The following is a 72,089-nucleotide window of genomic DNA, read 5'->3' on the forward strand; positions in this document are numbered from 1 at the left end:
CTTTGATATTGTTTTCAACTTCTCTCCCTCCTTCATCCCACATTGTTTAGTTATGTGGGATTTCCACTTTAGCATATCTTAATCCACAGCTACGATTTTAATTAGTCAGGTCCTGTTCAATAACTCAATTCTTTTCCATAACTCATATCTTTTCCCACTCTACAGCCAAGGAAAGGTACAATTTTGACAAAATTACCCCTCGCCCATTTCTTTGTCTTTGAATTTGCTGTTCAAGAATTTACTTCCTTGTACTCAGAATCTCTCAGGAACTGTTACATCACTCGATGGCTGGTGCCCACCATTCTAAAATACTTTGATTTTGCTTTCAATTGATTTATATTTTTTCATCTTTATTTTTATTCTTTATTTATTATAGATGTACATTTTATCTTCCTCACAAGTGCAGTGCTTTTTGAGTAATTATTTTATTCTATATGCTTTCATCCCCAGCCTATCTAGAATATTTTAGATAGTTAATAAATGCTTGTTGCTTACTTATTTGATCGAAGCACTAAGTGTTTCAATTGAAAAGGTTCAATACACTAATAAACAGCTTTGATAAGTGGAGCTTTCAAAGTCAATTGTCTGTTGTAATGAGCTACAAGGTCCATTAATGCCTCACCTTTCTCAGTTGGACCATAAGTTTTAAAGAAGTATTGTTCTTTGCAAGGACAAATGACTTATTTATATGGAAGTGTTGGGGGGGGGGGGAAGAGTAGCAGTGAACCTATGATGAATTGATTGCAATACCTTTTCCAAATTACTTGATTACAAGATGTTAAGAACAGGTAAATGATTGAAGTGTTAGGCTCTTAAAAGAAGTATATAAAAGTGATTATCCTTTATTAGTTTGTTAATTGAGGTGAAGAAATTTTTGAAATAGACTTGAAGGAATTATAATATGTGAACCCTATTGTTAGACATTGCCCTAATGGTCTTAGAAAGCAAAAAAAAAAAAATACATGCTAAAGAATCAGGCAAGAGAAAACAGAGACTCTACAAATCTAGAGGCCTGGAAGTAGGGGATTAAATTACAAAAAGGAATAAGTCCAGGGAACCCAGAAGGGCAACCTGTCCAGGAAATATTTGCACCTAGAAAGCAGTATGAGCATATCAAAAGAAAAGGAAGGACATATACAGTATGACATAGTATATAGGTCACCTGCTTTGGAGTAAGATAGATATAGGTTTAAATTTCTGCTCAGACACTCATAAACTGTGTGATCCTGAAAAATGATATAACCTTTGTGTGCTTCCCTAAAATCCCTTCCAACACTAAATCTATGATCCTATGAAAATGGCCTGCAGCATAGAAGGCTTGAATTTCCTTGACCACATGAGTTACTTAATTGTTGGCTTCTATCCACTCATGCAATGTGTAGCTGTGAAAGATTAAGCCTCAGTTTTATTTTATTTTTTAATTGAAATTTTATTTAATTTTTTTCCAGTTTTATGCAAAAGTAGTTTTGATTTGCAAGTTTATGAGTTCCATATTTTTTTACCATCTTCCCTTCCCTCCCCACCTCCTCATTAACAATCTGGTAAAAATTGTACATATACAATCATGTTTAACTTAATTCCATATTAGTCATGTTGTGAAAGAGGAACTAGAACTAAAGTGGGGGTGGGGGGTATCATGGAAAAAAAAAAGAAAAACCTAAAAGAAGTATTTAAAAAGTGAACATAGTATGCCTTCCTCTGGATTCAGAATCCATGGGGTTTTTTTCCTCCCTCTGGATGTGGATGACATTTTCTTTAACACATCTCTCAAGATTTTCCTTGATCACTGATTTGCTAAGAAGAGCTATATCCACAACTGTTGATCATCTCACAATGTTGTTGTTATTACTGTGTACAATGTTATCTTGGTTCTGTTCCCTTCACTCAGCATCAGTTCATGCAAGTCTTTCCATACTTCTCTAAATTCTGGCCACTCATGATTTCTTATAGAACAATAGTGCTCCATAATATGCATATACCATAATTGGTTCAGCCATTCCCCAATTGATGGGCATCCCCTCAATTTCCAATTCTTTGCCACTATAAAAAGAGATGTTATAAATATTTTGGAACATATGAGATTTCCTATTTTTATGATCTCTTTGGGATATAGACCTAGTATGACTGGATCAAAGGTTATACAAGTAAATATGTGTCCCATAAAATTGATATATGTCCATCAAATGACATATATCAAAGAGTATAGATGCCCTTTGGACATATTTACAAATTGCTTTCCAGAATAGGTAGATCAGTTTACTATTCCACCAACAATGCATTAGTGTCCCAATTTTCCCACATCCTTTTCAATATTGATCATTTTCCTTTTTTGTCATCTTAGCCAATCTGATAGATATGAGGTAGTTTCTCAAAGTTGGTTTAATTTTAAAATCCAATTTTATTGGGTCTGGGGAAGATGTTTTGTTTTTCATGGTGATGTTTTGATATTTCAATAAATGCCTCTGTTTTAAGCTAATTGTATCAACTGGCTGATTATTATGGGAAAATGTTCTGGTGGGGGTTTGTGACTTATCATTTTAGGGGTTTGGTCCTTCAGACTACCTTGTACCTTGGGATAGTCAGTCCCTGGAACACTCACCTCTGAGGGAAATTATATAGATACAATCAATATATACATATGTATCTATATATAAATATACGTGCATATATATAATATATAGTACATGCATACAAGGGTATTGAAAAAGATCAGTATTTTTTTATATGAGAGCTGCCAAACTCTTTTCAGGGCTGCTTTCAACCTTTGATATCCATTTGATTCACCCAACACTCAGATGTGATTCTAAGAAACTGTATTACGCACAGCAGCCAAATCATGGTAAACTGTTTCAGTGGATGGGTAAAATCATGTTGAGAGTAACAGAGGGGTCTCAGATTTGTCATTGAATTAGAGTTAATGATGACACATACCATCCACCTCCAGAAAAAGAATTTATATTGTCTGAATATAGACTGGAACATTCTATTTTTCAGTTTCTTTTCTTTCTTTCTCTCTCTTTCTCTCCTTTCTTTCTTTTTATATGTCTTCTTGTACAAAATGACTATTATAGACTTGTTTTATATGTTTGCACATATACAGCCTATATTGGATTACTTACCATCTCAGGGAGAGAGGAGTAGGGGGAGGAAGGACAGGAAGGATAATATTTGGAACTCAAAACTCTTTTAAAAAGTTAAAAAAATTTAACATGTAATCAGGGGAAAAAATAAAAATATCAATTGGAAGGAGAAGAATCGCAACAGTTCAAGGAAAAAGTGAGATGCTCCAATTTAGAGACATCTCCACTCCAAATGTTCATATGAATGATCTGTGCTCAACTTGTGGTAATTTGACGTTCAGCTACATTGTTCTGATCATTCACAGTCAGATGCAAGGTTTCTTTACTCTAACATAGGGATGTTACTTTGGTCCTCTTCAAATACAAAGGTCAACAACCAAGCACATAGACATATATACAAACATACATATACTGAGAACCCATAGTCAATATCTATATCTAAATGCATCATAATATATATACATTTAAATGTTTCTTTTAGTTATATACATATTGACATTATATAATGTGTTTTGTAATACACATACATATATGTATATTTTATACACAACCTATGAATTCACATTAGTTATGTATATAGCATATCAGATAGGTATTATTTCATTTGTGTACTGAACTTTTGATATGAAATTTCCCTCATCAATAAAGGTCAAAAACTCCTCTGCAAGTGCTGGGCATAAGAATGAATCTCTCTGAGCATCAGTACAATAGGACTAATAATATCTGCATTGCCCATCTCACATCATTCTTGAAAGGGAAGCATTTGCAAACCTGAATACATTATAGAATATGCACTGTTATTATTACCTATGTCCTTTGAAGGACACAAATCATGAATCTTGAAGGAGTTTCGCAAAGGGAGAGTTCATTTCCAGCTGAAAAGCCTTCAATTCTCATATTGGCATTTTAATACTGGGCAAGAATTTGACTAGAAGAAACTGTGGGTTGGTTTTTATAAATTATTATTTAATTATTATTATAATTTAATTATAATGCAGAGATGCAGAAGGAAAGGAATGGAAAGCATTTAGGGGGAAATAATGAGTAATCAACTTGTCTCAGGGAGGGGAAAGTAAGGATATGATTAGGAAAATAGTTTGAAATGTTGTTTTAGTAGATTAAAGAAAGCTTTGAATTAAGAAAGGTTATTTGATTCTTCAGGATATTGTGAGCCTTTTAAGGTTCTAAAGGTTCTAAAGATTTGATCCAAGTGATGTTTGAGAAACATGGATCTGATCACAATGTTCTGCTACATAGTTTTTGAGGAGAACTCATCTAAACTTGCTCTATCTCCCAGTGTGTAGTTCTAGGCTTTGCACACACTTATGAGGAGCAAATTAGAGTATTGCAAGACCAGGTAATTGGGGAACAGATGTCAGATCCTGATCCAAAAATAAGGGACAGGTTTTCATCCTTTTTTTTCCCCTCCCCTATAGAACATAAGAATCTTAAAAACAGGAATTGTAATCTTAGCTCTTATTTAAAGGAGGAATTTAATAAATGCTTATTAATTGAGTGAATGTTCCTACAACTCTGCATAAGTAGTCCCGACTCTATCATCGCGGACTTTCCCATCCAAGAGCCCCATTTTATTTTCCTGCCCTTTTCTTCTCCCTTGAAGCAGGAATTGTTTTGATTTTTGTTATTGTATCTCCTGGTATGAGCAAATAGTAGGGGCTTATTAAATGCCAACTGATTGGTTAATTGAATTCCATTTGGGAATGAGATTGGTAGGAGGGAAAATGTATGGGAGTATGCTGCAGATAACCAAAATCAGTCAATATAGCCTTTAAAGTTGGATGAGTTTGGTTTTTAAAAAATAACTTGTAAGTCTTGAATTTTCATTAGCAAACATTGCACACATTCTTTATGGAATGTGTTAACTACATTGTGGAAGGAATGAAATGAACAGAACATCTATATTCCAGTCACAGAATTGAGAGCAATAAGCCACTATATTGTCCACTGCCAAGGATCGGGTGCATTCTATGGTTACAACTTTAACTGAAAGGCACAAAGGAATTTGCATTTTATCCTCTGGTGTCCATAAAATGACATAGTGGTACTGTAATTATTAGCATTCTCATTAAAAACAGTTTAGCTAAAAACCAAGACACATGAAGACCTAGCATCTTCATCAAAGCAGCTCAAATAGAGAGATGCGGAGGTTTCTAATTTGACTTTCAGTGCTTTGAAATAAAATCCTCAGAGCATCAATTACAGAGGCTGTGGTAAAGCAATTACCAGTCAGCTCTGCAGCTTTTCTTCTTTCACGCATTCTAATTTAATTATGGGTCCAGATTTTAAATGTTGGACTGTATAAAAGGGCGGGGCAGTGGAAAAGGTATTTAAGTGAACTGTTTCCCAGAGAAAAAAGAGGAATTTCTTTCTTTTTGTTTTAACTCCTCCATCAACATCATCATCATCATCAGGTTGATTCAATGTGAGTATGTTCCTTTTCCAGAATAGGAAGTGGGATTTAAAAACTTGTTACTTCTGGGTGGTCATTACCTCATGGAATTTCAATCTTGCCGAGTTCATGAGCATTGTAATTGCCCAGTAAAACAGATCAGGGCAAAAGCAATTGGGCTTTATCATACTTAGTATCTGCTTTGCCTCCAATTGCTCAATGCCCCTGAGGCAGCCTATTTACAAGCAGCCTCCCCTGCTCCATACTAAATCAAGTGTACAGATTTCTTTTATCGATTGTGAATATTTAACAATCACATTTGGTCTGCTCCTGTTGATGAAATAGCCATTTACAGACCCTGAGAATTCTATCTGTGCATCTATAATGTTGGTGAACAATGGGCAACAAGACCTTCCCTGGCAGAAATCCAAGCTTTCTTAACTTTTTAAAGAAAAAAACCTTTTCCCATCATTCTCACAGTTCATCACAAAGCCAATAATGCTAAAATGATTCCTGTTCCTGAATTCAATCTCTGCCTATAGTGGCTAAGAATCATCAAATTTTAAAGTTTTAAGGAGACTTTTATATGATCTTCCCAATACTGGCTAGCATGCAGGGAACTCAATAAATTCAAATCATTCAAATGCTAATTTACTGGTATGATGGGCATGGTACTTTATTTTTTAATGGCATTATCCCTACCTTCAAGAAACTTGCATTCTCCTGCAATGGGAATCGTAATATTGTATATTATATAAACTCTACTGACTTTCCGATGAAGTCAGTGAATGCTTTCTGAGAAGCAGAAAGAACACAGGTCTTGGATCAGAAAAGACCCTGGGCAGGTCACCTCACCCTTCTGTGTCTCATCTGCAAAAATGAAGTAATAATAGAATCTATTTAACAGGGTTGCTGTATCAAATAAACTGGCATGTGTCAAGTGATTTGCAAACCTTAAAATGCTGTATCAATGTTGGTTATTGAAAAGTGTATAGAATAAAATACAGTTAGAAAGCAATCATTTTACATTGTTGTCAACTTTTTTTAAGTTAGTGAATCTCAGTTAAGATCCCCTACCCTAAGGAGATCCATCTTCTGTATGGTATATATATGTGTGTGTGTGTGTGTGTGTGTGTGTGTGTGTGTGTGTGTGTGTATATATATATATATATATATATATATATATATATAATATTTCTTTTCTGTTTCTGTATCCTCAAGTCTAACATAGTACCTGGTATCTATTAAGTATTTTAAAAATGCAAGTTGATTTTGTTTAAGTGGAGAAGATGCTGGATGATGGAAGCAAAGCAGAGCCCCAAAGAAAGAGTTCTGGGACAATTTCAGGAAGGAGATGAGAGAATCCTTCCTACTTACTGCCGAAGAAATCAGGAAAAGTTAAACAGGTGAAAGAAATAGCAGCAAAAGGGTGGTCCAGCAAGGATTAGGAGTAAGAAAGAATCTAAAAATCTTCAAGCCTTGATTTTTTTTATCTGTGAAATGAGAACATTGAACTAGATGACTTCTCGTGTCCCTTCTGAATTTATCTTTGAGCTTATGGCTGTTTTCTGTGATGGAGTAGGAATATTTGGTATTTAACTTCATGTTTGACAGGTACCTGAAGATATACATGGGACAAGATCAGAAGTAATCTGGATTCAGGAAATGACATCCTACTCTCATATAAATCTAGATTTTGAAAACTTTTCATTCCACAGGGTTTGGAAATTATGAAAATTCATTAGGGCAGCATCTGTTAAAAACAGGTTCTTAAAATGTTTATGGATTAATGTTATTTGAAGGCCCTTCAGCATAACAGTATTATTTGTGATTATTTTCCATTTCCAATATAGTTTATTTGTTGAATTTGCAAGAAAATTAAAGAATCCCTATTTGGAATGGGGATTTGGCTTCTGTTAAATCAAGAAAGAAGGCTAACTTCTACATAATTCTGATAACCTGATTGTGCATTCTGTGATATTCTATAAGTGTTGAATTTTTATAGCCTATGGTGTTATATTGCAGAATTTCCTACCATTTCTTTAAATAATATGCACTAAGTACAGGGATCTTAAAAATAAGGCCTCTATACATTCGAATGAAAAAGGTTCAATTATGGATAGCTATGTTAAAACCCTTGTACTGCAAATAGATCATTGACATATTATTGGTTGGGTTCATGTGCATGTCACTGAAGGACCTTTGGAAACTATTTTTGGATTATAGCTGTTTCACAGACTTTATTCAAAGGTGAACTGCATTCGATTAGATTCAAGTTAAGTGGCAGACCAATTTTTAGAGAGGGCAAAGATTTTTTTAAAGTGCTTATTATATATCAGATACTGGGCTATCACTATTTAAAATATTAAATTTAATTAATGATTAATTTAAAATTAATAATATTTTTTAAAATTTTATTTAATTTGACCCTTACAATAACTCTATGAAATAAGTCTATTTTTTCCCCATTTTACAATTAAGAAAACTGAGGAAATCAGAGACTAAATAACTTTCCAGAATCCCACAGCTAGTAAGTGCCTTACGTCAGAGTAGAACCAAGGTCTTTCTGATTCCAAACTCACTTTTCTATCCACTATGCAACTAGCAATTGATTTGTTATTTTTTCCAAAACAAACATGAATTCTGTTCAAAGAAATGTGACAGTTCATAATGGTCTAGTATCACTATCATATTTGAGTTGAATTCTCTAGGATGTCCAAAAGCCTTCTGCTGTATTATGAAGATCATGCTGCTGATAATGAAAATGATAGTATTACCAAAATTTCTCAAAATATGACAAACACGATAAAATATTTCAAACATGAGATAACCGAGAACCTTGATCTGTAGGTTGAGTTTACTGAAGCATTCCAAATTGCCCTCCCAAATATAAATTCCATATCTACCTGTATCAACTCCCAAAGAACTACTGGGAACTGTTCATTTTCTCTATTGAAAACTAATGTGACATTTATTGCTATCAGGAAAAATATTTCTCAAAACATTTCTTAGAACAATTTAAAAAAATCTTTCTCATCAATAATTTACAAGAGAACTATAGTTAAATTTGTTTTATGGGTAAAAAAAATAAATTTAAAAAAAAGTAACTCTAATGGCCATAGTTATTATATATTGTTGGGGGGGGCTGCTGAAATGCAGACTAAAATATAATCAAATTTTTCTGTAAAGGAGGAGGTTATAAAAAGCAGCACAAATAGTAGATTTCAGCAATGCCTTACTGAACAAGTGGATTAAAACCTAACAATTTCACTCACACTGTGTTGAACTGCTGTTTTTCTTTTTACTCTGCTCCTGTCATACAAACAGATATACTAAGACACATTAATATATCATCTACCAGTAAGAAATAAATGCAAACATTGTAGGCTGTTTGTTGGAACTGAAGATTCAAATATAAATATAAAAGAAATATTTTTATACAAGGGGGATTAGCTTTAGAGAATAACGGAGACTTCAATCGTGTACTGTTTGATTCATGAGAGAACATTTGAGATGTTCCAGACTCAAAGCATAATTCATAATGTTATTTAGTTTGCAAATTTGACACTAAAATCATTGATAGAATGTACAACTTTTACCAGATTATTTGCTACCAAGAGAAGTGAGGGAAGGGAGGGTGTTAGAAAAATATGTTATGCTAATTTGTAAATGTATGATTGTTGAAAACCCACTAAAGCATGTAATTGGAAAAATAAAATAAAATACCAATTAAAATAATTGAAATGGGGTGACTAGGTTGCACAGTGGACAGAGCACCAGTCCTGGAGTCAGGAGTACCTGAGTTCAAATCCAGCCTCAGACACTTAATAATTACCTAGCTGTGTGGCCTTCGGCAAGCCAATTAGCCCCATTGCCTTGCAAAAGTAAAAAAAATTAAAAAATTAAAATGAAATTATTGGTTGCCACTCTTTAGAGTTTTCTTATTGGGCCAACTGAAAGAAAATATTATTTTCAAATTGTTAAGATTTTTGAAGGTAATTTTAAAGTATCTCCTCCATCCAAATGCATCACATAAATGTTAAAATGACTCAAGGTTCCCTTTTAAATATAAGCTGAGTAATGAATTTATTTGATAATTCTTTGATTATTAACACAGAAAGATTATGAAAGAAGGAATCACTTGTCTACTGTGCTTAGGAATAGATCCGATGCAGTCCCTTTGCAGTGATTATTTTTTATTTTTTCACATAACATAAGTTTATAATTTTGCACCTAAGTCTATGACTCCATTTGAGATTTTCTTGGCAAAAATAATGGAGTGATTTGTCATTTCCTTTTCCAGTTCACTTTATGGATGAGGAAATTGAGGTAAATCAGGTTAAGTGCCTTGCCCAGGGTCACACAGCTAATTAGCACCAGAGGTCAGATTTGAACTCAGGAAGAGGAGTCTTCCTTATTCCAGACCCTACCTTCTATCAACTGAGCCCCTTAGCAGTCCTGTGAAGTATTCAAAATGGGAATCCCTTAGTGATTACCCTCTGTGGATGAGGGTGCCTTCATTTTCTCAAGTCAGATAATGCTCATTGGATTCCACAATCTCTACTAGCTATTATCCTTTATCTATTTATTTTAGCTAAATGTTCTCTAGACTTGTTATCTTTTTGTTCAGCTCCTCTCACTGTCTTCTAAAACTTCTACAATCAGGTTTTGGATCTCATTACTTGACTGAAACTGCTCTCTCAACAGCTACTCTCTCAACTAATGTTCTGTTAATTAGCCAATCAAGTGACCTTTTCTCAATGATCATTTTTCTTGATCTCTTAGTAGTATTCTGCACTATTGTCCACTTTTGGATTTGGGGAGAGAAAATTGCTCTTTTTTTTGGTTCTTTTCCTACCTGGATGACTGTTCCTTCTCCCTGGTTGGTTCTTCATCCATCATACCCCTTAACAATGGATGTACCTCAAGCTCTGTCTGGGGCCCTCTTTCCTTTTTCTTTTCCATTGTACAACTAAGTGATTTCATCAGTTTCCATAAGTTCAATAATCTCTCTACCAAAGACTCCCAGATCTCTATGTAAAACCCCATAACTTTCTCCTGAACTCTAATTCCATGGCACCAAATACCTACTAAACATTTTAAAAATCTCAAACTCACCATGGCCAAAGCAGACCTCAGTATCACCCCCTTCAAGATTCACCCCTTTCTCAAACTGCCACATCATTATTGAAAAGTACCATTATCCTTCTAGTTATTCAGATTCTCAAACTCAGTGTCATTCTCTATTCCTCAGTCTTATTCCACACATTTCATCAGTTGTCTAAGGCTATCATTTTTCTTTTGCAAGGCAAACGGGGTTAAGTGGCTTGCCCAAGGCCACACGGCTAGGTAATTATTTAGTGTCTGAGACCGGATTTGAACCCAGGTACTCCTGACTCCAAGGCCAGTGCTTTATCCACTACACCACCTAGCCGCCATAATCCTATCATTTTTACCTCCACAATATTTCCCAAGCATGTCTACTTTTCTGCATTTATATATTCACTTGCCAAGTTCCAGGTTTCATCCCATAGTCTACACTAACTCTTCAATAGTAGCCCCATTCTATGGAAGCATGTGTTGTCTCCCCCATAGAATGTGAGATCCTTTGGAGCAGGGACTGTCTTATTTTTTTTCACTATTTAGGTCAGTGCCTTGTACATATAAATAATGAATGTTTTCATTTATTCATTCATTCATTCTGAGATTCACTTGGATGGGCAGCCTATTGAACTAGTCCATCAAGTCCTATGATTTAGGCACAAGGAATGGATACCAAATTGGGCTCAGAATGAAAAGAAAAGATAAAGCTGGGTAACATTTAAGAAAAATACTCATGTCCTCAGAAATGCCTCTGGAGGTAGCAGTGGACCTGACTACCAGAAATCTTAACAGTGTCATAAGTGATTGTATCTGTTACACCTAATTCTGAATCTAGACTAAATCCAATGAGAAGATGATAAATTCACTCTCTTCCATGAACACCAAGTTAATGTTTTTCCAACAGGCTTTGAGAATGATGAAAGAAAATTTTGAGTATTACTCAAATACTGCAGTAGCTGTTACAACTCTATATTTGGATGGAACTTTATCTCTATATTTATATGGAACCTTAAATTTGTACCTATTAATTGAATGAAGTGAAAATATCTTAGTCTTATTACTATGCTTATGTCACATCGAAGTATAATATTTGATTGAGAATAAGCTTGGATCAAAGTAAATTCATTTATCAAACTTTTCATTTAGGCTAGAAATGTCATAAACAGTCTAAGATTTTTCCCAGTATACCCCAAACTAAATGCGATGACTGAGTTCTTTTATTTAGGCAATCCAGTGACACAGTAATAAAGAAAGAAGTAAACATTTAACTATAAAAGGTCAACATATCCGAAGTAGTCCTGATTTCAGTCTCTGAAGCTCCATAAAATAAATCTAGTTTCTCTTCCACATAACAGATATTTGAACACAGTTATTGTGCCTCTTCTTTCCACATAAAATATCTCTATTTCCTTTTATTAATTCCCATTTTCTCATAGCTTATCAAAATTACATAGACCCTATAGCTTGGAGTTTCTTTAGGAACTCTGTCATGAACTGGGAAAGGTACCAGGTGTCCAGTCTTCTGATCGGTGAGGAAGCACAAGGGTATCTCATGTGCTGTTTTCTCATAGTTCAACATGATCTGATCAGAGGAGACCATTGATGTGCATATTGCCCCCTTCTCTTCCTCTAACCATGTTCTATGTTCTCAGACAGAAGAAAAAGAGGGGAAATGCAAGACTTTGAAAACAATCTTTCATTCTTTTGTGAAATGGTACAGGGAAGTGCTTCTTCAGGTAATCAGTTAATAAGCTTTTATTAAATACTTATTATGGGCCAGGTACTGTGTTTCCAACGAGACTTCATCCTCCTGACTCCTAAAGACCTGCTTATCCTAGGAGCACTTCAGTCACTGAAAGCCAATCAGGACTTGTCTGCCTATTAAGTAGGCATTGGTGAGCATGGTATGCCCTGGTGGTGAGCATGGCATGTCCAGGAAAGCAACCAAAACCTTAGAATAAAATAATTACCTTAGATTAATGATATTTCGTTCACTTCTCAATCTGGAATAAAGATCCATGTGGGATGATAGAATCAGGATTCCTGAGATATCTATCAAAGTCTTCCTATAAGCCATATTTAGACCAATCTGTATAAACATGCAAATAATTGGCATGGATAACATATATCCTACATATAAAGCATATTATTGCATATAACAAATGGTAACAATACATAGAAATTATATATTATGTTATGTTGTATTGTGTTGTATCATTATTGCATTATATTGTATCACACTGTTACAATGCATATCACATTTCATTTTTATGTATTTTAAATATGCATTATTTAATATTATATGTTATATAATACATAATTTTATTATTAATACAGAATAATAGTATTGATGAGTATATTATTATATTCTCTATAATATATTGACATTATACAATGCATTATTGTATTTGTTTGATCATACAAATTTTATGTATGCCTATATTATGTATTAAATTGTGATTATATATTACATGATATATGATACTCTATGATGCTATACATTATGAAGATATATTTTGTAGTTCATTTTCAAAGAAGAGCATGACATCAGGGTGATGCCATGACAAGGAAGTAAATTGAATTTGAATGAGGAAGTGATGTGCTCTCCTCCAGAGACCTGGATCTCTGGGGCCAGTGGCCAGATATGAATCATAATGGCTGGAGATGTCCTTGGGTGCTGAGCAAGGAGGATTTTGTGACTTGCCCACGGTCACACAGCTAGTAAATGTCAAGTGGACTTGAACTCTGGGCCTCCTAACCTCAGAGCTGGTGCTCTGTCCATTGTACCATCTAGTTACCCAATTACAGAGTATCGTATGATACTTTATAATATTATATGTCATATATAAAATACATATCATGCATAGCATAGACATCATATAAAATACAATATATGTTACCTAATACAAAGTATTTTGGTGTGTTGGTAATAGGGAAATCAGGAAAGGCCTTTTGAGGGATATAACACCTAAGTTGAATCTTAAAGTGTGTTAGAGGTTCCAAAAGCCATTGGTTAGGAGGTAAAGTATTCTGGGCATGGTGAAGAACCTGTTCAGAGATGTGGAACCAGGAGAAAGGAAAGGAGAATATGGTGATCAGCAAGTGGGCAAATGGATCTTACTGTGTGTAAGGAAAAGCACCTTGTAGTCAGCCTGGAAAGACAAGTTACATTTAGAGTGGAAGCATTTTAAGTGATAAACAAAAGAATTTGTATTTTATCCTAAAGGCAATAGGTAACTGCTGAAGGTTATTAAGACGGTAAGTGACTCAACTGGAAGTATTTTAGGTGAATTCATTTGTCAGCCTTGCACATTGGAGATGAGAGAGACTGGAAACCAAAAGACTAATCAAGAGTCTATTATAATAGTCTAAAGAGAGGCAATGAAGGGCTGAACCAGGGTCCTAAGTGAAAAAATAAAAGCTCAGCCTTGCAAAATTTGTCCATCCTAACCTGCCTGGTTCAGTTAAATAAAGAAAAGTTCACTCTGATGTGTAAATGAGGCAGAGTCCTGGCCCACCTGCAGATTGCTCACTCTGTAGAAGGCACCCTGAAGATCTGCAGCAGTAATTAAACTCAAATAAAAGAGATGCCGAAGACTTGGAACAGAAAAGATGCTAAAGTCAGGGCAATGGTTGTGTGATAGAGAGGGCTACAGAAAGAATTCGTAGCAGGCAGCCAAATGAAATAATCCTCGGGACAAGAAGAAATAGATTGCAGGTGCAAACAAGCATGAAATAGAATTCTGCTAATGAGTCTCCATTACCAGCTAAATACATAATCAAATTATTGTGCCCTTGCATATGGCAGCAAGAAATCAATTTATTCATCATAAGTATGGCAATGTGTATTGACCATCTTGGAATGGTGACTAAATCTAACTTCAGTGAAAGAATATTTTAATTTTGCTAAGTGTTCAGTTCCTGTTGGCATAAACTGCTATCGGAAAACAGACATTAAAGTCTATATAAACTAAAAACAACCAAAATGAGCTTTTGAAGGAGTAAAAGAAATTTAGAATCAAGCTGAAAAATTGATTTTAGAAAATAATGTAGAAGTTCAAAGTCATATGATCACAGATCTAGGGATTGTATAATTAGGGGTCATTTCTTGCAAACTTGTCAATTCTACACTTGAGAAAACTGAATCTCGGAGAAATTAAATATCTTTTCTATAATTATATAGCTAAAAAGTCACAGAGTGAGAATTTGAACCCAAGGACTTTCTGGCAAACCAGAAGGAGGAGCTATATTTGAAGGAAATAAGTTAAAGCATATGTGTGGTCTAAAACAACTAGGTGATACCATAATACACAGAATGTTGGGCTTAGCATAAGGAAGACGTTATGAGTTCAAATCTGGATCCAGACACTTACTAGCTGTGGGATCCTGGGCAAGTCACTCAACTCTGATTGCTTTAGTTTCTTCATATATAAAATGAGTTGGAAAAGAAAGGACAAACTGTTCCAGTATATTTGCCAAGAAAACCCCAAATTGGGTTACAACTGAAATCATGACTTGATGATTAAAAAACACTAGATGAAGTACCTCTCTAATACTCAAATTCTGTTAAGTCCATAAAGTCCATTAACTGATCTTCATCTCCTTGTATTTGTCACTTTTTGATAATTTCATTAAATCAGAGAAATGAGGGAACTCAACTCAATGATTGTAATCATCCCTAATTTTAGAGGTTAGCAAAGAAATGCCTGGTCTAAGAAGGTTATTGGGGGTGGGGCTGGGAAAGAAGGGGATAAGTGGAGATATTATTATTATGATTATTATTATTATATATTATTATTTCTCATTGTAAAGCAACTATAAACACTGTCTACAAAAACTCAGCAGTATCATAAAGAATATATCGATGAACAAATTAGCCAGCACTTATTTAGATTTGAAAATGCTTTTATAAATATTATTTCATTTGATCTTCATTAGAACCCAGGTGGTAGATACTATCATTATATCCCAATTTTACAGATGAGCAAACTGAGGCAAACAGAAGGTAAGTGACTTGTCCAGAGTCACACAACTTACATGTCTACCTCGTAGATACCTACTAGCAAATAGAATTTTCTTCCCTGTCTTGTTTTTGGAGATAAAGGTCACAGAATTTACAAGTACAGACAATGAAGAGATGTTTACTGGTAGGACAATTTGATTTTAAAAACTACCACGTTACCTTTCAAATCTAAAAACTCTGAGGGATAATATCTAGAGACATTTATATACTTGAGATTTAAGCAAGTCAAGTACTCTCAGATTCCTCAGGTTTCTCTGTGTCGTTTTTATTGGTGTTGTTAGTGGAGGTGTTTGCATAGTGTTAAGAAGAGACAGCATGGTGCAGTAGCCCCAGAGTTGGAGAAGACTGGCGTTCAAGTCACACTTCTGACATACCCTTGTTCTATAACTCTGGGCAAAACCCTTATTCTCTAAGTTTTCCAAATATAGTCAACTTCAGAATAGGTAATAACTTGGATACATAAAGGAAGTTTCTTCATAAAGAGGTTGTTATGACAATAAAATTATAGATTTCCACCATCCCCTCCAAACCAAACAAGCACACTAATAAGTTAAGGGATTTGGCTTGGATCACACAGTTAATATTTGTTAGAGAAAAGTTTAAAATTGATCTTACTGAAAATAAAGTCAACCTGCTAGCCGCTACCCCACACCAAATCTCACAGTAATAGGAAAACTCCTTAGGGCTATTATGAGACTAGAGTTTCATAAATCCCCATATAAAAACAAATTACTATTAATTTGAACTAAATGGATTTCTCCAAAATCCAAAATATTATTTACCCATACAGAAACCTCTTGTTTTTTTTTATTTTTTTTAGGTTTTTATTTGCAAGGCAAATAGGGTTAAGTGGCTTACCCAAGGCCATACAGCTAGGTAATTATTAAATGCCTGAGACCGAATTTGAACCCAGGTACTCCTGACTCCAGGGCCAGTGCTTTATCCACTGCGCCACCTAGCTGCCCCTCTCTTGTTTTTTTTTAAAAGTTATGTGCTTTCCAATTCATAAACTAAATCATATTTTGAAGGGATATGTTATTTTATAAACAAAATTTACCTGAATTTCTCTTCCTATTCTTGAAAAAAAAACACTACTGTCAGATTGTCTATCTTTGTTCTAGAAACATTCAATACATTGCAGTCCTATATTTCTGTCACTGGCTTTGAAAGTTGAAAAGTCAACAAGCAAATGAGATCTGATTGAGACCATCCGAATGTGATGTTATTGAGACTGATCAAAACTTGTGAGCCAGTGAACGGCCCAAACTGGTAAACTATTAACCGAGCAGGCACGCACACAAACCGGGAAGAATTTAAATTTAACCAAATGTATTCTTAAGCTAGACAAAAGCAAATAGATTTCTATATTATATTATGAAAGCGAACAATCCCAGGTTTGGGATTTAAAGCAGCATTCAAGGAAGGGCAGATACAATGTATAATCAATTCATTAGTATCACATAGATTATTTCTCTGCCTATAATTACCATCCAACCCTCCTACAGACACTTTGAGATTTAGTTGATTTCTGAAACCCCTGGAGGAAGTTTAAGTCAAGCCAGGGCTTATTAAAGCACATGGTCTCTACTCAACATTATTCCAGATGTTATGTGAGATATAAGGGAGGTAGAAATAAACCCCTACCTTCAAGAAAATTATGGGGGTGGTAAGATAATGATAACAGGGGAGGTATTCCTCAAAGGTGCCCAAGATCCAAGGCAGTCTATGGATCCACAACCATTAAAATCATAACTTACAAGTTCCCATTGATGTGTTTATCTTTAATAATGATCCATAAGACCCAATTAGGTCAAAGCAAAGAAATTTCATCAGTCAGTATACAAAAATTATTAAGCTTCTGCTATGTGATCAGCTTTATGCCAAGGGTTGGAGCTACAAAGAAAAGCAAAAGACTATCCCACTACAACAGCATGAGTACAACTATGCACAAATGCACAAATAATGGACAATTATATACAAGCTACAGACAAGCTAATTAGAAAAAATTTCTCCCACTAGTGTCTTCTGCTCAACAAAGAAAAGACACCAATATTAAAGGAAATTGAGACAACTTCTTCTAGAAAGTGGGGCATTAGTTAGAACTTGGGAAAAAAAGAACTTGAAAGAAGCCTGGAGGCAGAGTAGAGGAGCAAAAAAAATTTCAGCATGGCAGAGGGGGTTTAAATGGATGTGCTCATTTCCTTGATTTTTTTGAGTCCCGCCAATTTTTCAGTTAACCAAGAATTTCATTTGAAAGGTATAAATAACTCACCGTTTCCAAGTGGGCTTTGAACAGGTGGGAACAGTCTCACTGTTCCAACTTGTAAGCTTCTTCTCAGGCAATAAATGCATTTATATATATAATATTTATAAACTGTGATCAGACTCTCGTTCATTCCAGGTTCCTCTTTTGGGATCCGGATGTGTTTTTTCTGTTTTAACAGTTCAAAGAGATAACTTTTTTATTTTGTTTTATTTTATTTTAATTTAATAAATAAAATTTAATTTAACAATTTTAATTGAATTGAATTGTAACTTAACAGTGAGTTTAGAAATGAAGTGTCCTGTGAGAACAAAAAGACAAGAAGCACTGGATCACAGATTACATGGGGGTGAGTAAGGTACAAGAAAACTGAAAAAGTGGGAAGGACGTAGGTTTTTTTATATAGGGTTTTTTTGTGCAAGCCAAATGAGGGTTAAGTGGCCTGCCCAAGGTCACACAGCTAGGTAATTATTAAGTGTCTGAGGCCAGATTTGAACTCAGGTACTCCTGCCTCCAAGGTTGGTGCTCTATCCACTGTGCCACCTAGCTGCCCCCAGGAAGTAGGTTTTATGAAGGGTTTTGGACAACAGAAAATGTTAATTTTATTTCTGAAGATGATAGGTAATGACTGCAGTTTATCGAGTAGGAGGGCAACATGATTAGACCTGAATTTTAGAAAGAAATAATTTGACAAAGAATGGAAGATGGATTAGAGTGGAGATAGACTGAAAGCAGAAATACAACCAGTGGGTTATCAAAATACATCAGAGGAGAGAAGATGGTATATTCAAGAGATGCTACAATTGTAAAATCAACATATTGAATATAACAAGGGGCAGGAGTAAGAGAAAATGAGAAGTCAAGGATGATACATGAGTTTCAAACTTGGGTGACTGGGAGGATGGTGATAACCTCTATAGTATTAAGGAATTCAGAGCTAGTGGAAGTTTTGGAGGAAAAATAAGTTCAATTTGAGACATTGTTGATATGTCCAATAGGAAGATGAAAAACGGGGGGTTAGGAGAGAAATTAGGGGATAGGTAGATCTAAGAATAATCAGCATAAAGGTGATAATTGAATCCAAGCATTCTGATGGCATAATCACTTGAAATAGTATAAAGGGAGAAGAGTGTCCAGGATAGAGCCCTGTAAGATACCTATTATTATCAAATGTAACCTGGATGAAGGTTCAGCAAAGCAGAGTGAGAAAGAATGGTCAGATATGTAGGAAGAAGACCAAAAGCAAGCATCAGAAACCTAGAGATAAGAGAGTTATCAAGGGGGTGAGAGTGAATGGCAGTATTAGTGGACATAAAGGCAGTCCAGAAGAATTAGGTTTGAGAACAGGTTATTAGATTTGCCAATTAAACATAATTCATAACTTTGGAGACAGTGATTTATTTCAATTGCACAAAGTAGTTATAAACTGAACTGTAGAAAGTTAAAAAAGAGTGAGAAAAAAGAAAATAGAGAGAAAAAGTACACTGGTTATCAAGGATGGAAGAATCAAGTGGGGGTGAATTTTGAGTGTATTTGTTACCAGCATGGAAGGCTGAAAAAGGAAATAAGATTTTTATAACACCTACTGTGGGCTAGGCACTGGTGTTGAGGTTCTAAACAAATATCTCATTTGAGGAGGTTGTTGTGAAGACAACAACCCTGCACGGTGGATCCTATTACTATTTCCTTTTGACAATTAAGGAAACTGAGGCAAACAGACTTGAAGTCACTTTCCCAGGGTCAGTTAGTGTCTGAGATTGGATTTGAATTCTAGTTTTCCTGATTCTAAATCCAGCACCCTATTCATTATACCACCTAGTTGCCTCGATGGCAGGTAGGAAACTAGTAAGCAGAGACTGAAGAAAAAAAAGAGACTAGAGATTAAAGAGTGGTCAACCTACTGGAGAAGGTGTGATATAATGCAACCACTTATGCACATAGAGAACTTTGTCTTGGCAGGGAGAAGGGTCAGATCTTCATGTGAGATAGAAGTGAAAGAAAAGCTGGCAGCACAAAGCATCTGAGTGATGTGAAATGAAAAGGAGGGAACAAGAGGGAGCCCTCAGTGAATAGTCTTCATTTTCCAGTGAATTATTAGACAGAAACCTCATTGGAGTGAGTTATGGGAAGGAGACCCATAGGAGGCTTGAGGAAGGGTGAAAAGGTTTTTGAAAATCTGCTAGAGTGAGTGAGATACTGAATCAATTAGGAAGATATTTTTTAAAATGTCTTACTGCAGTGAATGTTCAGTGTGGATTGTATAACATCAATTTATAATGAACTCAGCATGGTTTCATGATTTTCTCCAAATTCATTCAGCCACATTTAAATAGGAGTAGAGGTGAAGATAATGTTTGACCTTTGTTTTTTGAAGAAGACCATGACATAAGAGAGGTGATGCCATGACAAGCATTGTTTTAGAGTGAGGGGTGCTGTGCAAAGTCACCAGGTTCACTTTCTCTTCCCTAGCTATCTGGGTCCAGTGACCAGACAGGAATCAGGACTGAAGGGAATGGATGGTGGAAGTATCCATGTTTGAGTCTTGGCAAGGCAAGATTGGCAATAGCATAAGGGTACAAGTGACTTGAGGAAAAAAAGAATGCAAAGTTAGATCAGTTCATAAAGGGGCCAATATTGGTTAAGGCTAGTGGAGGGATAATATCCTGGGGGTGGGGGGGACTAAGGGGTTGAGGTATTGGAGGTCAAGGTGAGAACAAAGAAGAGAATTTGAGGTTTCAAAGGAGCAATGTGAAATGTGAACAGATTATGATAAAATAAGGGAATTTCAGAGTTCATGAATATGGAAATGGTATACTTGTGGGTAATGACATACCCAAGGGCATGGTCATCTCTTTGTAGTTGAGATGGGATGGAGACGTAGATAATGAAAAATTAATTTAACAAAAATATAAACCAAGGCATGATTCTCTGAATAAGGTATCATTTTATTAATAAGGTTGTGGAACCTTTCAATGAAAGAGAGAATAGATTTACCTCTGGTCAAAGACTCCAAGTCAAAGGAAAGCTACCCTTTTATAGGGCAGAATACAGAATAGGATAAATGACATCCTAGGATTGAGGACCATAAGATTAATAACAGCTGATGCACAGTATATATACAATATAATTGCTTAGAAGTTTGATAATGAGGGCCTTTCTGAAATTAAAAAAGTGTTCACTGTGTGAATTCAGTTGAAAAATAATGACCCAGGGTTTTGGTACAGAAAAACCAGACATCCTCAAAGGACAGCTCAGTAGTGTGAAGATATTAGACCGGTCTACCTTATCCACCAAGTTTAGCTAAATTCCTTGAGGCAGAACTAACTAGAAGCTGAATTTTTAAGCCACACCAATTACAGACTAGCTAAATTCTGAACTAAATTCAGAGACAGAGAACCATGACTTAAGCAATTTCAGGACAAGATCATTTAATTTAAATAAGATCAGTAAATAAATGATGTAGAAATCAATCTTAATTAATAAGACAAAGAATTGATAGGACAGGGTGTTGGGAAGTTACCAATTTATAACCTGAAGTCCCTAATATAAAAGAGTTTAGAGAGAAAACCTGTGATTTTGTGGAAAAGGAGCATGGTTGATGTTAATAAACTGCTATCAGAATTTCGATTAGTTGGTAAATATGGATGAAACAACAGGGGAGGAGAGATTATTGTGTGATGGTGATAGAGGGAGACCCTAGAAGGGTATAAGGAGTATTCATATTCTCCACCTCAACCAGATTGAATTGAATGAAACCAGTAAGTTCTAGAAAGGAGGGTCAAGGAGGCTGTGTCACCAGGAGGGAGTCAGATCTCAGGGAGAACCAAAAGATGGAAGAAGTGGGAGAGAAAAAAAGTTGAAAGCAAGTTTATTATTTATGGTGCAGTCACTCAAGAGAGCGCAGTAGGAGGAGTGAGTAGTTTGAGAGTGGAATATTGAGAGGGCACAGCTGCAGGGAAAAAGGACTAGATTGTGAGGGATAGAGAAAAGTGTCTGAACCATAACATCTAGGAGTTCATGCCTACATATATGTACATGTAGTTTCACTGTCCTAGGTTTGTAAGGTCTTCTGAGAGCACGGGCTGTTTTTCACTTTTGTCTTGATGACCCAAGGGACTAGCACAGTATGTAAAAGATAATGATATTTAATAAATGCTTATTGATTGACTGTTCAATTATCTTCAATGGGCCTTGATTGCCTCTGATGAAATACAGACTCCTCAGCTAGGTTATGAGTCTTTCATATTCTTACTCTAGTTTCTCTTTTCAGTTGTAGTATTCTCTTACTGTAGCCCCAGTCAGACCATTCTACTTTCTCAGTTCCCTGAATTCCCCATTGAGTTCACTCTTCATTTTTGGGCCCAGGCTGTTCCTTGTTTCTGAAATGTACTTCCTTCTCACATTTATCTCAATTAAATATTAAATAAATTTGCTGTTCAGTATCATATGGTTAAAATTTGAGTCTTGGTTCATGCTGAGCAAGTATTTATTAAGCTCCAAAAATGTAGTGGGGATAAGGGAGGAAGCTCTGTACTTGTAGTTTGGAATCATGGCTCCAGTGCTGGGCTAAAAGGGTAGTGCAGTGGTTAGAGTACCAGCCCTGAGTTCAAATATGACCTTTGATACTTATTAACTCTGTGATTACTTAACCCTGATAGCTTGGCATCCAGGGTCATATCCAGGCATCCTGATCCAGATCTGGCTGCTGGACCTGGATGACTCGGAGTAAAAAGTGAGACTGATGTGACTTAACACAGCACCCCTTCCCACTCAAATCCAATTCACACACATGTCATGGTATCACCTCCCAAATGTCATGGCCTTTTTTGAGTATGAAGGACAAACATCATCATCTAATCTATAATTCTAATATCTTCTGATTCTATAAATATTTGTTTGATTACATTATACCAAGTCATTTTTCTGAATTCTTTTTCAACTCAAATGATTGCATTCCTTTAACCAAAGAACATCCATAAACTCTCTGAGAAGCTCCTCTTCACTCTGCTCATCAGGCCCCACTCTTATCTCCAGAACTCTGCTCCCTCACACATGACTGTGGGAAGCCTTTCATCAATTTATGTTGTTCCAGCTTTGAAGGAAGACTATTTAAAAAAAAAAGATCCAACATAAAAATTCAACTGTGAAAGCTCTTTGAAACTAGATCACACATACCCATGTGTGGACACACATACACACACACACACATGTGCACACACACAAAACTAAATCAGAGAAGTGTATTTTTAAAAGGACTTATACAGTAAATGATAAACCAAGAGAGATAATTAAGAACAGTGTCTCCTGACAAGTGGAATAGACATGAATCATGTCAAATTGCCAACGAGGCTTTCACATGTCAACTAGCTTCAAGGCAGCTTTCAGTTTGGGGCTGGTTGGAAGCATTGGGGGCAGATGAATAGGCACCTTACTCAAATTTATAAGAATAACAGCTATTCTCCAATGGATCAAAGCTGTATGTACAAATGGATTTTTTTAAGAATTTCAAAATATTAACAATTTGAAAAATTGCTCCAAGTCACTAATAATAGGGAAAATGTAGATCAAAATAACTTGGTTTTCATCTCACAGCCAGCAAATTGGTGAAGATGACAACAAGTGAGAATCAATCGATGTTGGACAGGCTGCCAAAAGACAGAAGCATTAATAATACACTGTTAGTGTAACTGTGAAATGGTCCAACCATTCTAGAAAGCAATTTGGAATGATGCTAAGAAAGTAACAAAAATGTCTATAGTCAGTGACCCAAAGATCTCCCAGCTAGATAGATATAGCTCAAAGTAGGCAGGAAACAGAAAGGTCCCATATTTACCAAATTACTTGTAGTAACAATTTTTTTTGTGACAGCAAAGGCTAGGAAACAAAGTAAATGTCTACTGATTGGTGATTAACTTAAAATTGTGATTAATGAATAAAAACAATTAGCATGCTATAAGAAATTATAATGATGAATTCAGAAATTCGTGGAAGATATATAAATTGATAGTAGAGTCAGCAAAATGTACATATATCCAATGACTACAACTATCTAAATTGAACAACAAAAAAAGATACTGAATGTTGTGTAATTATAAATAACAAAGCATGTTGCTGAGGGTGAGGTAAGAAAATATACTTTCTTTTCTTCATGAGAGATGGGAGGGAGAACTAGGGTGTAGAATATGACAGATGCTTTCCAGCTTAGTTGATTTGCTTATTAATTTTATTGAACTGTTTATTTTTTTTGTTCTTATTCTCATTGCAAAGAATGGCTTACTGAAAAGGGAAAAGTAAGAATGTATTAGAAAATAAAGGTGACTTAAAATTAAATATATCAATAAAATAAAAATAATAAAAATAATTCAGCTTAATGTGCAGAAAAGAAGTTTGAAGATGGAGCAAATAATTTTCCTGCTCCCTTCTGAAAAGAATAGGAAAATTTGTATTAAATAGAAAATTAAGTTGTTCTTGGCAATTTTAAATATTGATTTAAACTTATTTCTTTTTTTAAAAAATCTGTGCTCTACATTTCAAAACTTTGATAACTCTGTGATTTCACAAATATTAGAATCCTTCCAGAAATAATTCTTATAATCCATCTATGTTTGCCTATCTTTTATACCATTTGTCAATTTTCTCCCATGAACCTGCCAAAGGGGGTCTACCCAGTATTCTGGTGGGGACAGTTATATATCATAGAATCATAGATTGAAAACTAGAAGAAGTATTGAAGGTCCTTGAGTTTAATCCCTTCATTTTATAAGATGAGAAGACTGAGGTCTAAGAAGTTAATAGTCTTGCCCAATGTCATATATCCAGTTTTAAATCTTCATGTGTTCACATCCAGCTATATTCTATACAATATAATAAGGATCTAGTTTACTTTAAAGATGGCAGACAAGCATGAGGGCTATCAATTTGCTTCCTTCCCTCTTACTATATGACTAGACCACTTTTTTATTTTGCTTTATTTCTTTACCATTGATAGATTATTCTGATGACATCCTTAATGCCAGGTCTGTGGCATAATTCCTTATTTACTAATCGTTACATGATACCCATAATTACTAACTGCTTCTTGATTACTTTTGGGTAATCCACAGTTTCAACTCTTTGGAAACTATAGCTGGTATTCAATCATCCATAACCTCATAACATCACCCATGCATCATCTTTGTCCTTTATGTTATTAAACAAGTAAGAAAAAAGTTAGAAAATGCATTCCAGCTTCATACTTTTCCATTTTCTCCAAATTATTTCAATACAATTCCATTAATTCTCTAAGTATCAACCAATTCAGAGTATGGAAATCCACAAATGTTATTTGATAGATTAGTAGAGGAAGGAGAAAAGGTATTTTTGCCTTGATTTTGGCCTTCATTTTAGTTTCTGTTTTTCAGCTAAAAGTAATTTTGTTGAATATTGTTGCTCTACTGACTGAAGATTTTGAATCCCATTGAATCCCATCTGCATATGTGTACTAAATTGATTTTGTTCCATTTATATATGTATATATATATGTTAATTTATATGTATATATATATATATTAATATGCATGAGTTTGTATATATGGGGAGAGAGAGAGAGAGAGAGACAGAGATAGAGACAGAGACAGACAGAGAGAGATAGAGAGACAGAGAGAGAGAGAGAGAGAGAGAGAGAGACAGAGAGAGAGATAACAAAAGATTTATTTTAGAAGGGGATATAAAAGCCCATGTGAAGTTGGCTGATTGACAAAGAGAGGTAGGTTTGAGAGGTGACTGTTAAAAAATCATCCTTTCATATCAGCACAACTGAGTGTTAGTGGCTATTTTAGCTCTCATATGAACTGTCAGCTCCCTTTCAAATGAAATATTTCTGTTGTCTGCCTTGCACTAAAGGGTTGTAGAGTAGAGCCAATTCAGTGAAGTCTTATATTTGCAAAGATTGAATAAGGAAGAAGAAAATGGTCAGAGCTGAAAAGAGAAGATAATAACTCTACTCTCTGCTCTCAGAACTGGCTAATCAAAGTCAGCAGAGAACTGTGGAGCTATGAGATGTATATGTGCAAATTGATATGCATATTTATTTGTATTTGTGTATGTATAGATATATGTATGCATGTATTGCCAATGTATATGTGTTATGCATGTCTGTGTTATTTATGTGTGTATATAAACATGTATTTCATGATATCCTTATATGTGTATGTGTATATGTGTGTTTGTGTAATGCGTATATATATATATGCATGCATATGTGTATGTATATTTATATATATATATATCAAATCATATATTTACATATATGGTAAAGTGATACATTAGAACTAAATACCAGGTCATTTGACCCCAGGTACAAATGTTTTGTTCCCCACTTCCCCATACCCCTTCCAGCATCATCCCATTCTTTTCTTGAGTACTTGCAGATACCCTCATTCCATTCTTCTCTAAAGAAACACCGGACTAGAGTGCTAATTGAGACTTTGGTATTCTACATGGTGCCCATTCTATGAATGATCATCACGCCGAGCTGGTCTTAGCATTCCCTTGAAATAAAGTCAGGTTATTGAAATTGATCTAATAAGTCGCATATAAAGATTTAAGTACTGTCCATAATTTCACTCTATTATAAGCCATTATAATAAAACACAGGCCTCTTATTTCAATTTTTACAGCACTCATTTTCCTAAGGACCTGCTTGATGGTAAAAATGAAGGACCATGGATAAATTCCTCCAACCTGACCTGATTTACAAAGTATTTATGCATACCTTGACTATAAAAGATTGGCAAATGTGCTTTTCATTGACTATATACTCCTAAAAGATATTTTCAGTTCACTTCAGTGAGCCATACAGTTATTATTCAATCAATAAATGAGCATTTATTTAGTGTCTATGATGGGTCAAACACTTATAGGTGCTGGTGATACAAAGACAAGGAAGCTAGAATTTAATATTGCATGATTACACATTGTTATATCGTACTGAAGGTAGTTAAGACTGGAGAACTGCCTTCAAAGGTAGGAAGACCAGACTTTGAGTTTGACCCTTAAGTCATTCTAACTTATGTGACCCTAGACAGATAATTTAAGGGTACTCTTGGTGGCTCTCTAAAATGAAGTCAAAGGGAAGATACTGATCTGCATTGGTAGAGGGGGAATACTAACAGAATCACACATCTTCTCTCATCTTGTTATTTCTTTGAATGTATTTACTTTCGCCAAAATTTTTGGAGTATTTTATGTGTGTATGAATATGTAAATCTAGAAGCCAATTTTTGTTAACGAATTCAATTATTTGGGAGAAAGTTAAGCACCAGGAAAGGAACTGTTGATAGAGGTTGCTTCTTTAAGCAAATAAAACTGATTTCTCAAAGTTCACTCACTTGCAAAAATTCATCCTGGGATCAACCCTCCCTCTGCTAAAGGCAGGTTAACTGATGGCACCTTGGAAAGCTCCAGGACAGAGAAACGCTACTACACCAAGATTCTAATTAGAACTTTGGACTTAGTTAACAAAGCTCCCTTACCTAATTGTGTGTGGCGGGGGGTATCATATGCCTATATTCTAATTCTCTAATCTTATGATTCACAACCTAAGTCTTCCCTAGTTAAAAAATAAAATCTTTCCTCCCATTATCATCTCACCAAAATTGAATCCTTATCTAAATCAACTCTAGCTCTCCCCATTTCTAATGGACCCCACCCTTTTCCTTCTCTGTAGCCTCTGAAATACTGTTATTATTAATACATACTCTCATATTCTCAGTCCTTTCCACTTAAATTCTTTCCATCGTGTCTCTCTTGTCACTCTGTTTTTGAAAATATTGGGGGGGTAGTAATATCAAAGAGATATAACAAGACTGACTGACCAAGGATAGGCCTATTATAAGGCCCCATCTCTCAGCTTGTTTGGATGGGGAGAGCAAGACACTGTGAAAGGGAATCAAGATCTTTACATAACCTTCCACTCATTTTGTAGTCACTCCAGAGTCTGAAAACAGCCTCTTAAACAAAGGCAAAATTTGACCCATGTCTAGGGTCTCCCCAGATTCAGCAAGATCCCTGCTACCCAGATATAGGACAGTTATTTTGTTTTCTTCCACTATAAAAGACGTGTTTAACTGTATTATGATCCATTCTAGACATTACCATTTAAGAAGAGGAGGGTAATGGAACAAACATTCTACCTATGTGTCAGTCAGGCATTAATTAAATATTTTACAACTATCACCCCCCTTTGATCCCCACAACAACCCAAATAGCACATTTTACAGTTAAGAAAACAAACTTATAGAAGCTAAGTGGTTTGCTTAGGGTCAAAAAGCTAGGAAATCTCTGAGGTCAATTTTTAACTTGTCTTCCTGACTCTAGATTGAAGGTTCTAGCCACTGTGCCACCTAGTTGACTCTAGAACAGGGGTGGGAACTGGACCATATTGTTGTGGTATTGCCAAGGCAACCACAAGTGGGCCTCAAAATTCAATAAATCTAGCAACTTTGTAGGGATGAATTAAATGGCTGACCATATATAGCCTCCAAATGATGCTATAATTATCTAAATGGCCCTTGGCAGAAAGTTCCCCACCTGCTCTAGAAGAGACTAATAACCTAGAGGAATGGGTACAACCAGTATTGTGAAGAGTCTCAACTCTATCCAAGAACAGTTGAAAGAATTCCCTTCATGAAGGACATGATAACTTGTCTTCAAATATTTCTAGAGATGATACATGAGGAACAACAAAGTTGGTTCTGTTGAGTTCTCCAAGACAAAAACAAGAACGATGCTTAGAATTTGCAAAGAAACTAATTTAGTTTTGAAATGAATCAAGAAATATGTCCTATTAATTTGTGACCCATGATAAGTCATTCTGAAATGGAATATGCATCTTCAATAAGGAATTGATTCCTATTCCTTGGAGATCTTACAGAGGCTAGCTGACCACCTGCTGGCCTTAAGCCATTCTTTCTCATACATAGAACAAGGATTAGGGTAGCTTTTTATTTGCTAATACCAGTTCCAGACCTTCTTTTTGAATCTCATTCCTTCACTCAGCAATCTCTTCTTGTTTAGTTTATATCATCTGATTACATGCCCCCTATGCAGGTCTTTTTTTTTTCTTTGCTATCCTTCAACCTATTGTATCTCAATGATATCAGTCATTCATTCACTCGGTTGTCCAATAAGCAACTATTAAGCACCTACTATTTACTAGGGAGTGGTCAAAGCACAGGGGTTACAAAAAGAGTCAAATAGCATTTGCTGCTCTCAAGGATTTCACATTCTCATGTTGGAGACAATGTGAAAATCAGTGATGGCGAACTCATGGCACCAGAACCCCAAGCAGGATTCATCTCTATGAGAGTTTGACACCATTGATATAGTTATTCTTACAGTATACCAAATAGATGGAAAGTAATGCGGAAGGGGAAGGTACAAGCAGTGGGAAAAAGTCTCCTAAAAAGGGGCGATTTGGGTCTAGTCTTGAAGGAATCCAAGGTGAAACATTCTAGACATGGGGGAGAACAGCCAATATCAAGACCTGGGGACTGGATAGGGCAGGTCAATTTGGAAGAACTATAATTAAGTCAGTATGACTAGATTTTAGAGTGCTTGGAAGGAAGTCAAGGATAAAAAATTAGAAATGAAGAAAGAGGTAAGTTTATGAAATGCTTTGAATAACAATTTGATTTTGAAAGTAGCAAGAAGCTTCTGGAGTTCACTGTGCAAGAGGATAACAGAGTCTTGTCTGATCCACACTTTAAAAAAAATCCCCTTGGCAACTGATTGGAAGATGGATTGGAAAAAGGAGGCAAATACTGATAAGGGCCTAAGCTAGGGGATATGACTGGGTGAGTAGAGGAAAGGAAACATGGATACAAGATATTATAATGGTAGAACTGAAAAGATTTGACAATGAATGGGATAGGTGGGATGAATAAGAATGAGTAGTCATGGCTAGCACACCGAGACTGGAGGCCAGAATGATTAGAAGAATGGTGGCATCCTCATCAGAAAAGAGAAGGTCCAGAGTAGAGCCTTGGCAGACATCTACAGTTTGAGAGTGTCTAGGGTCTCCTAGTAAGACATGGGTAAAGAAGCAATAAAGGAGACGGTGGATTGTTTGGACATATAAGAAGAGAACCTGGAAAGAGTATCATTAAAACTAGAGAGGAGATAATATTTCAGAAGAGAAAGTGATCAACAGTATCAAATGCAGTAGGATTCAAGAGAGTTGGGAATTCAAATAATGACCATTTGAACTTTTCAGCAACAAGCTCAGGATCCCAGAATTTTAGGAAACTCCGTTGTTATTCTAGTCCAGTCAAAGACTGGACAAGAACTCTATTACAGCATCTCTAATTCCTCTAGGATAAAATACAAATTCCAGTTTGATTTGTAAAGCTATTTTTAATCTAGTGACTATCTTTTTCTGGATAATTGGACAACATTTCTCTGTCTTCCCCTTTCCATGTATTTCTTGTTCCAATTACACATTTTTCCATTTCTTGCCTTTTATAGACTATATCCCATGCCCAGCAGGCTTTCTCTCCTCATTTCCACCTCTTGGAATACTTTCAGGTTGTCTGCATAAATGCCATCTCCTTCAGTTTTTCCTGATTTTCTCAATTTTAATGTCCACCCAAATTCACTTTGGATTTTGTCTATATTTTGTGTTTGCTAATCTGTGATCACTCCACATTTCCCGTCTTCCAGTAGAGGTAAACTCTTTTTTTTCCCAATTGATATTTCGTGTTTTTTTTTCAGTTACACGTTAGGAAAGTTTTTCAACATTCATTCACAGTTTTAAGTCACAAAATTTCCTTCCACTCTCCCATCCCAGCCCCCTCTCCTCAGCAGTGAAGAGTTTGATGAATATTGAATACACACACACACACACACACACACACACACACACACACACATATATATATATATTTGTGTTTAATATGTTTAATGCTTAGTCATTTTCTGTATGAGAAATGATAATTAAGGTGGAAAAAAAGAAAATCATGAGATAAGAAATAAATATATGAGGATTTTATTCAAATGAACATAGTGTTCCTTCAGGTTCTATAGGATTCTTTTAAATTTTGTTTTGTTTTTCTTCCTCTGGGTGTGGATAGCATTGTCCATAGCAGGTCTACCATTGTCCTAACTCTGGACTTCTGAGAGGAGTTGCACCCATCAAGGTTGATCAACTCATAACTGTACAATATTCTCTTGGTTCTGCTCCCTTTGCTCAGCATCAGTTCCTATAAATTGTTCCATGCTTCTCTAGAGTCCAACAATTCATGATTTCTTATAGAACAAGAGTACTCTATAACATTCATTTACCATAACTTGTTCAGTCATTCTCTAATTGATGGGCATCCCATCAACTTCCAATTCTTTTCCACTACAAAAGGAGCTGCTATGAATATTCTGAACGTGTAGGACTTTTCCCATTTTTTATGATTTCTTCTGGATGTAGGCCTATATTTCTGGATCAAAGGGTATTATCAATTTTATTGTTCTTTGGGAATATTTCCATATAGCTCTCCAGAATGATTGGGTGAGTGCACAACTTCACCAACAATGCATTAATGTCCCAATCCTCCCACAACCTCTCCAACATTGATCATTTTCCCTTCTTGTCATCTTAATCAATCTGAAGGGTATGAAGTAAAACCTCATAGTTGTTTTGATTTGCATTTCTCTAATCAATATAATGATTTAGAGCATTTTTTCATATGGTTATATATAGTTATAATTTCTTCATTTGAAACTACCTGTTCACATCCTTTGACCATTTATCAATTGGGAATGATTAATAACCTTATAAATTTGATTCAGTTCTCTATATCTTTAGAAGTGAGACCTTTATCAGAATCCCTAGCTGGCAGTATTGGTTTTATTAGTGCAAAACTTTTTGAATTTAATATAGTTAAAATCATTCATTTTGTAATTTTAATGTACTCTAATTCTTGTTTGGTCATAAATTCCTCCCCTTTCCATAGACCTGACAGAGAAGAATATTTCTTGATCTAAATCACCTTTTATGTCAAAATCCTGTACCGATTTTGACTTTATTTTGGTATAGGATGTCAGTCTATGTTTTGGCCATACTATTTTCCAGTTTTCCCAATAAGTTTTGTCAAATAGAGAGTTCTTAACCCAGAGACTAGTGTCTTTGTATTTGTCAAACAGTAGAATTCTATGGTCATTTACTACTGTTTCTTTTGAACCTATCCTAATCCACTGATCCATTATAGAGTGTAAATACTTTAAATACAGGGACAATCTCTCTTTTATATTTGAATTCTCAGTACCTTCACTTATTGGCTGATGGATAGATCCTTTTAATATTTTATAGAGAGGTTTTTCCCCTATCTTCAATTAAAAATTTTATTCTTGATGGCTTTCAGGACTCATACTAGTCAAGTCTTTTTTCAGGGTTGTTCATCCACCTTTGGTATCCATCTGGCACTCAACTCTCACCTGTGGCTCCAAAAAATTGTTAACATGCACAGCAGTCACACCCCAGTAAAAGCATCGTGCAGACAGACTAAACTAGGTTGATAATAACCAACACTCTCAAACCTGTCAGTCTGTTAGGGAGATGTCTACCCCAAGCATGCGAAGACTTCCTCTGGTAGAAGGGGTAGAAGATAAAAATTCATTCCAATGACCATGAAGGTGGTTGAAACAGATACTATGGACCATTAAAGTTTGGTCAGACATGGAAGAGCCCAAGCTCATTGACTGCATCCAAGAATGTCACTAGTATTCTTGACTTTTATCCTACCACTGGACATATATATATATATATATATATATATATATATATATATATATATATATATATATCAGAAAAGACTAGGATTGAATATATAGCACTGTCATCTGTATAGGGATGGATAATTGAAATCTTTGGAGCTGATGAGGTCTCCAAGAGTAATGGCTTAGAGAGTGAATCTAAGGGACTGTGCAACTCTATCTCTCTTAAATCTAATTCATGGCACATCAAGATATTACTGCATGGTGCTGTTGGTCTTCTTTGAAAATGAAGGACCAACAAAAACAGTAACTCATGTTAGTTAACCTTAGTATCATTCTACCCTCCTTTTCTCCTCAATTCCTATTACTTCAATTTCCACTCTGTTTCAGCCATTCATAGGAGTAGGGGAAATATTTTAGACTTTGTTTTCTCCAGAACCATTCCAACTTCATGATTTGTTGCTGAAATTCTCCCACCCTTTTTTCCACTGCTTCATTCTTCCTGTACCTGCTTTGGTCCTTTAAGAACCTAAGGTCACCTCCAAGCTCAGACAAAGTACAGAAAAGAGGATTTTAGTACAGTGTCTGAAATAAACAGCTTCGTCTTCCATCCTAATTTCAACTACAAGCACTGTCTTCATCTAACAGCTGAACCTGTTCCCTCTTCCTATCTTTCCTGGAGTCATGCCAAGATGAGATTTTTATTCCCCGAAGTGGCAGGTTTATAGAAGTACAGTCATTTATCAACTGAGTGGCAGCTGAAGACACAGCTCCACTTCTAATCTTAAACTTACCCTGTGCTGGTTTTCTAATTCAAGATCTTATATTTAAATATAGAGGAGTATAAGGATCTGTGAATGCATTGGCATAGAACAGTAGTCCTCAAATTTGGGGACCTTAGGATCCCTTTATGCTTTTAAAACTATTGAGGACTCCAAAATTTTTTGTCTATCAACATTTACCATGACAGAAATTAAAACTAATATTTAAGATATATATAAAATTAATTTATTTAAAATAATCATTGCATAATAATGATATTTTATGAAAATTAGCTATATTTTTCAAAGCAAAGAAAATTAGTGATACATGTGGCATTATTTTAAATAGTTTTGCAAATCTCTTTAATTTCAGGCTAAATAGAAGATAATCGGATTCTCATATCTGTTTCTGTATTTAATCTGCTGAATTATGTTGTTTTGGTTGAAGTAAGGGAAGAAAATATGACCTCATACAGAGTTGGAAAATGGAGGCAAGTATTAATAGGCAAATGACTTATTATTGTTATGAAAATGGCTTTGACCAGAAGGACCCTCTGAAAGAATTGGGATTCCTTACACCTTTGAGAACTGCTAGAATAGGGCATTCCCAAGTAAAAAAACTATCAATTCAGGTCAATACCGTCTTTGCAAGGTAGAGTCTTAGATAACTTCCTAGGAGACTGAGAAAGCAGGTTACTTGCCCAAGGTCATACCACTTCTCAGTCAGAAGTGGGATTTGAATCCTCTTCCTAACTTTAAGGTCAATTCTCTAGCTATAATATGTAACTCAAAATAATTTCAATAGTGTGGTTAAGGGGAGGCTAGGTGGCGCAGTGTATAGAGCACTGGCCTTGGAGTCAGAAGTACCTGGGTTCAAATCCAGCCTCAGACACTTAATAATTACCTAGCTCTGTGGCCTTGGGGAAGCCACTTAACCCCATTGCCTTGAAAAATCTAAAAAAAATAGTATGGTTAAAACAGTATTAAGATAAGCAGAGTTGGTCCCAGTGTCAGAAGATCTGGGTTCCGATCTGATCTCTGACATTCACCTATTAAAAAAAAGAGGTTAAAGGAGATGGACTCTAAAGTCCCTTTTAGCTCTGTCTTTGATTCTGTGCTGTCCCTAATCTGCCAAATGAAAACTAGTTAGACTAGATGACTTTCCAGTACAGAGTTATGATCTCAAGTACCTCTCCTAAAAAAGGCTGAGGGAAGAGGAGAGACAGAGAACTCATTTTTTTTCAAGAGTGGATTTTTCTTGAGAGTTGTCTGAAATCATTGATTACCCCCAGTTGCTTCTATCAACTTAAATGTACACAATAGTTTTTGTGAAAAAGGTAATAACAACACAAGGAAATACTCCAGCAAAAAATGCTGAATGCCAGTCAGACCTCCATGGAGCAATTGTCCAGTTTCACTGCCCCTTAAGTCTCTGGAGGTTTTGAGGATTTTTTTTCCAATAGTTGACTTACTTGGCCAATTGTTGTTGAGACTATTTTTTTTCACATTAAAGTCTAAAATTAGTTCATCTCTACTCTTTTCTGGGACCCTTATTTGGGATCTGGAATCTAGACCCAGACTACCATTGTATCACCAGAACAATTGGCTAATTCTTCTCCCTGTCTTCATCTTTTACCACCAAGTCAAAAAGAAAATGAATCAAACTATTTTTAATATCATGTAAACCAGGAAACTACTGGTTTGGCTTACTTTTTCAACTAAAAAATGTTGCATGACAGACCTCCAAACTGAATTAATCAATCAGTCGAATAGTATATAATCCCACTCCCTACTTCAAAGATACACAAACACACACACACACACACACACACACACACACACACACACACACACAAACTCACTCCATTTTTTAAGGAAAGTAAGTGGGCAAAAACTGAGGTTGAGTTTCAATGCCAGCAACATGTTTTAGTGAATTCTTCAATTACTTTTTTTTCAATTAATGAAAATCTATCTTCTCCTTTCCCCTATTAGGAGGAAACCTCAGAAGGTCCCTCTCAGGACCCTCTTAGACAATTGCTTTCTCATCTATAAAATAGAGATAACAATGCCTGCCCTACCTGCCTCAGAGGGCCACTGTTGATGTAAAAGTAATTTTCAGTACTAAAAATGCTATATAAATATAAAGGATCATAACTACTTCCCATTTTCATAAAGAAAAAGATCATTTTTCTCAATGATTTGAGAGTCTAAAATTACAGAGGTATCAATTTTATCCTTTCAAGATGAAAAAGAAATTTTTCCCCTTCTTATTTTTCTCTTCAATAGTTAAATACTGGATGTTGGAAACCAGTGAACAGGAGAAAGTAGAAAAATTAATCAGAAAGCACAGATCAATTGAATTCAGCTCTTAAGGAGACATTCACAAGGGAGAGTTTTTTTTTAACTTGATGAACCTCTCGTCACTAAATCTTCCTCTTACTTCTAGAGATACTAATTTTCTTACTATTCTTTCAAAATTCACCTTCGATGGGCTTTTAAATTTGTTACCTCCAAGTTATTGAATGCCTTGACAAAGTGGTGTCATTGATAAGAAAATGGTCAGACAAAAGACTTCTATAAAAATCCTTAAAGAAAACTCTCTCAGAATCTCACAGTCTTAGGGATATTAAAAAAGACCCAAACCTCAGCAAGAATGCCTTCCAAAGCATCCCCATTTAGTGATCATCCAGCATCTGCTAGAACTCTGGTAAGGGCGAGCCCAATTCCATTGTAATTATAAAGGAAATTTTCCTTACATCAAGCTAAAAACTGCCTCACTGTGGCTTCTAATCATTGATAGTCCTGTTCACTGAGAACAAATGAACTAATCTGCTCCATTTTATCACAAGACAACCCTTCAAATAGCTATCATTTCCCCCTTATGGGGGCTCAGTAATCACATCAACAGTTTCTCCAGGCTAAGTATCCCTAAGTCCTTGAAATAGTCTTCATATAACTTGCTCCCTGGTACCTCATATCATCTAGATCTCTTCCCATGCTCCAGTTTGTCAATGCCCAACCTAATCAATTGCCCAGAAATGAGAATAGTGCTTCAGATGTGACCTTTCTAGGGACAGGATATAGCAGAATATCTACTTTAACTTCAGCTTTATGCTTATTTTAATGCAGTCTAGACAAGTTTCAGTTTATTTGCTCCCCACCAAAAAAATTTAAGCCACTGATTCATGAATTTTGATCATGGACAGAATTTTCAGGTTGGTGATCTAACTCAAATTAAGATTTTAGAACTTTTCTTTTTCTATCATACTAATTTACCATGAGACATAAATACTGGCCCCACTAGCCCTATGTCTACAAGAAACCAAAGAGGCCTGATGTTGGTGAAAGTTCTACTTGAATTCTGATTAATTAGTTCCATCTAGCCCATAAAGTCCATCTAAAAAGTCGTTAAAGCGATCCCAAGTTTCAGTCCAGTAATTCTATTATTGGGCATTGAAACCCATGAAAGTTGATCCATATAAATGAGATAATATTTGTAAAATGCTTAGTCCAATTCTTGACTTATAGTAAATAGTAAATGCTTCCCTACAACAATGTAAAAGAAGACAGTATGAAAAAAGTATCTAAATTAAAGATGTAAAGCACGCCCAACATTCATAGCCCACCTCAGATGATCACAGGTCCTGAATGTGGCAGATGTAGACAACAGGGACCAGACTGTTTGGTTTTTCTTGACTATCTTTCTTATGAGAAAGAAGCTGGGGAGGGAAGGCACATCTGGAAATGACTATAACACATAAACTTCAAACCATCAAAGAAACTCACAAAGAAAACACATATAAGAAAAGTAAGGAAGCTTCAGATGAACCAAAGTATCCATTCACTGGTTATAGTTGTCAATTTTTTCCAGCTGGAAAACAAGGGAGATTGTTCACACTGCTTGGTACTGGTAAAAGATCTGATTATTTTCAGAATATTTTCAGTTGCCATAGCAATCAGACCACTGGACCCATGAGCCTTAATTTCTCTATACCTTAATTTCTTCATCCATAAAATGGAAACAATAATGTCTATCATGCTTACCTCGTAGGCCTATTGGGAAGAGATGTGCATGTGACCTGACTTTCAAAGACTTTTCATGATCTCTAAATGAAAAGTGTCACAATTATTATTGTTAATGAAAAACCCTTTCTGATACCTAAAAGTTTCCTTCTCTTGGGACATTCCTAGCCAGTTAGAGGAATTATAAGTCTCAAGAGCTAGCTCTGGCTGCTCTTCCTGAAGTTAGCTCTACCTCAGAGTTATCAAACACATAGCCCTAAACACTCCCCAACTTAGCCTGAACCAGACTACAATAGAATTGGGAAATATTTAACAAAAGAAATAAAAATACAATGAAACATAGATCATGTTAATATGTGATTTTATAAGTCGATAAGTGGCCAATAGAGATCCTTGAGTGATTGTGCAAAAATATCACTATTATTAAGACTAGTAGCATTTATATTGTGCTCTCATGTCTGTAATGCATTTTATAGATATATGATCCTCATAATAACCCTGAAAAGTAGCTTTTATTATACATATTTGATAATTAAACTAAGGCAGACAGGCTATTGACTTGCCAAGGCTAGATCATATAGCTAGGAAGTAGTTAAAGCCAAATTAGAACCTGAGTTTTCCTAACGCCAGGTCCAACCCTCTAGCCACTTCCACTTGACCTAGCCTTCTCCACGGCAAAACTCTTACACTAAGGTCTAGAAATCTGGTTATTTCCTTTTTATAATTTGCATTTAAATATACTTTGTTTCCATTGTAACTCTGCGTGTTTCATTTTAGAAATTTAAATACATTATTCTGAGAAGGGGTTCTTAGGTTTAGTCAACAGGGTCCATGGTACAAAAAAAGTTAAGAACACCTCGTCTTGAGACTCCTAATTTCAATATCAGAATTCTGACCCCCTAACAATTTAGGGGCAGCTAGGAAGAACAGTAGATAAAGTGAAGGACTGAGTTCAAATCTGGCCTCAGTTACTAGCTGTGTGACCCTAGGCAATTCACTTACCCTATTTACCTCAGTTTCCTCATTTGTAAATGAACTGGTGAAAGAAATAGCAAACCAATCTATTATATTTGCAAAAATACTCCAAACGGGATCACAAAGAGTCAGATGTAACAGAGATGACTGAACAGCAAGTGTCTTGGGCATGATTTAAACCATGTCTCAGTGTCCTATCCATTATATCACATGCACAGGCCCTGTACAAAGAACTTGGGATATAGAGATTAAAAAAAAACAGTCCTTACCCTCAAAATGCTTACATTCTAATGGTACTTTAAAGATTATCTCTGAGGTTCCTTTGTTTCTGAGATTATGTAAGTCAACAGGTCTATGATTTCAGAAGTCTTCCATAGGTATAACCTAGACTTGTTGCTAAAGGAAGGTATTTGAGTTCCTTTAGAAGTTGACAATAGGGCAGCTAGGTGGCGCAGTGGATAGAGCACCGGCCCTGGAGTCAGGAGTACCTGGGTTCTCAGACACTTAATAATTACCTAGCTCTGCAGCCTTGGACAAGCCACTTAACCCCATTTGCCTTGCAAAAACCTAAAAAAAAAAAAAAGTTGACAATAGATAGAAGTAGATGGGTAAGAGGAAGGAAGATATTAGTTAGGATGGGTCTCAATGCTTTCTAATCATTTTAATTACTGAAATCAATGCTAAGAAGCAGTTATGTGGCATATTGATAGATAATCAGTTTTGGAAACAGGAGAACCTGAGTTCAGATTTGGCCTCAGACTCTTACTAGATCTGCGATCCTGAGCAAGGCACTTAAATCACTTTTTCTCCAAAAAAAAATGTCAATACCAAATGAGAAGAAAAATGAAATATGAGAGTACAATAACAGTATCCATCTATAACTATTCCAACCTAACCCATTTGACTGCCTATTGAGGCAAAAAATAGGAACTAGAATAAGGAAAGAAATTATTGTTGATAAAAGTCGGTAGTGAATAATGAAACAGCAAAATCGTCAAGGAATCAAAATTATAGATGACCCAAAGGGCAATGGAATAAGCCACTGATAATCATCAAAAGATTTATAACAAGATAGGATGCCTATCAGTTATGCAACCAGAAAGAGTAATATTAATTAATATTATAACTATAACAAAATAATAGGCATTAGTACTTAATGGAAATGATTTCATTTGATTTCACAACAATTCTTGGATTTGGGTGTTCTAAGTATTCACATTTTATCAAAGAAGAAACTGAGGTTGAGAAAGATGAAATAGTTTTTGAAGAGGTACATAGATAGTAAGTGTGTGAAATGGGATTTGATCTCAAATCTTTTTGGCTTCAGGTTCAAAATCTGTGCCCAGCGACACCTAGCAGCTTTATAGTCTATGAATGTATAACAGATAGGAATAAGCTTGAGTTTCTTCCTGTTATCCAGGGAATTAAAAAAAAAGATTAGAGAACACAATCACATTGACTGGAACCCATGGAAGATTTACAGTTAACATATAGACAAGAAGTCACATAGGATTAAAATAGAGGAGGAAATGAAATCTATAATATTGGAGTATTGGAGCATCAGTCAGGGATCTTTTGAAAGATGAAATAACAACAATAATTTGCTTTAAGATTTGTGAAGCATTTCACATGTAGTAGCTTAACTGAACCTCACAATTCTGGGAGGTGTGTGTGATTTTAATCTACATACTGAAAATTAAGAAACCGAAGATAAAAATGGTGGTCAGTCAATAAATGTGTTTAATATAGGGTGAACATTGAATTAAATGCTGGGAAACCAAATATTCTTTGCAAAAGATGGCAAAAAGTACCCACATTCAAAGAATTTATATTACAATGATAGGAGATAACAGACACAGAAGATATGTACAAATGTACACACACACACACACACACACACACACATATAGGTATACACAAGATATATACAAAATTGATGGAAGATAAATTTGACAAGAATTTGACAGTCTTAGCTACTGCAGGGATCAGGATAGTCTTCCTATGTGACTTGCCTAGTATCATACAACTAAGGAATATCAGAATTTAATTTTAGGTCTTCCTGATTTCCAGTTTAGTCACTGAACCATGGTGCTTTTTAGATGAAGTGATTCTATCCACAATCCAGCTAGTAATTTTATCAGGTTGAATAGGGGAGTCAAAAGAGAAGTCACCTTGTAATACAGTCATTTATTTCTAACAGGTAGTAGATTACAACACTTTTCTCAGTATACTTAAGGCCAGATCACCTAATAGGGATGGCTGACCATGATTGGAGAAGGTTAACCATATCAAATTTGGAGTATGCCATTAGGTATGAATAAGTGCCCGGTAACTGAACCATGAAACCTTACTGAGTCTATGGAGTTCAGTTCCAAATATCAAGAGAAGGTTCATTTGTGAGTTTTCCTCCAGAATCAACATTCTACTGAGCACTTAGTTGTCTACCATCACAACCTATGTCAAAAGAAGATAGAATGCCTTAGGATGAGGAAAATAATTCACTTGAAGAACCTTTCAAAAAAATAGCCCTTGTTTTCCCCCCCTCCCAAATCATGTAATTATAATTTTTAATGCAGAATTATAGAATATTCAAGCTGGAAGCTTCCTTATATCATCTAGTCTAACCATCTCATTTTACAAATGAAGAAACCAAGTCATGGAATCATAAATTTAAGGTTGAATTTAGAATTGGAAAAAAAAATTAGAAGACATCAGTCTAACACTCTTATTTTACAAATGAGGAAACTGAGGAACAGAGATGTCATAATATTGCTGATTTAGAGCTGGAAAGGATCTCTGAGTCCATCTAGTACAATTCTTTCATTGTCCATATGAGGAAAATGAAATGGGGACAGCAAAAGGGACTGTCCACAGAAACACAGTTGGCAAGCTTCAAAAGCAGGTTTCAAAATCAGGTGATTCCAAATATGTATTCTGTCTTCCTTACTACCTCTCAGATAAAGCAACTTGTTCATGGTCACATATGATATTATTGACAGATCTGGGTTAGAACCTCCAGTTTCTAATTTTTAACCTAATAATATTTTAAATGATGTTGCAACTCGGGAGATAACTCTAAGGATTCCCCAAAGATTTTAAAATTCTGCTGACAACTGGCTTCTTCCAGGTACTTTAAGTATGGCAATCATACAGTAGCTACACAGAAGGCAGGTCAAGTACACAATCATTTATTATCTACCAATTCTGTGATAAGTACTGTTCCAAATGCTAGGAATACAAAAAAAAAAAGGAGAAGAAAATGGAGCCATTTATCCTTTGATCCAGCATTTTTAACAGTATATATGCACTTGTAAGGCTCTCATTTTGCTTTATTTTTTCAATCTTTGCTATTCTATTTGGGATATTTTAAGGGCATTTTTTCTAAAAAGGATAAAAGAGCCTCACTAGAATGCTATTTGATCTAGGATATAATTAATGAAGACTATGCTAAGTGCCTAACGTACCAATAGGGAAGGGGTTTGGCCAGTTTCACTCATAAAGTGACTACAGGATATATTTCTGAAGCTTGATATAGTGATATAAATATCCTACAGTAATCTAATAGTAGGCTCAGAATCTCAGAGCTAGAAGGAATTTCAAAGACTAGCATCTCATCAAGCTCATACATGAATGAAAACACCTTGACAACATCTCCTAGTGTCCATACAGTTTCTATTTGAAGCCCTTTAATAAAGAAGAAACTCCTACATATTGAAGTCAACCATTCCACGTTCAGAGCTAAATGCGACTAAATTCTAGAAATTTGAAATCATGTTTCTGAGTCCAGCATTCCATACAATATCCCAAGATGCCTATTTTCACATAATTTACCATTGATCTTGTTGAGTTTTAGTCCAACAATATTTCTAGATCTTTTTCAGAATCAAAAGGAAATTAAATCAGATATATCAATCCACTTTGGTGCCTTCACTGAGCCATCCTTCTTGGCTAAATATGCTATCACAGAAGAAATAGCACATTTGGTTGCACTTCAAAAAGAGAATGTTGTATTAATAATCTTTTAATATTTTCTTTCTCTAGTAATGCTGCTCTTGACAAACTCTGGTGAGGTCCCATTTAAAATCTTAAATAATCCTACTTCAACCTATCTTTCTAGGCATATTGTACATTTTTCTCCTTCATGTATTCTAGTTTCCAGTCAAAGTGACCTAGTCACTGTTCCTGCTACAAAACAATACATCACCCATCTCTGTGCCTTTGCAAGGCGAATACTGTCCCTATTATGCACCAAGGTATTTACATTCTAATTGGGAGAGATAGATAGACAGACAGATGATAAATGAAAGATAGATAGATAGATAGATAGATAGATAGATAGATAGATAGATAGATGATAGATAGATAGATAGATAGATAGATAGATAGATAGATAGATAGATTCAGAGGTTTTAAGTAACTTGACCAGGGTCATACCCTTAAGAATTCTTGTGGCTAGGATTCATGGGATCATAGATATAGACTTGGAGGGGACTTTTAGAGACCTTCTAATCAAACCACTGCATTATGATTAAGAGGAAAGAGATTTAATGATTTCCCAAGCATCACACAGGGAATAAGAGACAGATTGAAGATTTGAACTTGGGCCTTCTGATTCCAATTCTAACAGTACATAAAATCTCTGTAAGATAATGAATTAAATTCTTAATGGAATTATAAGTATATTTGAAGACAGTTTGCTCTGGTACTTCTGATTTTTAATCATTCCTTTAAGAGTTATAAGTACCATTTGCATAAGTTTACATTTACAAATCACCTGCCCATTGTCATAAAAGCACAAGTGAATAAAGATTATAAACTCATTCCTTTGCTCCCAAATCTGTTATTGCCTTTGGATCAGCATCTTCTGCTGGTGCAGAAGACACGTACTAACTCAGTGTTTATTTTGATTTTCCCTTTCACTTATTGTAATCTTTAGTAGATAGCTATATAATTAGTACAAATTAGAGGAGAAAATTAATATAATCCTTCCAAATGCTGATAGACTAATTGCTTTTGAGTAGTTCTTTGTATAAATTAGTAAATGATTCAGCTGGATTCGGAGGCAAAAGATTAAATTCCTGCATGGTCATTACTGACTGTGAGATCTTGGATAAGTCTTTTCAAGCATTTATTTGCAGATTCTTCATCTATGAAATGAGGACATTAGAAGAGATCATCACTTAAGTCCATTTCCATCTCTGACATTCTATGATACTGTAATAAAGAACCAGAGTTATTAATGTCATTTAAACAGAGTGGTGCAATATAGACTTTTGTTGTTCAGTAGGATTCAATTCTTCCCGACTCCATTTGAGTTTTCTTGGCAAAGATACTGGAGTGATTTGCCATTACCTTCTCCAGCTCATTTTGCAGATGAAGAAACTGAGGCAAACTGGGTTAAGTGACTTGTCCAAGATCACACAATTGGCATGTCTGAGGCCAGATTTAAACAAGAGACTAGATTACCTCTATCATCTGATTTGACTGATATTCTATGTTCCTTTTGCTTTAGGGTAAATTAGGGAGAGCGGAAGATCCTCACGAAGAGGGATTCTAAAGCTGTTCATAAATAAGGAAAATCATAATATCAACTGATATAGGAACATAGATTTGTTCCTAGAAGGGTTCAGAGAAGTCATTTAGACCCATTCTCTCATTTTAAAGATGGAAAATGGAGACCTACAAGTGGTCATTTTCTTGCCCAAAGTTACATGGGCAGTGAGCAGTTCATAATGTTTGTCCTTAATCATGGAAGAAGACCACAATATCAGGGAGATGATGCCATGACAAGCATATAAATTGGATTGGAGGGGGGGGCTGTGCTAAGTCACCAGCCTCCTCCTGAGTCACCTGAGTCCAGTGGCCAGATGTGAATCAGGATGACTGGAGATGATCCTAGATGAGAGGCAATCAGGGTTAAGTGACATACCCAAGGTCACACAGGTAGTAAGAGTCCAATGTCTGAGATTGGACTCGAACTCCTATCCTACTGATTCCAAGAGCAGTGTTCTATCCACTGCACCACCACGTTACCCCTAAATCAGTATTGGAATCCCAGTTCTCTGACCACAAATCTAGACCACTTGAAAAGCATTACACTGTGTCTTAACTATTACATTCTACCAAGACTTTCCCCAGTCTCCCTTCATTCATTTAGCTTCTTGCCAATTCATTGCACTAACTTTTAAAAAAACACAATACATTGACATCTTTTTTTCTTGACATCAACTTCAATTCAAGATTTAAATCTCTCTCTCTCTCTCTCTCTCTCTCTCTCTGCAAATTGAATGTTGTGACAAAGCAAAACAAGATAGCACAGGAATAGTTTTTACCTTTTTTTGTAAGCCCAGTGCTTTGTAAGTTCATTTCCTAGCATATGATAAGAATTTAATAAATGCTTTCTGATTTATTGATACTATATTGTGACCATATCTAACAATTAAAAAATATTTGGTCCTTGAGTTCTCCACCATTATACTATGAAGGGGATATGTTTATTCCATCCTCTATTCTCTGGAACTTTCAATAGGTTTTTATTTACTAATAGTAAGGTTAGTGGCCTTTTCATTTAAATTGTTGCAATTCCGGTGGATATTGTTCTTTTAGTCCTACATATTCCACTCCATGACTGGATATAGAAATGTTCTGATGTTTCTCTGAATTCCTCATATATCTTACACTAATATTTTTTCTTCCTTTGCCAGGTTTTGAGAATATTTATAAATACTGAAATATTTCAACATACAGAATATGAAAGCATCATCATACAATATTAGGTGGTACAGTGGATAAAGTACTGGTCCTGTAATCAGGAAGACCTCAGTTCAAATACAGGCTCAGACACTTATTAGCTATGTAAGTCACTTAACATTTCTCATCTCAGTTTTATCAGCTGTAAAATGGAAATAATGTTTACTTCCCCTTGTGAGGATCCAATGAGATAATATTAGTAAAGTGTTTAGTAAGTCTCTAGCACATAATAGGAACTTAATACTTGTTTCCTTCCTTCCTGCTGCCTGCCTTTCTTTTTTCTTTCCCTGATTTTTCTTCCTTCTTTCCTGCCTGCCTGTCTTTGTTCCTTTTTTTCCTTTCCTTTCTTTTCCTGTCCTTTCCTGTCCTTTCCTGTCCTTTCCTTTCCTTTCCTTTCCTTTCCTTTCCTTTCCTTTCCTTTCCTTTCCTTTCCTTTCCTTTCCTTTCCTTTCCTTTCCTTTCCTTTCCTTTCCTTTCCTATCCTTTCCTTTCCTTTCCTTTCCTTCCTTCCTTCCTATCTTCTTTGCTTTTTCATTTCCAGCCCTTCTGAATTCCTCCCTGAGATTCAATGATATGATATCACCATGCCATGAAAGAGGAGAGGGCAGACTTGTCTAACACAACAGGAACAAAGAGAATTTCTCATGTCAAAATGGCCCCAATTTATATTACAATTTATAATTATCAGACCACTATTTTCAGGTTCTCTTTGCATAACTCTCTATTCAGGGAGTTCAAACTTACACAACAGTCAACAGCAATCCTACAGGAAGAAGTCAAAAATATACAGTACGTGTGTCTGCACTGTCTTCCATTTATTGCCACACAATTTAAATATATTTTATCATTCTGGCATCTTTTCTTTTCGATTTCAGTATACCCCAGTTAGGGAACTATGCTCTCTGGACCGATTTAAACTTAAATAAAAACGTTTGCCTTCTTCACTATGCTTAGAGGCAACTCATTTCAAGTTTTTGAAAGGCCTGACAATATCAATCTCTATAGAGATGGAATTGTTTTATGTATAAAACTGTACTTTGTTTGCCCTGATTCACTTCAAACACAATGGTTATTTTCTTTCTGTTTTTGCTTTGCATCTTAGAACTTCAAAGTGATATTTTTAAGTCTGTATTTAGAGTAGAAACAAGCAATTTGCCCCTCTGCCACATTCGAGACAGGTATCATCACTGCCTGTTGGCATCTCCAATTGGATATCAAATTCAATATCTCCAAAATGAAATTTATCTTTTCTCCCCACTCTATCTTCCCCCCCCCTAAAATTCTTGATTTCTTTTGAGGATATCACTATCCTTCCATTATAACAAGTTTAAAATTATGAAATCCTTTCCCCTCCTCCCTATTCATACAGTGCATATTCAAGTACAATCTTTACAAGATATCCTACCTATGCACCATCACCTTAGTTCAGAGTCATATCACTTCTCACCTGAACAACTGAAAAAATTCCTAATTAGGATCCTGGGTTTCTATTTTGACCTCTTTCCAATCCATCTTTAATAATCATATAATTTATATTGATGTTTTAAGATCTACAAAGCAGTTTAAGAATATTTCATTTTGGGGGCAGCTAGATAGAACAGTGGATAGAACACTGGCCGTGGAGTCAGGAGGACCTGAGTTCAATTCTAGACTCAAACACTTAATAATTACCTAGCTGTGTGACCTTGGGCAAGTCACTTAACCTCACTGCCTTGCAAAAACCAAAAAAAAACATTTTATCCTCATAACAACCTTTGGAGTTGGGTATTATTATTTTCCTTATTTTACATATGAAGAAACTGAGGCAGATGCTAGATGACTTACTCAAGTTCATATAATCAGATTGGAACTCAAGATTTCTTGACTCATTGGCCAACACTTTGATGCTAATCAACACTACTGCCAAAATAATCTTAAAACACAAATCTGACCATGACACTCCGTCCTTAAGAACTTTCTGGGTTCTCCCATTTCCTCTGGGATAAGATACAAACTTCTCAGCTTTTCAGGAATCTTTCAAGATCTAACTTTGACCTTGATTTCCAAGCTGATTTCACTTTATTCTATCTAATACACTGTTCAAGTCATCTAGTCGACTTACTGTTTGCTGGGCATAATATTCCATGTGTGCCTTTGCATAAGCTGTGCTCATTTCTTGAACATGGGTCTTCTTATCCCCATCTCTTTGAATTCCTAGCTTTTACCAAAACACAGCTCATAGGCCATGTCTTAAAGAAACCCTTTCTAGATGACTTAATCCATCCTCATTACTGTTACCTCAATTTTTCACAAATAAAGATATATAGTTAACTATATATATACATATATATATATATATATATATATATATAATGTATTTAGCCCCTTGAAGACAGGGAATTGCTTGCATTTTGTCTTAGGTTTCCCATTGCTTTTGCACAAAGAAATTGCATAAAAAATGAAGGAAAGATCAGATTGGATTGAATTTATAAATACAAGTTAAAGAGATATTCTAATATAAGCATAATGTGTTCATTCTGGTACCTTTGATGGACATTAGCTATGACACAGCAATAGAGGCAAAATATCCTCTGTATTTTTATATTGAACCTCTTTCTGAAAAAAAAAAAAGAAACTTGCACTGAGGAGGGTCAATGCATTCTGCTCCTTTTTTTCAGGAAATTTTTATTCAATAAAATAAAACATAAAATTTTAAGGAATATGAAATCCCCAGGGACTATTAGGAAAAGATTTAAATTAGCAATTTAAGTTGTGTTTATCATTTAACTAAGATAAAAATAATTAAAAAACTATTTCTAAGCCAGGAAATTTCTCCACTACTAATGAAGAAATGAGTCAAATCAGTCACTGAAATCCTCAAGGAATAGCATTGGTTAAAACTACTAGAATCTCTCCTTCCTTCCTTCCTTCTTCCTTTCTTCTTTCTTTCCTTCCTGCCTTCCTTCCTTTTTCCTGCCTTCCTTCCAGTCTTCCTGCCTTCCTTTCTCCTTTCTTTCCTTATTAAACATTTCAATTGATTCCTTTTCTTTAACATTCTGTCATTACCAATGATTCTCCCACCCCGAGTCTTAGTATAAAACCTACTATATAATAAAGATGTACAATTAATCTATCAACACATTATCCATGGATACTTTGTTCTCACCTCCAGGTTATCACTTATCTTACCAAAAGTAGGAGATACATTTCACTACTAGTCCTCCAAAGCTAAGCTGTGTTAGTATATTGATCATTGTGAAGTTTCTCAATGTTGCACTCCTTCATATTAATGTGGTTTTGTGTAAATGTTCGAAGTTCTATTTGATTTTGTCCTCTCTTCATTTCCAAATAAGACTCTAATCGGTAGGCTGTCTTTTTGTTCTCCTAAAAAAAGAATATCAAGAAATTATGAAGAAATTTGAAGAAATAAAGAAATGAAGAAGTACATGAAAAAATGAAGAAATACAGAGAATGAATCTGAAATAAATGAAAGTTATACTAGAACATTTGTAATTTGGATGTTCTGTCAGAACAATGGCAGATGTAGAAAACTACAAATAGTCACCCTCTGAGCATCATTATATTAGTAATGACCCACATGTCTACTATTTTTTTAAGGCTTATGAGATAATTTGTATCTCTACAAATCTCATAGCCAGGTAATTGGGATATGTGCATAATTATCTGTCATGTTATGGGCATGTAAGGGGGAATAAAGAAAATGAAAGAGGAGGGTGGCTAGGTGGCACAATGGATAAAGCACCGGCCCTGGAGTCAGGAGTACCTGGGTTCAAATCCGGTCTCAGACACTTAATAATTACCTAGCTGTGTGGCCTTGGGCAAGCCACTTAACCCCATTTGCCTTGCAAAAAAACTAAAAAAAATGAAAGAGGAGATGAAAGAGAATATGGCAGGTGGTACAGAGGGTAGATCAATGGCTTTGAAATCAGGAAGCCCTGAGTTCAAATGCTGCCTCAAGACATGATGACTAGGATAAAGCATTTAAGCTAGTACTTTAAAAAATGCTTAAATGTTTATTAATCCATTATTCTCTATCTTAATTTTCTTATCTACATGATGATGAGATTGGGCTCAAGTTCTAAATATATGATATTATGACAAAGAGAAAGAGAGACAATGAGAAGAAATGATGAATATGAGGGTCTCTCTGAGACTCAGCAAACCATGAATACACCTTAGAGACTTATTTGAAGGCTCTCCTGATTCCCTCAGTTGCTAGTACTCTTATTTTCCAAATTACTTTGTATATATATATATATATATATATATATATATATATATATATATATATATATATATATATATTCTTATATGTGCCCCAGCACATGGTGGAATGGAAATCTCTTTAGGGAACAGATTTTTTTAAATTTTTTTTCATTGTTATCTTTCTATCTATCCCAGATGTTTAGCACATAAAAAGTCTTTTGGGCTGAGGAAAATAATAAAACAATCAAGGTGGTGACCACAGCAACATTCATACACATCATTCCAAATTTCTCTGGATTCCACATAATTTTCCTTTCCTCTCTTTACTTCTCTGCATATTTACCTCTATCCTTCCAGGATGATAGATTTAGAGTTAGTGGGAGCCTTAATAGTCATCAAGTCTAACTGATTCATTTTACAGATGAGAAAACTGAGGAATAGAAAGATTTAGTGATTGGCCCAGGATCACACAACTGGAAAGTATCTTAGGCAGGATGTAAGTTCAGTTTTTTCTTTCATGAAGTCCAGGGCTCTTCTTCCTGCTGTACTCCTTCTTTAGCTCTCCTCTTTCATCTCTCTTTTACAAAATATAACATAAAAGAAAATAAGAGGAAAAGATTTCATAATTCATATGAACAAAATTACTCATCTTGATTCAGGAGGATTCTCAGTGAATTATTTTCTTCTCTTTGACATAGATCTAGTGGACTGTGATACAGATGAATGTTACAGGTATGGAATGCTATAGACCTTATCAGAAGTGGGCATGGTCTGTTTTGATTAATATTTTCCTTGCACTTCTAGAAAACCAAGTGACACAATGTATAGAGGACTTGACATAGGATCAAGGAGATATGAGTTCAAATCTTGCCTCAGATACTTTCTGGCTCTATGGTCTGAGTCAAGTCATGTAACTTCTATCTGCTTCAATTTATTCATAAATAAAAACAATATAATAATAGCATCTACTTTCCATGGTTGTTGTGAAGATAAAATGATATAATATTTGAAAAGGGCTTTGCCAACCTTAAAGGACTATATAAATACGTGTTATTTGCTATAAAAATAGGAATACATTGTTACCAGGAAGTGACAGTGATATTAAAATAAAGAATTGATGAAATTTTAAAAAATTAAAATGAGAGCTTATAATAAAAAATGTCTATATAATACTTTAAGGTTTAAAAAGCTTTTTACATATTTTACCTCACTTGATCATCACAATTTTCACTTCTTTCTCTGGATACAGAGGTATTCTCCATTGCAGAATGCTCAGAATTGTCCCTGGTTGTTGCACTGAAGGGATGATCAAGTCCACCAGGGTTGATCATCACCCCCATGTTGCTGTTAGGGTGTACAATGTTTTTCTGGTTCTGTTCATCTCGCTCAGAATCAGTTCATGCAAATTTTTCCAGGCTTCTCTGAATTCCCATCCCTCCGGGTTTCTAATAGAACAGTAGTGTTCCATGACATACATATACCAGTTTATTAAAGCATTCCCCAATTGAAGGACATTCACATAATTTCCAATTCTTTGCCACCACAAACAGGGCTGCTATAAATATTTTTGTACAAGTGATGTTTTTACCCTTTTTTATCATCTCTTCAGGGTATAGACCCAGTATTGGTGTGGCTGGGTCAAAGGGTATGCACATTTTTGTTGCCATTTGGGCATAATCCCAAATTGCTCTCCAGAAAGGTTGGATGAGTTCACAGCTCCACCAACAATGTATTACTGTCCCAGATTTCCTGCATCCCTTCCAACATTGATCATTATCCTTTCTGGTCATATTGGCCATTCTGAGAGGTGTGAGGTGGTATCTCAGAGATGCTTTAATTTGCCTTTCTCTAATAAGTAACTACTTGGAGCAATTTTTCATATGACTATGGATTGCTTTGTTTCTTCATCTTTAAATTGCCTTTGCATATCCTTTAACCATTTGTCAATTGGGGAATGACTTGCTTTTTTGAAAATTTGACTCAGTTCTCTGTATATTTTAGAAATGAGTCATTTGTCAGAAAGATCGGTTGTATATATTGTTTCACAGTTAACTACATTTCTTTTGGCCTTGGTTACAGTGGTTTTGTCTGTGCAAAATCTTTTTTAATTTAATGTAATCAAAATTATCTAGTTTGTTTTTAATGATGTTTTCCATCTCTTCCTTGGTCATAAACTGTTTCCCTTTCCATAGATCTGGCAGGTAAACTACTCCTTGATCTTATAGTTTGCTAATAATATTGATTTTTATGTCTAAATCCTGTGTACCCATTTGGATCTTATCTTGGTATAGGGTGTGAGGTGATGGACTATTCTAAGTTTCTTCCATACTAACTTCCAATTTTCCCAACAGTTTTTATCAAAGAGAGAGTTTTTAACCCAATAGCTGGATTCTTTGAGTTTATCAAACAGCAGATTACTAGAATCATTTCCTGCTATTGCTCCTAGTTTATTCCACTGGTCTACCACTCTATTTCTTAACCAATACCAGACAGTTTTGAGGACTGATGCTTTATAATATAATTTTAGATCTGGTAAGGTTGAGTCACCTTCTTTTGCACTTTTTTTAATTGAGTCCCTGGAAATTCTTGACTTTTTATTTCTCCATACAAATTTACTTACAAATTTTTCTAACTCATTGAAGTAATTTTTTTGGAATTTTGATTGGTAGGGCACTAAACAAGCAGTGTAATTTTTATAGAATTGTCATTTTTATTATATTTGCTCAGTCCATGAACAGTTGATGTTTGCCTAGGTATTTAAATCTAATTTTATTTGCATGAGAAGAGTCTTGTAATTGTTTTCAGAAAGTTTTTGAGTCTGTCTTGGCAGGTAGACTGCCAGGTATTTTATTTTGTCTGAGGTTATTTTGAATGGGATTTCTCTTTCTAGCTCTTTCTGCTGTATCTTACGAGTCATATATAGAAATGTTGAGGACTTATGAGGGTTTATTTTATATCCTGTGACTTTGCTAAAGTTGCTAATTATTTCTAGTAGTTTTTTAGATGACTTGTTGGGATTCTCTAGGTATACCATCATGTCATCTGCAAAGAGTGAGAGTTTTGTCTCCTTCTTCCCTATTCTAATTCCTTCAATTTCTTTTTCTTCTCTTACTGCTGAGGCTAACATTTCTAATACTATATTGAGTAGTAATGGTGAAAATGAGCATTCTTGTTTCACCTCTGATTTTTTGGAGAATGCCTCAAGCCTATCCCCATTGCATATAATGCTTGTTGATGGTTTCGATAGATACTGCTTATTATTCTAAGTAACAAACAAGTTATTCCTACACTCTCTAGTGTTTTTATTAGGAATGGGTGCTGTATTTTATCAAAAGCTTTTTCCAGCATCTATTGATATGATCATATGATTTCTGATAGGTAAGTTATTGATATAATTAATTATACTAATATTTTTCATAATATTGAACCAACCCTGCATTCCTTGGATAAATCTTACTTGATTATAATATATTATCCTAGTGATAACTTGTAATCATTTTGCTAAGATTTTATTTAAGATTTTTGCATCTATATTCATCAGGGAGCTAGGTCTATAATTTTCTTTCTCTCTTTTAACTCTTTATGGTTTAAGTATCAGCACCATATTGGTGTCATAGAAAGAGTTAGGCAGAGTGCCTTCCTCACCTACTTTTCCAAAGAGTTTATATAGAATTGGAACCAATTGTTCCTTAAATGTTTGATAGTATTCACTTGTGAATCCATCTGGCCCTGGAGATTTTATCTTAGGGAGTTCAATAATGGCTTGTTGAATTTCTTTTTTCTGAAATAGGATTATTTAGTTTTTTAATTTCCTCTTCATTTAATCTGGACAACTTGTATTTTTGTAAATATTCATCCATTTCACTTAGATTGTCAAATTTATTGGCATAGAGTTGAACTAATAATTCCAAATTATTACTTTAATTTCTTCCTCATTGGTGGTGAGTTCACCTTTTTCATTTATGATACTAGCAATTTTGTTTTCTTCTTTCTTTTTTTTAATCAAATTGGCCAGAAGTCTATCAATTTTATTTTTTTTTCATAAAACTAGCTCTTGGTTTATTAGTTCAATAGTTTTCTTGCTTTCAATGTTATTAATTTCTCCTTTAATTTTTAGAATTTCTAATTTGGTATTTAATTGAGGGGTTTTAATTTGTTCTTCCTCTAATTATTTTAGTTGCATATTTAGTTCACTGATTTCTTCTTTCTCTAATTTATTCATGTAAGCATTTAAAGATATAATATATCCCCTGATAGCCACCTTGAGTGTATCCCATAGGTTTTGGTATGTTGTTTCATTGTTGTCATTACCTAGGATGAAATAATTAATTCTTTCTATAATTTGTTGCTTGATCCACTCATTCTTTAAACATGAGGTTATTTAGTTTCCAATTAGTTCTGAGTCTATATCTCCCTGGACCAGTATTGCATATGATTTTTATTGCATTATGATCTGAGAAAGATGTATTCACTATTTCTGCCTTTCTGCAATTGATCATTAGGTTTTTATGTCCTAGAGCACTGTCAATTTTTGTGTAAGTGCCATGTACTGCAGAGGAAAATGCATGTACTTTTCTATCCCCATTCAATTTCCTCCATAAGTATATCATATCTAGGTTTTCTACCAATCTATCTTCTTAACTTCCTTCTTGTTTATTTTATGATTCAATTTATCTAAATCAGAGAGCAGGAGGTTGAGGTCTCCCACTACTAGAGTTTTGCTGTCTATATCTTTCTGTAGTTCTTTCAGCTTCTCCTCTAAGAATTTGGATGCTGTTTTATTGGGTGTGTACATGTTTAGTATTGAAATTACTTTATTGTCTATGGTACCTTTTAGGAGGATATAGTTTCCTTCCTTATCTCTTTTAATGCTATCTATTATTGCAGCTGCTTTGTCTGAGATAAGGATTGCTGCCCCTGTTTTTTTCACTTCAGCTGAAGCAAAATATATTTTGCTTTACTCTATATGTATTTCTTTGCTTCAAATGAGTTTCTTGTAAGCAACATATTGTTGGATTCTAGTTTTTAATCCACTCTACTATATGATTACATTTTAAGGGAGAGTTCATCGCATTCACATTCAAAGTTATAATTACTAACTCTTTATTCCCCCTCCATGCTATCTTCCTTCTGTTTGTATTTTTCCCCTTTTCCCCTTTATCTATATTCCCCAGTATTTTGTTTCTGATTACTGCCACCTTCAGTGTGTTTTCCCTCCTATATCAACCCCCCTCCCCTTTCTTTCCCCTTTCCCTTTTCTCTTCCTCCTTTCCTTCTGTTAGTTTCCCCTTTTCTCCCCCTTCCTGTCCCCCCTCCCCTTTTCCCCTTTCAATGCTTGAAAGGTAAGATAAGTTTCTTAATTTGATTAAGTGTGTCTAAGTTAACTTTAAGTCAAGTCTAATGAAATGAAGATTCAAGTGGTTCTCACCTCTTCCTTTCCTCTCCTCAATTACAATAGGTCTTTTGTACCTCTTGATGTAATGAGATTTACCCCATTCAGTCTCCCTCCAACTTCCCTTCTCCTTACTGCCCCCCTTTTTAAGGAGGTATTGTTTTTAAATCATTCTATCTGAGTCACAGAAAAGTTATGTCCATCACTTCTGGCTGTGTATATTCTCACTAATAGAGTTACAATTCTCTAGAGTTATGAGACTCTTTCTCCCAAGTGAGTATAGAGCCAGTTTCATCTTATTGTATAGCAGTTTGTTGGGCTTTTTTACCTTTTCATGTGTCTCTTGAGCCTTCTGTTTGATGTCCAAATTTTCTATTTAGCTCTGGTCTTTTCATCGTGAAATTTTGGAAGTCTTCCATTTCATTAAATGTCCATCTTTTTCCTGGAAGTGAAAGCTCAGCTTTGCTGGGTAATGGATTCTTGGCTGCATTCCAAGCTCCCTTGCTCTTCAAAATATCTCATTCCAGGCTCTTCAGTCCCTTAATGTTGCTGTGGCCAGGTCCTGTGTAATCCTTACTGTGGCTCCTTGGTATTTAATTTTTTTTTCTTTCTGGCTGTTTGATAGCCCTGAAATTTGGCCACAACATTTCTTGGTGTTTTCATCTTTAGTATTTCTTTCTGGAAGGGATCAATGTATTCTTTCAATAACTATTTTGCCCTCTGGTTCCATGATATCAGGGCAATTTTCCTTCACTAAATCCTGTAATATCAAATCCAGGCTTTTTTTTCCTCTTCAACGTTCTCAGGAAGGCCAATAATTCTCAGATTCTCCCTTCTCAATCGCTTCTCAAGGTCAGTGGTTTTGATGAGGAGGTATTTTACATTTTTTTCCTATTTTTTTGATCTCTTGGTTTTCTTTAACACAATCTTGTTGTCTCATGAAGTCATTAGTTTGCACCAATTCAATTATTTTTTAAAGGAGATTTTTCTTCTTTTATCTTTTGCAACTTCTTTTCCAGTTGGTTCATACTATTTTTGAAGGAGTTTTCTATTTGTCCAAATGTGGTTTTGAGAGAATCGTTTTCTTTTTGCATTTATCCAATTGAAGATCTGAGAGAGTTATTCTCATTTTGTATTTGTCCAGTTGTTTTTTCCAAGGATTTGTTTTCTTTTTGCGAGATGTTAATTTTCTCTTGCAACATGTTAATTTTCTCATGAGTTTCTTTTCCCAGGTTTTCCAATTGATTTTCAAACGCCTTCCTGAATTCTTCAAGGAAGTCTTTCTGGGCTGGAGACCAATTCATATTCTCCTCAGATGTGCTAGATCTCTCTGGGTTAGGATCTGTCTCTTCTAAGTATTTCCCCATGGGACCCCCTTTTCTCTGGCCTTTTTTCATCTTGTGCTGGGGGCGGGGAGCTGGCTCTCACAGGTTTGTTTTTGAAGATTGTAGAGGCTTTATTCACTTGGCTTAGTAATTCCAAGGGCCAGCAGTGGGGGGGGGGGGGGTGCTGGTTGCTTTCTCTGGTGTGTTTGGGGTCCTCTGACACAAGGTCTGAGTTGATCTTGAAAACTGGGCTGGGTCCTACAGGAGGGAGTTAATCTCTTTCTGTGGAGTGAGCTCTATAACCCTAAGGGGGTAGGGGTAGGGGGTGTTTATTGTTTGTTCTGGGTAAAAGGCTCTGAGGAATGGAGCTCAGGTCCCTGGCCCAGCTGGTTGTTCTCCAGGCTTGCTCTGAGACTCTGCTGCAACTCACCCTCCTGTAGCTCTTCTCCCCCTGGCCAGAGACTCCTTGGCTGAAGTTGGATCTCACACCCGCCACTCACCGAAGTCTCCACAGCTGAGTCTGACCCTCTGGCCTCCCCAAGCTGCCATCCCCAGCAATGATCCTCTGCTTTCATCTCTCTATTCATCCACAGTCCCCTGAGACAGAACTACTTGGTAGGTGTTCTCCTAGCTTCTCTTTCTGGGTTTTGTTGATAAAATTTCTATTAAGAGGTTTCCTCTCATGTTATTTCTGAGTAGAGAGAGAGAGAGCACCTATCACAGTGTCTCTCTTCTCTCCACCATCTTGGCCAGAAGTCTGGATCATCACAATATTGTTGTGAGCTGGGTAATATTAACTGCATTTGATAAATGAAGAAACTGAGAAACATTGTGACTTTCCCAGAGCCACAAGACTAATAATTAACTTGAGGTATGATTTGATTTCTGATCTTTCTGACTTTAAATCCCACACTAGCTCATTCAATGCTGCTACTCTTGAATAAAGCAAATTCATGTGAATAATATCTCTGCATTTGCATCCCAGGAGGCATAAGGGGCTCACTAGATGAAAACATATATAGCATTGTTCCAGGAAAATATCAGAACATATTAAAATTAGGTCCACAGGAATTATATGCAGTATTTGTGAAAGGGAAAAATAATTTGTTACCAGAATTTTTAAAACAGTAGTGTATGTTCCATGTCCAGGAACTATAGGAATTTAGTTTCTACTCAGTCTCTAGATGTGTCATACCTAATGATTCCTTGTGACTTCTCACCTCTGCCTAGGGAGCTCAGTTCTCCCTAAATTTCTTTGTACATAGAGATAAGAATTTTTCTACTAATCAAGGCATCAAGAAATATCTGCTACATATGACCCAATTGCTTCCAAATTGTATTAATGTATATGCATACATATATATTTACATAAAATGCATACATAAATACAAATATACACATATGTGTGTCATAAAGTTTATATATGTATATGTGTATACATATATATAATGTGCATTGTATTTGAATGTATGTGTGTGTACATTTATATTTACATATATTCTTTTGATAGAAGATTATAATGTTAACTTCTACTTACATTCTAAAAGTGGTGAGCCAAGCTTAAGGTACTCTGGACTGGGAGAAATATCATAGCTTCATGGTTCTTGACTCTATCCGAAGCCCATTCCCAAAAGAGTAGCTAGATGTTAAGGTGAATAAAGAAGAGATGCTTGGAATCAGAGTGACATGAGTTCAAATCTTGCCTCAGACTAGTTTTGTGAACCCAAACAAATCACTTTATCAATCTATATTTCAGTTTCCTCATCTGTAAAATCAGGAAATTGGACTTGATAGACTCCAAGTCCTTTCCAGCTCTAATTATATAAACCTATGATCTTTAAGAGATTGGGTTAGGGGTGGCTAGGTGGTGCAGTGGATAGAGCATTGACCCTGGAGTCAGGAGTACCTGAGTTCAAATCTGGCCTCAGACACTTAATAATTACTTATCTGTGTGGCCTTGGGCGAGTCACTTAACCCCATTTGCCTTGCAAAAAACTTAAAAAAAAAGAGTGAGAGATTGGGCAAAGTGGGCAAAGTTGGTGGAAGAGATGTGTCATATATCTTATGGGGGGAGTTCCTTTTGAATGTGTATTTTGGATGTGTATTGGTAGTTTCAATTGCTAATTTATGTATATAATTCTTCTGTGGCAAAAAGTATATGTACACACACTTATATACATATATATATAATTGTTTCTGCAATGATTCGTAATCATGAATAAAATCATTTTGGTGTTATAAAGTGATTGCATCCAACTCTGAATGCTTCTAAGAACAATATGTACATATAGTTTTTCAACCACTCATCAAATTGTTTCCAAAACACCACAAAGCTTTGGTATTCAAGGACAAACCAATTCTCAATGAATGACACATCCTCATTTGTGTTCTGTACCATGCACTAGAATAGCTTCCTCATTCCCTTTTTTTAAAATCCCATAACCATACCTTAACAATTCTATAATCATATTATCGAGATAATATGACTTTTTATACTCCTATAGGACAAACATTAGTTGCTTGAAAACCATAATTGCTGAGCACACACATTATAAGACATTTTTAGTCATCATAGATCTTCAAAAACTTTCTGTAGAAAGAAGCCCTATATGCCTCTTATTGCATTTTAAGGCTATTTTCCTATTTAAAGTAATTTTCCAATGAAATTACTGTCCTTCTCCCTGGAAGATTTTCAGATGATCTGGTTAGCACAACTGGCCAGACACTGAACAGCATTTCTGTGACAGTGTAGCTGGAATGCCAGTGATAAAAGCAAAAAAAGTCACATCCAAAGGCATTCTCTCTTCACAAAATTCACTTCATATATAAACATTCTTAAAAATTAGAAATAAATGCAATAGAACTTTAAATACATTTATTATTTAATACAGTGTTCACCATTAACTGGTATAAAAGTATAAATAATTTATATTGTACCTACTTATTCATTTTCATTGATTGGTTAGGTGACTAAGAATAAAAAAATGAATTTCCAACTCTCATTTGGAACATTTATAAAATTCTCCAATTATTTTCCACCATGTATTTGTATAAGCAAGCATTTTGATTTATTCTTGGTTCAATTCAAAATACAGAAATAAATTCAATAAATACCCATGTTTAAGAATTTCTAAGATGTTGAGTCAAATACAATAAATATTTGTTGATCTAAAAAAGTTCAACATCAAAACCAAGTTTGTCTATGAATATTATATCATGTTGGACATCTTTAATTTATTCCATTTATTCCATTTAAAATGCTTTGTTCAACAAAATTTGTAAAATAATGTAATTTAATGTGAAATCTTGCAAATAATAAGCATATGAGATCTTGCTGATTACTTAAAATTCTTATGGAATATCCCACATTAAATATTCATAATTAAATTATAATTAGCTTCATAATTTATATTCTGAGCTTTTGTTATTATAGATAGAATAAAATTTTATATTTTACAATTAAAGAATGTAAATTTTAATTTGGAGTTCTAGGGAGTAAAAGTTAAATTGTAGTTATTAGAAGAAATGAATAATTCTGCTATAATATTATGAATATTATATTAAATTGCCCAGTTTTTCTACACACATTTTTTGTTAAAAGAGGCTCACATGGTAGGAAGCACAAGTCTAGATAGTCACTAACATCTCTTCTTCTGTGTAGAAGGAAGAGCATAGTTCATCATCCTGCTGAGTCTTCTTTGGACTCACCTCACCACCTCCCTAGGGCATATCCTAAATCATAATCTAATATCTATCTTTATTTGCTTGGAATTCTTCCAATATCTGTTATGAGCTCTCACCCAAAGATTCAGCTAGGATACTCAACACAGGCACTAAACTTCCCTAGGTCTCATAAATTAACATGATAATTCGTGCAATGATAAAAGCCTAAAGAAGATTCCCTAGGACCTTCCTTCTAGGAAATATGTTCATTTTAAACTTGAACCTTTTTAAAAACAAAGCTCTTCCACTCCCCTATCCATCCTATAGTTCATTCTCTCTATCCACCCACCTCTAATATAACCTATTATAGTATTCATTAGCAACTTGGAGAAAATCTCAGGCCACGTGGAAAAGGTACCATATCAGATTAACAGGAAAATCCTTTAGATAACTTGGCCCTGTAGTGCTCTCAAAATTATACCACAGGCATCCTCCAATTCTGAAAACACATATGAATGAGTATGGATCTAATAAGAACATTGGGGACATCCCAGTGTGATAAGTCCCTGTCCCTGGCAATATCCGATATCAGTTTCTGAGTTTCAAGACCTCCTAGACATTTTCAGAGAACCTGAATCCTAGGATCATAGAATTAGAATTAGAATTGACTACATAGGCCAAGTCCAATCTCCTCACTTTCCAACTAAGAAAACTGAGACCCAAAGAAGTTGCCCAGGATCAAACAACTAGAGACAGGATTTGAACTCAGTTCTTCCTGACCCCAGACCCAGTGCTTCATCCACTATTCCATACAACTTCAAAGTAGGACTTTGTTGGATCACTAAGTTCAACACCTAGTGAAGGAATTGTACCTGTATCTATGATTCTGAATTACAGACACAGAATCTTAAAGCTGAAAGAGATCCCAGCATTTAAATTGAACTCAATTCTGAGTAGGAAGTAATGTGATACCATGGATAGAGTGATGAATATGAAGGAAGAAAGACTGGGTTATTAAATGCTACCTCAGATATTTGCTGAATGACCCTGGATACATTTAACTACTCAGGTCTCAGTTTCCTCATCTGTAATTTGAGGAGCTCAATCTTATCTAGTTCTAAATCTATAATACTCTGATCCTTCACTTTGACAAGTAAAAATGCTGCTTCAGCTTGAAGCCCCCTAGAGAGGAAGAACTGACTTCTTTTTCTATCATCCTATGCTATTTTGAAATGACTCTACTTGATAGGAAGTCATCTCTTCAGTTTTTGTGTTTCCATAGCAGCAACTTTTAAAAGTTTGCCACATTCATTTGACAACTGGGTAGCACAGTGGATAAGGTGTTGGACTTGCAGTGAGAAAGACCAGAATTCAAATCTGCCCTCAGAGTCTTACTTGCTTTGCAATCCTTGACAAGTTATTTAACTTCACTCTGCCTCAATTTCCTTATGTGTAAAATAAGGGGATAATTACAGTCTCTACCTCCCAAGATTATTGTAAGAATAAAATGAGATTAAATATGTAAAACGCATTTCAAACTTTAAAGAGAATTATAAATGCTATGTTATTATTGGTGCTAAATATTTATTATAATAATAATAAATATTTATTTTCTACTTTTATCTTAGTTGATTCTAATTTATAGAATGGGGAGGAAGGAATTTCCTAACTTCATTAATGAAAAAATTACAAACTAGAAGACAGAGAAGTTAACCAGGACTAGAGCTGGGATCCTCAAATGCCTAACTCTTTGCTGTCCCTGCTAGATCAGAATGCTTCTCTGGTGAGAACTATTGTCACATTCCCACTGAGAATTTATTTGTTTTGTGAGGCCTCTTCAATCCAGAAACATAATTGGTAATGACAGGTTCCTAATGGATTTTCATTTATCCTGCAGAGCTGATTCTTTCCAAGGATGGGTATATAAAGATATTTGATGGCATGAAAACACGTTCCAAATCAGAATGAAGCACGATTGAAAACATCTCAATACTCCTGGAGAGATGTGCAACTTTCACAGAAATCAACCAGCCTCTAACTAATTGTATGACCTTGGACAAATCTCATAATTTTGTAAAATCTGTTTCCTCATCTACCAAATATAGGTGTCTGGTCTCGGTACAATAGGTGGCAGTGGAAAAGAACCTTCGATTTATAATCCAATGACCTAGGTTCAAATTACTTTTATAACCTAGGTGAAGACCCAAGTTCTGTTTCTTACCTATCCATTAATCAACAAACATTCATTTTCAGTCAGCAGATGGGTACTAAAGTGGACTGCACAACAGAAAAATTTAAACAGCCCCAATTCTTAAAGAGTTTCTAGATGATTTCTAAGGTCCTTCCAGGGGTATGTTGGCAAAATTGTAAAACTTGTACCTTGGAAGATATAGGTCAGAATTTTAAATTTAATCTGCATTATTGACATTTTTTCCATCACCTTCTTAAATCTAGTCAATCTACAAAACCATAAAGCAAGATTTGACTAAAATTGGTTGCTATATTTCCAAGGTGACTCTAAGTCCATTTGAGTTGGCCCTTGCACACCCCTGGCCTTCCAGAATCTTTATTCTTTCAAAAGCTCAAAGTCTAGAATTCTCAGTCAGTTTTTCCAGAGAGTTTTGTCTCCTGGGATTTGAATAAATGGCATAGCTAAGTGTTTACAACAATTATCCTTGAGTAAAAATCTCTTTGCCAGTATTTGTTGCCATGTTGTCAAGGAAGAAAACATAGTGTCTCTACTAAAACTGGCATGAAAAGAGGATAGTCATAACCATAAAGATCCAGACAAACAACTTAGGAGACAATGAGCACTGCCTCATCCCAGGACTAAAATGAGCTAATGAATACATTTGGCTTCAGGTCAGCAATTCAAACCCCATATATGCCACCCGAGTCAAAGATGTGCTCCAATCATTCATACACACACACACACACACACACACACACACACACACACACACACACAATATACTATGTTTATATAGCTAGGTAACAGATGATATACATTATATACATATGGATGTATATATATGTGTATTATGCATAAATGGATCACAGTGAAATATGTATATGTAATATATATGTGAATAGATACAGCTAAGAGATTATGTATATGAATAAGCATACATACATACATGTAATATGTATATTATCAAGCTAGAGTAACTCAAAGAATGTAAGTTATAAATAAATAGTAGGTCTTCATTAATAGAAGTTCTCTTAATAGGTAACTGTAGAGCAATAAAATCACAGGTCTGAAGACACACACAAATATAGATATAAAAGGATAACATGCAGAGATATGTGTGTATTTATGTTAAAATGATTTAGATTACATATATATGCATAAATCTGTCAATTTTGTAGATATATGTAGCATATTTTAATATATACATGAACATATAGATTCTATTTTACACATAAGCATTTAATCTGTATGTATTATCTATCTAAATCTTTTTTTGTATGTGTACCCTCATTGGTGCATAGTTACTAAAGAATGAAATATTTTCTGCCAATGGAGATGAACAGTGCATCCAAAATTTCCACTCTTAGATTGTTGCCTGAGATATAAGAAGTTAAGCAGCTTACTCTGGGACTCAGGGCCAGTATGTGTTCAACTCCTTGTATCCTGACTTCAAGGCTGATTCTCTAGTCTTACAGATCTCTAAATCTATAAAACCACTTATGTCCATAGGGCCTTTTGGTAGCTTCAGTCTGCACTGAACTTCCTTTCACTTATTGAACCAATAAACATTAGAAGTTGTTAGTTGTCATTTGGGGATGTTAGCACATTAAAAAAAAGCAATAAATTGCTCCATCTTTACTCTCTCATTCTCTGAACTCCTTTGTACTACATTTTTACAACCCTTTTGATAGCTCCTAATGCTTATTTGTCCAATGAACATACCAAGAGGATGCTAAATAGAAGGTGAGGGCAGCCAGAAATGGTCTGAATGCTCCTTCTGCCTTGGACACTAGCCCAGTGACCTCTGCTAACCTCTAGCCCTTATTCTCAGTGCCCATCAAAAGAAGGAAGAAATAGGATCATTTGTGTATCATTTCAGTAAGACTGGGTAGTTTTTAACTCTAAACATAATCATTTTAGGAAAGCCTATTTAAAGGACTTAGAGTCCTCTAGTGAAAAAGCAGAAAGACATAAAACCTCTCTCCCATGTCTCCTTCCCCCAACCAGATTTAAACACCCTTACTATTGGTAACTTTGTTCCTTGGATTCATGCTTTCCACAATCCAGTAGTGCAATGATAATTATCCCTCTGTTAACCGTTCCTAGACCACAATTGCTAATTCATGTTAAGATTCCACCCCATATCCCAAACTATTCTGGTTTGCACAAGTTACCCTCTTATGTCTCAACCACCACTGTTGAATCTAGTTACTTTCTCACTCCATTTCTTTTATTAACTTCAAAGCATTATTTGTTTAGAGATGGATAGTGACCTTAGAGGCAAAACATCGTTTATTCAGACATGAATGGTGACCTTAGGGGGCATTGTAGTCAAATCTCCTTAAAAAAAAGAGGAAACTAAGATACCCAAAAGTTTATGATTTGCCCAAAATCACATAGTCAAACCTCTTCACTTTAAAAAAGAGAAAATTAAGGTACCCAAAAGCTTATGACTTGCCCAAAATCACATGGCCAAACCTCTTCACTTTAAAAAAAAAGAGGAAATGAAGGGACCCAAAAGTTTCACTTGCCCAAGGTCATGCAGGTACTTTTAGTGGAGGTAAATGTGAACTGAGAGTTTCAGGACCTAAATCCAATGCCCTTTCCATTGTACCACGTTGCTTGCTTCCCAACGTCTATTTCTAACATTAATTATCCTCTCACCCAATTCCCAGACTTCCAATAATGGTAACTGCTTCCTCAACCCTTTTCCCAAAATACAATTACTATCCCTAACTATTCTCTCACCCCAGACTCCAGACTATTGCCACCAGCTGCTACTTTTGTTATTATATGAGTCTACCACTGTTGACACTAGTTGCTGATTGTTAAGAGACTCTGAAGTTTGAATGTCCCTTAGATAGAAGAGCTTTCTGGATACAGAGGTACTAATCGGCAAAGAAGAGGAAATCATCCATGTAATACCTACTTTGTAAAACTCTAGCCTCTTGTGCTACCAATCTCCACTTTTCATCAGCAATAAAATTCAGCCAAAGACTTTTTTTTATCATCACGTCTTGCTGGAAGAGATAAAAAATAATCAGGTGGATTTATTTTCATACATTGGCAATGAGTTGACAATCTCTTATTCCTAACTGAAATATGGTTTGGATGATTTCGTCTCATTCGTGATACTGCTCCCTTTGTGTGTCTGAATGACAAAAAGCTGATATGTGGACTAGTGTATAGGGAGCATCAGTTTACTGTTCCACAACATTTTCAGTAGTCAGCAAGACTCAGTTGGGAATGATGCATAGTTTATCTCAGTTATAACATCATGAAGAGAAGTTCCTGAGCACAAGAGAATTTCATTCTGGTTTGGTTTGACCTCTGACTTTTCATGGACCATTGTATTTATGTTCTTTGCTCATGATTCCCATCATTCTGGAAGATAAAGATCCCCCAAACCTGCCACAATGGGTTAGCAGGAAAAATACTGCAGGAACATTGCCAAGGGAAGGGAAGGTTCAACAGTGAAATAAAGGAACATTTAAATAGCTCAAAGTAATTACTTAGGAGGAGTTCAGTAGGGACATTTGGAATAGTCCCACTGAGATTATTTTAAAGATATAAATCTAAATTCATTCCTATAATACTCAATGGTTTGCTTAATAGTGGTACAACTGTCTCACAAGCTAATTTCTCCTTGCCTGGATGAGGATGTCACATCATCTGGAAAAAACCTAAGCATTTCCTGAAGCCCTCTTGCAGGATTTAGTGCTCCAGAAGGAGTTATATTTTCCAAGACCTACAAGACTTGCCCCCTGTGGTCCAGCAGATTAAGCTTGCCTCATTTGTAGGAAAGAGATTTTAAAAAAAACTTGATTTACCTGAAATTTGTATAATAAGGCATTATGATTAGTTCCATGTGGATAAGAGAAACAAAGAGGATAGAAATTTCAATGCTAAAAATATTTTCTGAAAATTGTTACCTTCTATTGTCAGGATACATTTTAACAATATGCAAATTAGCCTTAGCAATTGTACAGTAATTATGCTTTCCTTAATGTTTCCACAACAGACCTGGTTTTGCCTAACTTCAATATTTCATTCCCATAATGGTCCCTTCGAACTGTGAGAGCCCATTAAATCTAGAAAAGTAAGACTTTAGACAATCAAATTAAGATAATACCAAGAGGATTTACTTTGGGTTGCCAATTCATTTCATCAGGCTTTTTTTGTAAGAAGGGAGAGGGAAAAAATTAAAAAAAAAGAAGGGAGAGGAATGGAGAGAGACAGCAATGTGGACTCCCAAGAACTTGGGTAAACATTCCATCTCCAGGTGGGGAAAAAAGTAAAACAATGATTAGACTTTAAACATCTTGAAATGGAAATTCTTTTTCATCCTGTTTTATGGTTGAATATGCTTGGCCAAAGCTTCTTTTGTGACAATTTAATATGGGAAGAATCTCAAATAATTTCTTTAGTGAGTATCAGGGTTGCTATTCTTGTGTTTATGTGATGGGTGATGAGAAATTTGAACAGAAAATTCCCTCACTCTCACCTTGGGGTTCCTCTGGCTTTCTTCCAGACTCAGTTCATGTACTACCCTCTTAGGGAAGCCATTCCCAGCTCCCTTTTATTCCAATCACTGGTTCCTGCCCTCTGGGATTGTCTTTCACCTACTCTATAAATGTCATGATAGTTATTTTCGCTTACATCTCCCCCAATAGATTATAAACTTCTTGAAGGCAAACATCATGGTATGTTTGTCTCTCTTTGTATTCCTAGAGCTTAGCATAGTTCCTGGTCTGTAAGCATTTAATAAATTTTGCTGTTCAGTCCTTCAGTCTTGCCTCCTTTAGATGACCCTATGAAGTTTTCTTGACAATGATAATAGAGCTGCCATTTTACTTTCTAGTGTGCCGCCCATATCACAGATGAGAATCAGCATCTTATAGTTAATAAGTATCTACCATCAGATTTGAACTTAAATCATATTGCACCTCCTCACTGCTCCATTTTTTTCAAATGTTTTTTCAAACTTATTCCAGGTATTCTAAGATGCAGGACATCAATAGTTGTTGTTAGGTCATTTTCAGTCATATTTGACTCTATGACCCCATTTGCAGTTTTCTCAGCAAAGATACTAGAGTGGCTTCTCATTTCTTTCTACAGCTCATTTTATAGATGAGGAAACTGAGTTAAACAGGGTTAAGTGACTTTCCCAGACTCACACAACTGAAGCCAGATTTGAACTCTGGAAGATGAATCTTCCTGACTTCAGTCACCTAGTTGTCCAATAAATTCTTGTGACCTTATTGATAGATTATACAGTTAATTTATAAAAATGAATTAATATAGGGTGTCCCAAAGGTCTTGGTGTGACATACTCTATATTGTATATACTTTCAATTTTGCTCATCTTCAGGTCAACTCTTTCCTCTGCCTCAGCACAAGGCCTTGAAGCTTCTGAGTTGAGTCTTCTGGATCAATTTGCTTTTTCTCCCTCTAAGACAACTCCACCATGCTCTTTCAGTAAGATACACTTATAATAATAATACTTACTTTTCCAAATAGGACATTTAAAAGACCATAATGAGAACAACATCAGAGGAAGCAAGAGAAAGATCATGAACTCAAATGCCTGCTCACCCACCTCACCTTACTTTTTCTGCTTTGTGTCCTAATTAACATATATTACAATGAACTTCTTACCAGGAATAATTTGGAATTGGATGCCAACCCACGCTGTGACCTTATTTTTGAAATTCTCCGAATCCTGACCTATGTCAGTTAGTGTTAAACATAAAGAAGAAAAAGATTGAGTGGGGGATTCTTTTGTTCAACTTTATGTGTTCCCTAGGGGATTTCACCATGCTCAATGATTGTTCATACTTGTACCAAAGAGGCCCTCATGCTCTTTTCTTTTTCTTTGAAGGTGAAGGTTAATCCCATAGATACTTCAAGTACTTCCCCATCTCAAGATCTGGAGACCTGAGCTCTGTGGATAACTGTATTAGAGGATCCCATTTCAATTGACCGACAGATTCACTAGAGTACAAAGATGGTGGTACTGATGGACTTATAATGGAAAGATCACAGGGAGCCCAATGAGGAGAACCAGATCCTAGGGTACTTTCTGTCTCAATCTATGTGACCACAACTGGCAAAGACCTGAGAAAACAGAAGCCCTTATTGCCTCCCTAAGTTGTACCACCTCACAACCTCCTCCCAAGTTCCTTTGTATTCTTTTAATGTCTTAATGCTAAGAAAAATTCTCAGAGACTCTAAGGATGAAATAAAACAGCTGCTGATCTGTCTTGATTGACTGGAGTGCCATCCTAATTATGTTGGTGAGTGTTTAAAAACCAGATATCCAAAAAAAATGTGTATCCACAAGACACTTAAGTTTAATCAGAATATTAATATTTTCTCCATCACTTTCTTAAATCCAGAATTCCACAAAAGAATAAATCAAGCTCTGATTTATAACAGACTCTTCATAAACTTCAGGCACTCACCAATTCACACAGTGTCTGTGAGGAAAAAGTGAAGGATACTCTTATAGAAACTGGTGCCTTGAGTAACTTATAATTTTTATTTTTTTGTGTCCTTGCTTTTAATGTTCTTGAGTCCTTTGGCAACAATACACATTGCACAAAGCCATTCCTCTGCAACTCTTGTCTCTTCTTGTCCTCACTACTTTCCTGTTGGGAAGTCTTCTTTCTAGTTGATGAAGCTCTTTGTTGTTTACTTTTTGCAATTGGATTAAGTGACTCTTAATTAAGTGACAAGTATCTGAGGTTGTATTTGAATTCAGGTCCTACTGTCTCCAGGGCTGGTGCTTTATTCTCTGCACCTGCAGCTTACTAAATAAATGCTATGTTATACCATAGTCATATGACACCCAAGTCTATACAGCCATTCCTGATCTCTTTCCTAAGCTTCAATTTTACAATATCAACTGCCAATGGAACTTCCTTTAGCATGAAGCCTGGAACATATTAGAATTTCATGTTTTTTTTTCCTTTTATTTCTAGCTGGATGCTCATAGGTTTTGAAAATTCAATACATCAGAAGAGAACTCATTGTGTTTGTCAGGAAAATTATTCCTTCTCCAAATTTCCCTGCTTACACTGAGGGCACCACTTAGCCAGATTCTCAGTCTCAGAATGATCTTTGGCTCCCATATTTTATTGATTTGTAAGTCTAATGCATTCAATCTCCACAATATCTCTTACTTGAGTCCACTTCTTTCCAATCATAAGCTACTGAGTTTAGTCCCTTAAACCTCTCTTTTGAATTACCTGAATAGATGCTTACTTGGTTTCCCTACTTCTAGTTTGTTCTCCCAAATCCATCATTAAAACAGTTTTCAAACAGATGTTCTTAAAATTAACTATATCATTCCCTTACTCAAAAATCTGTAGTTCCTTATTGTCTTTGGGATAAAATACAAAATCTTCAGGCTCTCATTTGATGCCTATAAAATTTGGTTCTCACTTGTCTTTCCAGGGATATTTCCAATATTTTGCTTTTCAAAATATCTGTTCTAGTCAGGATGACAATATCTATTCCTCATATATAGCATTTATACAAATTGTCTTCCAGGCTTCCCAGAATCTTCCTTTTCCTTCAAAGCACAACTCAAATGGCTTCCGCCAACAAGACCCTTCCTGACATCCCCATTTGTTATTTTTCTTTAACTCTTTAATTATTTTCATTTTAAATAAGTGACATATATATATACATATATATATGTATATATATATATATATACTCCCAAGAGAGTAACAGAGTACTCCCCTGATATAAATGGGAATTGTATAACTATCCTTCACAAGTCCCTATCACTGTTATGTTTTCCACTTTTTTATCCATTAGACTTCATTAGCATTTAGAAAAATGATTTGCTAAGAAAATAAACAAAACTTGTTATCGATATATCTCCCCAATCTAACAGCACATTTTGCCTTTAAATATACTGTGAAGAATGGCCCCAGGTTCAGAGAGAATATGTGACCAAAGAGTAAGTGCTGAGGTCTATTGTTTCTATACTTAGGATCACATTCCCCTTAGGAATAGCTTCCTTTCCTCAACATCACTAGTTTGTCTTCAATTTGTCTCTTAGCTCCTATTCCAGTTGATGCCAAACATTGCCATCAGTGTTGCTTTCATAACACTGTTGCTGGCTCCAGTAATCACAGCTAACAAGGTCTAGAGGGAACACAAGGTTTTTTTGTTTATTCTTTTTTTTTCTCCTCCACTTACATGTAAAAACAATTTTTAACATTTTATAAAGCTTTGAGTTACCAATTCGATCCTGTTCTCCTTCCCCTCTCTCTTCCCTAAGATGGTAAACAATCTAATCAGGTGATGCAAGTGTAATCATGCAAAACATATTTCCTCACTATTCATTTTGGAATGCAAGATCTTCTGGAGGGGTTGGACTATCAGAGGATGCCTAAGATTTTTTTTTTCCAGAGAGCATTCCATTCTCACAAAAGAATGCAATCTTGAACAAGAAAGTTGCAAACAAAAAGTCTTCCTTTTGCCACTTTCTACCCCAACCCCCCCCCCCATCCACCAGTGTATTCTTTCTGTTCCTTTGATATCCTTCAGCTTTGATATCCAAGTTAAATCCAGTATGGCCTCTGGTTTATTCTCTCTGATCACGTCTTCCATACTCCCTCTCTCCAGGAAGGGCCTTCTTGCAGACCCAGTTGGTGATGTTTATCACCCCAAGAGCAGTCGGGTTCATCCAGGAATAAGAAATTCAAGTGGGAGAATATTTTAATTTCTGTAACTGTAGAGGAATGATTATTATAGGTTTTCTTGTTTGTTTTAAAAAGAACTAGAAAGAATATTTCTTCTGAAAGCTCAAGAAAAAAAGTTGTTCAGTTTTCTTCTTTTCCATATTAAGAACAGGGAAAAAATGAGATTGATGATTTTGTACGGCTCTTCCTCACTTAAGTCCAATTCACTTGCAACAAGACATAACTCTTCTGATGTCATTAGTCTCTTTGAAAATGAAGGACTGGGGCAGCTAAGTGGTACAGTGGATCGAGCACCAGCCCTGGAGTCAGGAGAACCTGAGTTCAAATGTGACCTCAGACACTTAATAATTACCTAGCTGTGTGGCCTTGGGCAAGCCATTTAACCACACTGCTTTGCAAAAAAAAGAAAATGAAGGACAAACAATAATTTATAGCTAGTATTTTAATGGGTAACCAGGTGACTCAGTAGGTAGAGCCTTAGACCTGGAGTCAAGGACAGAAGAGTCCAAACCTGGTTTCAGACACTCAATAGTTGTGTAATCATGGGCAAATCACTTAACCTGTTTGCCAAATTCACTGGAGAAGAAATTGGCAAACCACACCAATATCTTTGCCCAAAAAAGCCCATATGGAATCCCAAAGTGGCAGGCATGATTGAACAGAGAGAGAGACAGACAGAGAGACACAAAGAGACAGAGACAGAGACACAGTGACACAGAGACCGTGACACAGAGAGAGAGAGGAAGGAGAAGAAGAAAGAAGAAAGAGGAGGAGGAGGGAGGAGGGGGGAGGAGGAGGAGGAAGAACTACTTTAAGGTCTTCAAAGTGCTGTATTTAGCTTTCCTTTGAGCTTCACAATTTTGAGAGGTAAGCAAAGTCAGCATAATCATCTCCATTTACTAATGAGAAAACTGAGGTGATAAGACCTATCTGAATATGTATGTATATATATACACACACACACAAAAGAGTAGATACAAGTGATTTGTAGAACCAGGAATCAAACAATCTTTTGACTTAAAAATCCATTCTCTTTTTACTTTATATGGACAAAGATTACACAAAATACGGCCTCTTCCCTATGTGGGAAGATGGTCTTTGCACACGAAATAAGATTACAGAATAGAACTTCATGTATCCAAGTAATGGGAACAAAGTGCTGAAAACATTGGCCGGCTAGACTAAGATGAGTGTGATAGTTGCTGTAGGTGATTGATTGACAAGCTAGTTTTTAATGTAGACATAGAAGTCTTCAGTTAATTAAAGAATTCTCAGAGAAAGAGATATTAAAATCCTTCTGATTAGGCCCTCAGGAATAAATGGGAACCATGGAGTGAAAGTTCCAAAGAGATAAATTATATCTTGGCATGTGGAGAAATTTTCCAATTTTTCCCAATCCCAAGAAAGGTCCCCAATTAGATATATGGAAAAATGGAATGGACTGGTTCAGGAGGTAATGGGA

This window comes from Macrotis lagotis, chromosome 8, assembly GCF_037893015.1.
Source record: "Macrotis lagotis isolate mMagLag1 chromosome 8, bilby.v1.9.chrom.fasta, whole genome shotgun sequence".
In the NCBI taxonomy this organism is placed as follows: Eukaryota; Metazoa; Chordata; class Mammalia; order Peramelemorphia; family Peramelidae; genus Macrotis; species Macrotis lagotis.